The 72,089-nt window shown below is 43.2% G+C and overlaps 1 protein-coding gene, 1 long non-coding RNA gene and 1 pseudogene across 2 annotated transcripts; 1 reads left to right on the forward strand and 2 right to left on the reverse strand.

Annotated features, from left to right (window-relative positions):
• Nucleotides 1-18,639: 18,639 nt before the first annotated feature.
• On the reverse strand, nucleotides 18,640-21,099 carry LOC127344064 (probable indole-3-acetic acid-amido synthetase GH3.1). The gene is made up of 3 exons (XM_051370283.1): nucleotides 20,643-21,099; nucleotides 19,647-20,548; nucleotides 18,640-19,521 (listed from the first exon to the last, which is right to left on the reverse strand). The coding sequence occupies exons 1-3, from the start codon at nucleotides 20,969-20,971 to the stop codon at nucleotides 18,914-18,916; spliced, it is 1,839 nt and encodes a 612-aa protein (XP_051226243.1). The 5' UTR covers nucleotides 20,972-21,099; the 3' UTR covers nucleotides 18,640-18,913.
• A 6,888-nt stretch (nucleotides 21,100-27,987) lies between these two features.
• On the forward strand, nucleotides 27,988-30,847 carry LOC127339944 (uncharacterized; annotated as a pseudogene).
• Nucleotides 30,848-51,063: 20,216 nt separating this feature from the next.
• On the reverse strand, nucleotides 51,064-51,853 carry LOC139837654 (uncharacterized). The gene is made up of 2 exons (XR_011754246.1): nucleotides 51,606-51,853; nucleotides 51,064-51,489 (listed from the first exon to the last, which is right to left on the reverse strand). It is a non-coding gene; the product is annotated as an uncharacterized lncRNA (long non-coding RNA).
• Nucleotides 51,854-72,089: the final 20,236 nt, after the last annotated feature.

Genomic DNA, 72,089 nt, shown 5'->3' on the forward strand with positions numbered 1-72,089 from the left:
GAAATCACAACAACGAGCTCTACAACAATATGCATAGAAACATCATAGTCCAGCAAAGTAGAATAGCAACAAAAGACGAAAGGTTTGACCTATCTAAAAAAGACATACCGGTAAAACCTCCAATCTTGAAAATGCAACAACTTGAGTTGGGAAACTCGGATTTGGGTGAAACCAATTTTGTTGTAAATAAGATGACAAGAGCTACCCCACAAAGAGTGAAAAGCTTAAGAACAAGTGGGGTAGGTTTTTCTATGTATTTTAGAGTGAAAACTCTCAATACGAGAAACCGAGAAAAACTCCAATATCGAAAACGCAACAAGTGATTCATGCGGAATCCGTTTTCGATGAACTAGAACTTGCTATGGAAGTAAGCACAAGCTCTAAAACATCACATGGATAAGATCCAAACAACAACCAAGAAATATGATGCAAGAATGCAAAGGTTTGAGCTCTCTCCGAACGATACGATCGAGTTACTCACTCGAGAGCCCTCTTGATAGTACGGCAACTAAACTATAAACCGGTCTCCAACTACAGCATGAGACCGGTGAGAAAGAAACCCTATCAAGAGCAAACCTTAACCTTGCGCATTCCACTTGAGCTTGATGATGATGGTCTTGATCGCAACAAGATGGAACGCCTTTCTTGATTGTGCTTGCTTGACGAAGTCTTGTGGATTGCTCCCCCATAATCCACCATGGGAGAGCTCTTCTTCGGCGCTTCTTCACATATCCATGATCACCATATGGATGGCAAGAGTCAAGCAAAGGATCTCTTCGAGATGGATCATCTTGATCTTGCACTTCATTTATTCATGGCAATCTATCTTGATCTTGCACTTCATCTTGATCACCATATGGTTCAAGCATTGCCTATGGATAACACCTACAAATATAACTTAATGCAAACATAAGTCCATAGGGATTGTCATTAATTACCAAAACCACACATGGGGGCTCCATGCACTTTCAATCTCCCCCATTTTGGTAATTGATGACAATCTCTTAGAGAGGGTTTATATAAGGAATTTTTGTAACAAACAAATTGAATATATAGATCAAACTCCCCCATAATATATGCATGTGTGAATGATCTTGACTTTCATTGCATATATTGGCATTCAAATCCTAGTGGAGTTTCCTCTAAATATTTAACTATGCAAAGCAACAAGATGCAATGCAATAAAGGCACATGCTTAAGCACAAAGCAAAGACATAACCAAATTCCCTTAAACCCTCCAAACTTCTCCCCCATTGGCACCAATTGCCGAAATGGGTGAAAAATTTAGAAACCCATATAGTGAGAGTTCCTCCATAGCGTATGCATTTCTCATAATTTGAGTCGAATCAAATGCACGTATCCAATGACGAATATTCGGAAGGAATCACACTATAGATAGGATCAAATATTGCAAAAAGATAACAAAGTCAAGAAGCTTCAACAAATGAAGCAAGCAACCAAATGAACCAAAAAGAAGATACCAAAAGAAAGATAGATATTATGATAAGATCAAGAAGATTGCTCTAAATAATATGAGGAAGCTCCCCAAGGTTTATGCACAAAACTAGACAATTTGCATTGGAGTATAAAGTGCACAAACATGGAATCATCACTCCCATAATATCATTCAAAAACAAAATATACCAAGTGAATCAAACTCTAATGATCACCAAAAGATAGTGCTCTAAATTAAATGAGGAAGCTCCCCAAGGTACATGCATAAATTAAAATGTTGTATTTGAATACAATATGCATAACATGGAATCCTCACTCCCTCATTACCATTTAAAACACAAACATTTGGAATAGATCATAGATAGAGAAATAAGCTTAACACTTGCAACAAACAAATAGTTGAGCAACAAGTAAGAGGCATCATAATAAAAGGCTCAACCAAGAGGATATGTGAAAGGCATGATAAAGCATATTATAAGACTATTACAAGGATGAGCAAAAAATATCATCATAGTCTTCAATGAATTATATTGCTTAGCATGACCAATCAACACGCAATAAATGAATAAGATATCAAAAGGAGACGTATCATCTCTTATGTGTATAAGTTTCTCTAAGTGGGCAATATCACAAAGATATTTATCCACAAAGAAACATGCACACACAAAATAGATACGCAAGAAAGATAGCATGATATCCAAAATGAAGTCATGCGATATACCAATAAGAATTTTTGCTTAATAGCATGGCCAAAGGCTCAATTTTATCTTATTGTACATTCATGAACTTCAACCGCAAACACATCAAAGATATCACAAATATCAACAAGGGAAAGAAGATAGTTGAGATACTTTTAGAGGAGCAACAAGTATCACAAAGAAAGGATACCACAACAAATAACTCAATTTGCACTTTCATCGATATTGCACATGTGTGAGCCTTGAGGAATTGATATGCAATAAAATTGCTAGATAGTCATAGTTGGGATGGATGAATCATGAGCATGATTTAGTATACTTCCCAACAAATGCACTCATCTCAAATTACTCACATTCACAATAAAGAGGTTTCATAAAGACTTTTGCAAAAAGCACAACATTTGCAAATCAAGAGATTCATGCCAAGATGCAACCATAAGGTTGGATACAAGAAAAGTATGCATGAGAAGATACTTGTTACCAAGATAGCATTGGTGTGGATGTAGTAGATATGTGTTCGTTGACCATCCTAGCTTGCCTCAAGTTACCATTGAGTCACCACTACTTTCCAAGAGTGAGACAAGCATTCAATGCATATCCATTGTACCTAACATAAAGGTAAGTACAAAATGGTCCCCAAACTGATTGGGTCCGAAGTAGTTAGACACACTACAACATATAGGACAAACTCCACAATTCTATGTGCATATAGATATGAAATTGAATTTCATGCACATCTTAACCAAATTAGGATTTGATGGAGTTTACCCTATATATTGGATGAAAGAAAGTGACACATGCCATAAGATATACATATATTAAATATGCATGCACAATACTTTCAAGAACCAAAGGAAGATACAATTTGGACAAAATACCAAATAAACCAAGAGACAATGGTTGTCCAAATTATATCAAAGAATCAAATCAACACAAGATTGACTCCAAAGACTTATCTCATTATAAGAAGCTAATTAAACCTAAACACAAAGGAATGAGATAACCAACTCCCAAGAGAGCAAGGTTCCAACAAATAAACCAAACCGTCGAGACTTTTTATGATGGCACAAAGTACCAAAAAGAAAATTTTATGTCTCCCAAAACCAAATTTTTGATAAAGATCAAGAGATGTTAAGCATTCTAATAATATAGAAGAGCTCCCCCAAGTTTGGTGCATTATCTAGGATTTTTATATGAATACAAAATGCACAAAACTAGGATCATCACGCTACCTATATCTTCTAACAATGCTAAGAAAGTTTGAATAGACAACTTAGATCCATAAGATGCAAGGAAGACACATGGGAGTCAAAGCACAACAAATTTATGGCAATAAATAAGGCAATATAAATACAAGAGCCAATGTAGATATGATCAATAAATATCTACCTCATAACTGATTACCAATTGTCCTAGGACAAGAGGTATTAGGAAATATTTCCCGGTGGTAGTTTGTAAGTATACATAAGATCATATTTACAACGAACAAAGCATATGGTAAAAGATAAGAGTTAACCATCATGCAAAGATAGTTTCTTGATAGCTTCATTTAGTCATACCAACATGCAAGGCAATTAATAGTATTCATACCAACATGCAAAGCAATTAATAGTATTCATACCAACATGCAAAGCAATTAATAGTATGACTTGAAGCACATGGTTTTCCAAAAATGTATTGAGGGACACGTTGTGAAAAACCATGCCAAGAAAAACTTTCACAAATAAGATCCACAAAGATATTAGAAATGAAGCCATTTAAGCAAATTGGAGCTTGTTTGAGCAAACATGCCACATAGGAAAGAGATAATTTACGGTATCAATTCTATGTGACACAATCTCAAATGTTCACATTTTCTAGGCTTGTAATATGCACAAAGTTATTACTCCCCCATAATGTGATAAGGAATTTATTTTCACAAGAGGCAAATAAGATCCAAGTAGAGATATTAATGGACATTAGAATTTGAATTTCTCATGAAGATGACATACCACATAGCGACTAGATAATCTCGCAATATCAATTCTAAGTGATATTCCTCATGTACACACATTGTTTAGGATCATGAAATTCCCAAAGGAATATCACTCCCCCAAAATGGGATTGTCCATTAATCTCTCATAAGAGCCATATAAGATACAACAAGATGCAAAGAGGCTCCAACACAAACACAAATACATGGTGTGCAACCCAACATGCATAGACTTGATTTCTCAAGAAAAACTATTAGGAAGCACAACATATACAAACACATGTTAGGAACAAAACTAACACATGCAAAGGGACGAGTAACTTTCAATATAAATGAGTTGAGAACATGTTACCGCAAGGAGGAACATTGGATATATGATAGTAGCAAGATAATCAAAAGACTTGGCTTGATATAATATAAATGATGAAGATCCCTTAATTCTTCATGATGTAGCCAAGTCTCCAATGCCCTCCAACAAGCACCTATTGATCAAGTTTTGGATTGTTGGTCCCCAACTAAGTTGGGTCCTAAGAGGTTAGTCACAATAGGCTTGGCAACCCAAATGGTTCTTTTCTTGACACCACTTTGAGCACCAACAAATTTGGCAAACACATTGCCACCCTCATCCTTACGAAGAGAATAAACATCATCAATGGTGATAGAGTTGGATGAGGTACCGATAGTGCAAAAGGAGGAGATGTGGCCCTTCTCACGGCATATGTAGCAAGTTCTTTTCTTCTCCTTCTCACTAGATTTCTCCATAATGGGAGCATTGGCTTGCTTCTTCTTGGGAAGTGGCATTTCTTCAACTTGAGGTTGAATATGAGTTTGAGCTTGAGGCCGCTTCCCTTTTTGCTTCTTCTTCAAAGGGCAAGATCTAACATGGTGCCCTTCAATATTGCACTTGAAGCAAACAATCTTGGCCGGGTCTTTGACTTGTACTTGGCCCTTCTTCTTGTTGTTGTTGTTGTTGTTGGACTTGTTCTTGTTGTTGGATTTGAATCCAAGTCCACTCTTATCATTGGGGAATTGTTGCACACTTAACATCGTGTCAAGTTTGCATTTCCCTTCATGACTCTTTACCAAGTCATTCTTCAAAGAAGTGACTTGAGCCTTGAGCTCTTTGATTTCCTCTACATGGTTAGTAACAACACAAGTACTAGAGGAAGTAGAACCTTCATTGTTAGAGCAAGAAGGCAAGGAAGATAATTCATCACAAGATTTAGCAATATTATGAGTGGATGAATTACTAGGACTAGCACATGGCAATATAACATTTTGAGTAGTAGTGCTAGTACCCACATGAGGCTCACAAGGTGTTGCCTTAGATATGATAGCCTCATGAGCTAACTTTAGCCTATCATGAGAGGCTAGAAGATCCTCATGGGAGCTAGCAAGCTTTCCATGATTTTCTTCCAATTTCCCATAATTGCTAGTTAGCAAATCAAGTTGAGCCCTTAGCTCAACATTCTCCTTCAAGATAGATGCTTCACAAGTAGTAGAGTTAGTAGCACAAGCATCATCACAAGACATATCAAGAAGAGAGGGTAACATAGCATGCTCTTTTAAATATGAAGCTTGTAGTTGCTCATATGACTTGGTGAGGATAGAGTGTTCGCTCTCCAAGGCCTTGTGGGCCTTGTCTAGATCATCTAGATCCTTAACAAGTTTATCATGACCAACACCAACTTTGGACTTTTCATTTTTAAGCAATTTTAATTTAGCTTTAGCATGGTCTCTTTCTTTAGTGAGTTTAGCAAATATTTCATTTTGAGACACCTCAAGGGTTTCAAGTTGCTCCTCTAGAGAGGCTACGGTATCTTGTTCTTCTTCAAGATCATTCTTTAAGGATGCTACATCATTGGCATACTCTCGTTCAAGAGCACCCTTTTTATCAATGGTGTTCTCATGCATCCAAATAAGTTTTTGGCTCTCAATAGCGGTAGTCAAGATTTCAAAGAAGTGAGTGCTAGCAATTTTATCTTTGCAAATAACCTTGAATACGCTCTCACCCTTATCGCGTAGAGAGACAACCCAATCCTCTTCTTCATATTCATCCTCATCCTTATCACCACGAGACATATTAGGTTCCATGGTAGGAGGTACCGTGGAACCCTTGGCCATAAGGCATATATGAGGACCGTGAGATAAAGATGAGGAGTTACTTGAGGCTCCTTTCAAGATCTTGTCTTGACCAATAGAATCTTTGGTTTCCTCTACATTGTTAGACACACAACAACTAGAGGAAATAGAATCATTTTTATCATGGCCACAAGATAATGCAAGCATATCATCATTAGATTTTTTCAAGCAACTTACACATGATATGCAAGGACTATCAACACAAGCATGTAAATCATTTCTAGTGCTAGATGTGTTTGAGTTCGTAGATGAAGCATTGCAATGAGATAGAGATGAAGAATCATCAATAGAAAGCTCAATATCAAGATTGCAATTTTCATCACCACTCACCATATCATTACCTTGTGTCTTGACACACTTTGGTGAAGTGGATGAAGATGAGAACTCATCACGGCCGGAAGTGGAAGCAATGCAATCATCCTTAATAATATTGGACACATCATATTTATCTTGAATTTTTGTCCATAACTCATGAGCGCTCCAAAAAGGCAAGTATGGAAAAAGACCTACATCTCGCAAAGCATTCATAAGAACATAAGAAGCTTGAGAATTGAGATATAAATTTTTCTCATCCTCTAAAGATAGATTTTGTGAATCCATAGGAGGAGAAAAACCTATATCTACAATTTTCTCCATATGAGGGTCAATGTCCCGAAAATGACTAAGCATGCAAATTTTCCAAACATCATAATTTGTGCCATCTAATATAAGAGTGTTATCGTGCACTAATCCTCTAGCCGACATCTTTACTCTCAAGGCGGTGAAGCCTAAGAATGAGAGACCTTGCTCTGATACCAATTGAAAGGACACGGATGTCGCCTAGAGGGGGGGGGGGGTGAATAGGCGATTTAAAACTTTTACGAGATGGGCTTAATAAATGCGGAATAAAACTAGCGTTTACTTTGTCAAGCCCAAAGCCTATATACTATGGTTCACCTATGTGCACCAACAACTTATTCTAAGCAAGAGTTCACCTATGTGCACCAACAACTTATGCTAAGCAATACAAGCAAGTATGTGATAGCAAGATATATATAACTTCAAGCACGATGGCTATCACAAGGTAAAGTGCATAAGTAAAGAGCTCGGGTATAGAGATAACCGAGGCACGCGGGAGACGATGATTTATCCCGGAGTTCACACTCTTGCGAGTGCTAATCTCCGGTGGAGAGGTGCGGTTGCTTAGTGCTCCCGAACGCCACAAGAGGCTCACCTTGAGGTGTGGTTGCTCGATGCACACCAACGCCACAAAGGCCTCACCCCAAGATGCGGTACTCACACCACACACCGAACGCCACGAAGGCGCCTCACCTAAATCTCCGGTGACCCTCGCCACAAAGGCCTAGGTCACGGTTCCACTAAGGGATTTCCTTCGAGGCGGAAACCGGGCCTTACACAAAGATTGGGGCACACATCCACAACTTAATTGGAGGCTCCCAACAAATCGCCACAAAGGCGTAGAATCCGTCTAGGGTTCCAAGAACCCAAGAGTAACAACCTTCTTGCTTTCACCACCACGAATCACCGTGGAGAACTCAAACCGATGCACCAAATGCAATGGCAAGAACACCACAAAGATGCTCAAGTCCTTCTCTCTAAAATTCCAACAAAGCTACAAAAGCTATTGGGGGAATAGGAGAGGAAGAACAAAGAGGAGAACACAAAATTCTCCAAGATCTAGATCCCAAAGATTCACTCACAAAGAGATGATTTGGTTTGGTCAAAGTGTGGATCTAGATCCCCTCAATCTTTCTCTCAAAAAGATGCAAGAATCATGGGAAGGGGAGAAAGATCTCAAGCTTCAAAAGGTCAACAACAATGGTGGTGAGCTTGAGAGAGAGAGGAGGAAGAAGAAGGAGCAAGCAGTGAAAAACTAGGAGAGAGGGGGCTTAAAAAGGATGCCCCAATTTCTGCCCGTTGGAGTGCTGCGCGCGGGGAAGAAGGGGACCGGTAGTACCGGCCCTTGGTGGCCGGTACTACCGGCCAGAGATGGCAGGAGGCGGCGGGGGAGAGCTACGGGCTGGGAGGGGGAGGCCGGAGCCTCCGGCCGGGGTACCGGCCAAGGTACCGCCGGGGCTCCAACCTCCCTGGCACAAGACCTGAGCCACAAATGGCTCTCCGGTACCACGGGCGGTACCTCGCCTGGAGGCTCCAGCCGTGGGCTGGGTACCGCGAGCGGTACCTTGCCTGGAGGCTCCAGCCATGGGCTGGGTGGAGGCTCCAGCCAGGGCAGGGTGGAGGCTCCGGCCAGGGTCCCTCCTCACAAAACGTTTTTACCTAAACACCCCATACCAAAACCTTAAGAACTTTTGCATCCGGACTCCGATTTCGATGATCTTGGGCTCGTTGAAATCACAACAACGAGCTCTACAACAATATGCATAGAAACATCATAGTCCAGCAAAGTAGAATAGCAACAAAAGACGAAAGGTTTGACCTATCTAAAAAAGACATACCGGTAAAACCTCCAATCTTGAAAATGCAACAACTTGAGTTGGGAAACTCGGATTTGGGTGAAACCAATTTTGTTGTAAATAAGATGACAAGAGCTACCCCACAAAGAGTGAAAAGCTTAAGAACAAGTGGGGTAGGTTTTTCTATGTATTTTAGAGTGAAAACTCTCAATACGAGAAACCGAGAAAAACTCCAATATCGAAAACGCAACAAGTGATTCATGCGGAATCCGTTTTCGATGAACTAGAACTTGCTATGGAAGTAAGCACAAGCTCTAAAACATCACATGGATAAGATCCAAACAACAACCAAGAAATATGATGCAAGAATGCAAAGGTTTGAGCTCTCTCCGAACGATACGATCGAGTTACTCACTCGAGAGCCCTCTTGATAGTACGGCAACTAAACTATAAACCGGTCTCCAACTACACCATGAGACCGGTGAGAAAGAAACCCTATCAAGAGCAAACCTTAACCTTGCGCATTCCACTTGAGCTTGATGATGATGGTCTTGATCGCAACAAGATGGAACGCCTTTCTTGATTGTGCTTGCTTGACGAAGTCTTGTGGATTGCTCCCCCATAATCCACCATGGGAGAGCTCTTCTTCGGCGCTTCTTCACATATCCATGATCACCATATGGATGGCAAGAGTCAAGCAAAGGATCTCTTCGAGATGGATCATCTTGATCTTGCACTTCATTTATTCATGGCAATCTATCTTGATCTTGCACTTCATCTTGATCACCATATGGTTCAAGCATTGCCTATGGATAACACCTACAAATATAACTTAATGCAAACATAAGTCCATAGGGATTGTCATTAATTACCAAAACCACACATGGGGGCTCCATGCACTTTCAACAGTGTGCATGCTATGTTAGTACTTGGTTTAGTCTGTTGATCTATCTTACACTACAAGGTTACTAAAATATGAACAGTAATTGTGGAGCTTGTTAACTCCGGCATTGAGGGTTCGTGTAATCCTACGCAATGTGTTCATCATCCAACAAAAGTGTAGAGTATGCATTTATCTATTCTGTTATGTGATCAATGTTGAGAGTGTCCACTAGTGAAAGTCTAATCCCTAGGCCTTGTTCCTAAATACTGCTGCGTTACTACTGCTTGTTTACTGTTTCACTGTGTTACTACTGCTGCAATACTACCACCATCAACTACACGCCAGCAAGCTATTTTCTGGCACCGCTGCTACTGCTCATACTTATTCATACCACCTGTATTTCACTATCTCTTCGCCGAACTAGTGCACCTACTAGGTGTGTTGGGGACACAAGAGACTTCTTGCTTTGTGGTTGCAGGGTTGCATGAGAGGGATATCTTTGACCTCTTCCTCCCTGAGTTCGATAAACCTTGGGTGATCCACTTAAGGGAAAACTTGCTGCTGTTCTACAAACCTCTGCTCTTGGAGGCCCAACACTGTCTACAGGAAAAGGAGGGGGAACGTAGACATCAAGCTTATTTTCTGGCGCCGTTGCCGGGGAGGAAAGGTAAAAGGTACTCACACTCCGGATCTCGGCTACTAAGCTATTCTCCGGCGCCGTAAGTACTCGAAGCTATTTCCTTTAGATCCTGCAATTGCAACTTTTTGTTTCTTGTTTACACTAGTAAGGCATAATGGAAAACATCTGTGAGCTTTTTATTCTATTTCCTGAGTCAAGACATGAATGGTTTAATGCGAAAATTAAAAAACCTATGGAATCTTATTTGCATGCTAGTAGCAATGATATTAGTATGAACGCTTTGAACACCATTGTTGCTAATGATATGGAAAATTCTAAGCTTGGGGAAGCTAGCTTTGATGAGCATGATATTTTTAGTCCCCCAAGAATTGAGGAGGAAATTTACTTTGATGATTCTTTACCTCCTATTTATGATGATTATAATGATAGTGGTCTTTTGGTGCCACCTACTATGGAGAGTAAATTTTGTTGTGATTATATTATGCCTCCTACACTTGATGAGAATAATAATGATAGCTACTTTGTTGAATTTGCTCCCACTATTACTAATAAAATTGATTATGCCTATGTGGAGTGTAATAATTTTATGCATGAGACTCATGATAAGAATGTTTCATTTGATAGTTATATTGTTGAGTTTGCTCATGACACTACTGAAAGTTATTATGAGAGAGGAAAATATGGTTGTAGAAATTTTCATGTTACTAAAACACCTCTCTATGTGCTGAAATTTTTGAAGCTATACTTGTTTTATCTTTCTATGCTTGTTGCATTATGCTTCTTGAACTTGTTTATTTACAAGATTCCTTTTCATAGGAAGCATGTTAGGCTTAAATTTGTTTTGTATTTGCCTCTTGATGCTCTCTTTTGCTTCAAATACTATTTCTTGCGAGTGCATCATTAAAACTGCTGAGCCCATCTTAATGGCTATAAAGAAAGAACTTCTTGGGAGATAACCCATGTGTTATTTTGCTACAGTACTTTGTTTTTATTTTGTGTCTTGGAAGTTGTTTACTACTGTAGCAACCTCTCCTTATCTTAGTTTTGTATTTTGTTGTGCCAAGTGAAGCCTCTAATCGAAGGTTGATACTAGATTTGGATTTCTGCGCAGAAACAGATTTCTATCTGTCACGAATCTGGGATTTTATCTCTGTAGAAAAATCAGAAAAATATGCCAATTTACGTGCGTGTTCCTCAGATATGTACGCAACTTTCATTAGTTTTGAGTTTTCTGATCTGAGCAACGGAAGTATTTATTAGAAATTCGTCTTTACGGACTGTTCTGTTTTGACAGATTCTGCCTTTTATTTCGCATTGCCTCTTTTGCTATGTGGGATGGATTTCTTTGTTCCATTAAACTCCAGTAGCTTTGAGCAATGTCCAGAAGTGTTAAGAATGATTGTGTCACCTCTGAACATGTGAGTTTTTGATTATGTACTAACCCCTCTAATGAAGTTTATGAGAAGTTTGGTGTGAAGGAAGTTTTCAAGGGTCAAGAGAGGAGGATGATATACTATGATCAAGAAGAGTGAAAGCTCTAAGCTTGGGGATGCCCCGGTGGTTCACCCCTGCATATATCAAGAAGACTCAAGCGTCTAAGCTTGGGGATGCCCAAGGCATCTCCTTCTTCATCGACAAATTATCAGGTTCCTTCTCTTGAAACTATATTTTTATTCGGTCACATCTTATGTGCTTTACTTGGAGCGTCTGTATGCTTTTGTTTTTTGTTTTGTTTGAATAAATGCTTGTGTGGGAGAGAGACACGCTCCGCTGTAGCATATGGACAAATATGTCCTTGGTTTCTACTCATAGTATTCATGGCGAAGTTTCTTCTTCGTTAAATTGTTATATGGTTGGAATTGGAAAATGATACATGTAGTAATTGCTATTAATGTCTTGGGTAATGTGATACTTGGCAATTGTTGTGCTCATGATTAAGCTCTTGCATCATATGCTTTGCACCAATTAATGAAGAAATACATAGAGCATGCTAAAATTTGGTTTGCATATTTGGTTTTTCTAAGGTCTAGATAATTTCTAGTATTGAGTTTGAACAACAAGGAAGACGGTGTAGAGTCTTATAATGTTTTCAATATGTCTTTTATGTGAGTTTTGCTGCACCGGTTCATCCTTGTGTTTGTTTCAAATAAGCCTTGCTAGCCTAAACCTTGTATCGAGAGGGAATACTTCTCATGCATCCAAAATACTTGAGCCAACCACTATGCCATTTGTGTCCACCACACCTACCTACTACATGGTATTTTCCGCCATTCCAAAGTAAATTGCTTGAGTGCTACCTTTAAAATTCCATCATTCACCTTTGCAATATATAGCTCATGGGACAAATAGCTTAAAAACTATTGTGGTATTGAATATGTAATTATGCACTTTATCTCTTATTAAGTTGCTTGTTGTGCGATAACCATGTTTACTGGGGACGCCATCAACTTTTCATTGTTGAATTTCATGTGAGTTGCTATGCATGTTCGTCTTGTCTGAAGTAAGGGCGATCTACACTGAGTTGAATGGTTTGAGCATGCATATTGTTAGAGAAGAACATTGGGCCGCTAACTAAAGCCATGATCCATGGTGGAAGTTTCAGTTTTGGACAAACATCCTCAAATCTCTAATGAGAAAAGAATTAATTGTTGTTGAATGCTTAAAGCATTAAAAGAGGAGTCCATTATCTGTTGTCTATGTTGTCCCGGTATGGATGTCTAAGTTGAGAATAATCAAAAGCGAGAAATCCAAATGCGAGCTTTCTCCTTAGACCTTTGTACAGGCGGCATAGAGGTACCCCTTTGTGATACTTGGTTAAAGCATATGTATTGCGGTGATAATCCAGGTAGTCCAAGCTAATTAGGACAAGGTGCGGGCACTATTAGTACACTATGCATGAGGCTTGCAACTTATAAGATATAATTTACATGATGCATATGCTTTATTACTACCGTTGACAAAATTGTTTCATGTTTTCAAAATCAAAGCTCTAGCACAAATATAGCAATCGATGCTTTTCCTCTATGGAGGACCATTCTTTTACTTTCAATGTTGAGTCAGTTCACCTATTTCTCTCCACCTCAAGAAGCAAACACTTGTGTGAACTGTGCATTGATTCCTACATATTTGCTTATTGCACTTGTTATATTACTCTATGTTGACAATATCCATGAGATATACATGTTATAAGTTGAAAGCAACCGCTGAAACTTAATCTTCTTTTGTGTTGCTTCAATGCTTTTACTTTGAATTATTGCTTTATGAGTTAACTCTTATGCAAGACTTATTTATGCTTGTCTTGAAAGTGCTATTCATGAAAAGTCTTTGCTTTATGATTCATTTGTTTACTCATGTCATTACCATTGTCTTGGATTGCTGCATTCGTTACATGTGTTTACAATAGTATGATCAAGTTTATGATGGCATGTCACTCCAGAAATTATCTGTGTTATCGTTTTACCTGCTCGGGACGAGCAGAACTAAGCTTGGGGATGCTGATACGTCTCCGACGTATGAATAATTTCTTATGTTCCATGCCACATTATTGATGATTTCTACATGTTATATGCACACTTTATGTCATATTCGTGCATTTTCTGGAACTAACCTATTAACAAGATGCCGAAGTGCCAGTTCCTGTTTTCTGCTGTTTTTGGTTTCAGAAATCCTAGTAACGAAATATTCTCGGAATCGGACGAAATCAACGCCCAGGTTCCTATTTTCACCGGAAGCATCCAGAACACACGAGAAGCACCAGGGAGGGGGCACAGGCCCACCAAACCCTAGGCCGGCGCGGCCAGGGGGGGCCCGCGCCACCCTATGGTGTGGGCACCCCTTCGACCCTCCTGCGCCGCCTCTTCGCCTATTTAAAGCCCCTGGATCGAAAACCCTGATACGATTGGCGAAAACTATAGAAACCTTCCAGAGCCACCGCCATCGCGACGCCAAGATCTGGGGGACAGGAGTCTCTGTTCCGGCACGCTGCCGGAGCGGGGAAGTGCCCCCGGAAGGCTTCTCCATCGACACCGCTGCCATCTCCACCGCCATCTTCATCACCGCTGCTGCTCCCATGAGGAGGGAGTAGTTCTCCATCAAGGCTCGGGGCTGTACCGGTAGCTATGTGGTTCATCTCTCCCATGTACCTCAATACAATAATCTCATGAGCTGCCTTACATGATTGAGATTCATATGAGTTTGTATCACAATTTATCTATGTGCTACTCTAGCAATGTTATTAAAGTAGTTTTATTCCTCCTGCACGTGTGTAAAGGTGACAGTGTGTGCACCGTGTTAGTACTTGGTTTATGCTATGATCATGATCTCTTGTAGATTGCGAAGTTAACTATTGCTATGATAATATTGATGTGATCTATTCCTCCTACATATGCATGAAGGTGACAGTGTGCATGCTATGTTAGTACTTGGTTTAGTCTATTGATCTATCTTACACTACAAGGTTACTAAAATATGAACAGTAATTGTGGAGCTTGTTAACTCCGGCATTGAGGGTTCGTGTAATCCTACGCAATGTGTTCATCATCCAACAAAAGTGTAGAGTATGCATTTATCTATTCTGTTATGTGATCAATGTTGAGAGTGTCCACTAGTGAAAGTCTAATCCCTAGGCCTTGTTCCTAAATACTGCTGCGTTACTACTGCTTGTTTACTGTTTCACTGTGTTACTACTGCTGCTGCAATACTACCACCATCAACTACACGCCAGCAAGCTATTTTCTGGCACCGCTGCTACTGCTCATACTTATTCATACCACCTGTATTTCACTATCTCTTCGCCGAACTAGTGCACCTATTAGGTGTGTTGGGGACACAAGAGACTTCTTGCTTTGTGGTTGCAGGGTTGCATGAGAGGGATATCTTTGACCTCTTCCTCCCTGAGTTCGATAAACCTTGGGTGATCCACTTAAGGGAAAACTTGCTGCTGTTCTACAAACCTCTGCTCTTGGAGGCCCAACACTGTCTACAGGAAAAGGAGGGGGAACGTAGACATCAGTGGGTCCAAAGAATCCACGACGCCTTAAACTGTACCTACTGCCATTCAACCACAACATCAACGAACAAACACTCTTTCCTTCTACCCATCGTGCCACAATTATGTGTTGGTCTCGATAATATCACAGCGGAATAGTATACACCATCCTTGCTGGCCACCACGAAGGGTAGATCCACTGGGTAAAATAATTTTGATGGGACTTTTACAATGCGTCGCCCAAGAAACTGACAGGTATATCCATACATTCTTGTATTTCATCCATAATATGGTAAACGTAAAAGAGTACTTGCCGTGCAACGAGGGTAATGTAACATTTTCACCGGGGTTTATGTAAAGCACTGAGAAGAAATACAAGATGTTCACGTACAAGAAGGTTCACATGATAAAATCTTTCTGTTATGTGTGAGAGTCTTAGGGCTATGAAGAGCATGTCATTGGTTATTTTCACGGAAGATAATCTGGACGTGTCCACATATATATAAGAATGACTTTGAGAGGTCCCAGATGATCCCGGAAGTGTCTAGAATGATATTAGAAGCTACCAGAATGATTATGTACATATATGGTAGGTACCAAAAGATACTACAATATGTTGTAAGGTTCCGAAATATTCTAGAGTTTTGGATAAGAGCTTAGAGGTTACTAACATGGAGGGGGCACCTCAGCTTGGGGGTCAACGGAGCCGTACCTTATCCATGCGGCAAGGCATGGAGGATTTTTGCAAAACTCAGGCTCCCTCCCTAAGTAAGTGTGGAGAGGAGGGGTCCTGGGCTGGACTCCCCTCAAAGTCAACCAATCACCTTATGAAGACAAACAACAAATATTTCTGACCTACACGCCAAGATCATACCTATGAAGATGCAAGTAAAAGGATGGAATTTGTAAAGTTCTCACCGAGTGAACATGGAAGAGCTCTACGACAACTCATAACGCGGTCATCCCAGCAGTTAGGCGTATCCCTCCCGGGCGCGATGACTTACTCTTCTCCTTTGCTCCGAGGATCTAATGGGTCGATCCCTCCATCGTTATGCACACATACATTGGATTGATCCCTAGCGGTCCATCATCCAAGGTGTTGCGCACACAACGAGATTAGTCTAGCCTTTTGGCGTATTGTGGAGAACTCAGAAAAAATGGGGGGGGGGGGAGAGAGAGAGGCCACTTTATTTGTTGTGTGTTGGAGGAGGAGGGGCTATATTGGGGCAAGGGAGGGGACCATCTTGGAGGAGGAGAGATCCCTAAGGTGATTCCATTCCCTTGGTCGCCGCTCTACTTTTTGCTACCGCTATCCCCAACCCTTGCTTCCCCTAGCTGCCACCTCCCCATAGGTAGGTGCCTAGCAACCCTAGCCGACCACCTTGGACTACTAGGGGACAATGAGCCTAGTCTCGGGAGAGCCTTATAGGTAGTAGGCGCTGGACCAAGATTGGCCTCTAGGGCCCATGAGGCCCGGAGGTTCTAATGACAACAAAACTACACATGTTTTCCACCTTAGTTGGGACTCAAAGTGCAGTGTGATGCAACAAGGGTGATTTTCCCCACAAGGGTGACTAGAGGGTTTATATCGAACTCCCGAAGAAAAAGTTCAGTCATTTCTTCAATCCCCTTCAAGCAAACTGACAAGTAATAGCAACAGTTTTGGGTTGCCAACTCGACCGAAATGTTTGTCAGGCAAACAAGCTGCAAGTAATACAAAACTTAAATAAATAAAGCAAGTAAAGTAGGAAAAGTATTTTTGTATTTTCAAAGTAATGAAGTGTTGAGAATAAAAATGCAAGTGAAGTAAATATCAAGTTTTTTCTTGTACTTTAAAATGAACCAGGGTTGATGGGTTTACTTGATCTCTATCTTTAAACAAAGTAGAATGGATACAACAAGTGACATCATGTAGTATTGTGTAGTTGATAAGCATTCATATGTGCATCACGTCCCAACATATAGATGCTCTAACAGATCTCAATAATACTCCCTTGAAAAGATATATTCTTGAACCAAGTTTAAGACTAAACAAAGTATTGCCTTAAGTATCTTGATATGAAGTGGATTTAGTAATACTATCTTGAGCAAACAAGACCACCTAGATTGTCACAAGATGAATACTTAGGTAACCAAAGGAAAGGTAAAAACCTTACTAGCATACTACACTGATCATGTCTAGCATATATAAGCACAGGGTAAAAATATGAGTATACAAATACATGAAAGATAAATATGAATAAGATTGTAGCTGAATAAATTACCTTACGGGACAATGATTCACCATCAAGGATATATAATGACCATTATCATGTAGGCAGCTCATATGCTTCAAAAGATATGATAGCGCTTAGAGAATTTAGATCAATCTACTGATGCAAACCCATAGATCCGGTGGTGAACTATTCCCTACTACCTCCTTTAAGATGAATAAGCCTTATAAATAGTCAAAATTAGCCACAATGTACAAAGTTTGGTGAAATATAAGAAGAAAATATAAACATCTACAACACCGATAAAAATATTATGATATTTTTATAGTAAATTTATTAATATTGATTTGATATCGTAAATGTTCATATTTTTCTCCATAACACTGGTCAAACTTAGATGAAGTTGACCTTTGGCTAAATTTATACGCCTTATTCATTGGAATGGAGTATTAATCATGGAGGTAGTATAGCCCGTTGTCCTTTTGGCTGCATTGTAAGCACCACCAGCAGCACTAGTAATGTATATCAATCACAATCTTTTTGGCTGCTGTACGTGTAAGCACCACCTTATCCATTAGAGAAATGCACCACTAATATTTCCACCCGAGTCTTGCAAGAAAGTGCCAGGTATTTTTGTGTTGCCTACCTCAGAATGGAAGCGCGCTAGCCTTGCCTAGTTGCTAAGTTTGTTGTGGTACCATTTGTACTTGGAGCAAAGTATGACATGTCGCCTTCTAATTAGGTGGAATCCATGCAATCTAGCAAGAGATAACAAAAAAAAAGTCTTCTCAACGAAGACACAATACTTGCCATCCGTAAAAAAAAAAAAACACAAACTCGATATATCATAGATATCCAATCCATATTCAGTTTGTGCGTCCATAAACACGTGAAAACTCCGAGGTAAGTAATTTTTGCAACCCATATCCAACACCCACATTGTGCCCGTCTTCAACACTTTGTGCGTATTTCTGATTTTATATGAAAATGATCAGGTATATAGGACTCCAGCCATAGTCCCTGTCAAAAAGGAAAATGACGCAGGTAGATCTCAATCAAGTAGAACCAATTTAATTCTTGGTACCTATTTTTTATGTTGAATTCATGTGAATTGGGGAAAAAGAGAAGTCCATTCCATATCGGCCCCAAATCATCTTTTTTGCAATAATCTTTTAATTTTCAGTGGATTCTTGGCATAGCATGTGAGATTCTTTCTAAAGGAGAAATCCATTCCATAGCAAGGATATATAGGTACTTAGTGATGATTTAATAGAAGTAATTGACATGCACTTCTGCTTCCACATAACAGATGACTCAAAAAGAGAAAAAATACAAATATAAAAGAAGACATACGTAGGTACCCTAGCTAATTAAGTCATAATTTCTTAACTATTTCCTCAGTCTCAGAAGTTGAAATCCGAAATATCTTAAGCCCCTACTGGAACACATCGATCATGAATTCATGATGCGCGCCATGCATATCCCTCCAGCCCATAAGCTGGGGCTTTGCTAGACACCTCCATTACTCACCAGCTCTTTGCTGTTGTTCCATTGCTTGTTTCCGGGGCTCCACTTTGGGCACTTGGGGCTGAAGTACTTGGCCTGCACCCTCGCGTCAAGCAGCTGGATGACCGGCCCGGGACGCACGCACCGCGGCGCCTTGTACTGGTTGATGGAGGCGCCACGGCTGAGCGCATAGTCCATGAGCTTGTCGAAGGTGCCTTCGGAGACGACGCGTATCTCGAGGGGGCCGATGGACCTGTCGCAGGCGCGACACTGACGGTACACGCTGTTCAGAGCCTCCTCCACGGACAGGCAGCACTCCTCGAATACGGAGGCCGGCACCGCCGTGCTGCCGGCGCGCAGCTCCCAGAACAGCACGTAGTGGCCCGGGATGGCGGCCGTGTCGGCGTAGCTGGTGTACTCCACAAGCGACGCGCCGAACGGCGCCAGGTGCTGCACCGCGCTGCTCACCGCCGTGTGCAGCTCGGTCTCGTCCGTCTTGTCGGAGTCGATGCTAAGCGCCACGTTCCGCCGCCGCATGAAGCTGAACATTGGCGCCTCGTTCTTGAACCCTGCCACCCTCAGCACGTCGCCCACGCGATACCGACACAAACCTGTCAAAATCGCGCATATATAGCCAATGGCGTTAGTCTTGAGGGGAAAAAAATCCGCAAGAGGAATAGAGAGAAATTATGTTACTCCGTATGTAACTTGTAGGGAGTAGATGCTAGTCTCTCACCAGAGAAGGTGGTTACGACGAGCTCGTAGTCGTGACCGAGCTTCACGTCGACAAGATCGACGAGGTCGCGGTGGCTTGGCTCGGCATTGGCGTTGCTGCAATGGTCGACGGGGAGGAACTCGAAGTAGCACATGGTGGGGATGAGGGTGTAAGCGACCTCGCCGGGCTTGCACATGGGGTTGAGGTTGAGGCCGAAGTAACACTCCGAAGAGGCGTACATGGTGCACGTGAGCGGCAGGCCGGCGCCGTAGAACTCCAGCGTCGGGATGTACTGCGACATGGCGCCCGTCACGATCACGTCGATGTACTTGGTGCGGGGCCACAGGCGTGGGATGATGCCCTCCCACGACGGCTTCAGGCACTCGGCCTCGATCTCGTCGGCGAGGGCCGGGTTGGCCCGGAGCAGCTTCCCGACGGCGTCGCGCACGGAGCGGTCGGTGATCTCCTTGTCGAGCTCGCCGGTGCGGATGTCGTGGCACAGGCGAGGCCAGTGCTTCTGGAGGAAGTGGATGGCGCGGAGGAAGCCCGAGGCGAACACGGCGCCGACGCGCAGCACGTCGGCGCGGTCCACGAGGCCGCAGAGCAGCTGGGCGTACATGCTCTGGTAGGAGTCCACGCAAAGAATGGCCTCGTTGGGGCTCGTGTAGGACGTGTAGGGGTCATGCGGCCGGTCGAGGAACTGCCGGCTCCGGTAGTAGCTAGTTAGCACCGGCCGCGCGGCGAGCCCGCCCGGCGTGCGCGCCTCCGCCTTCACGAAGAGGAGGTACATCGCCTTGCCTTTGTCGAGTCCGGGCAACGACTGGCCCATCACCGGCATCAGTAGGCTGTACAGCAGCGATCGCCTGTCCAGCTCGTCGGCGATGGTCGGCATGAGCTTCCTCTCCCCTCCGGACGTGCCCGAGCTGGCACACAAAGAAAACCCCAATTGCGTTAGTGAACAAGTTAATATCTGCACACATAAGCGTATGAACACCTGCATGGACTTGTCATGCATACCTTGTGAGGAACTCGGAGATGGGCTTGCCGGACAGGATAGGGGAGGTGTCGCCGTTGGCGATTCGGAGTATGTCCGGCTGGAGGTCCTCGTAGGTCACAAGCGGGACGCAGCGGCGGAAGGCGTCGACGGCATCCAGGGAGCTGCAAGGGATGCCGTATCGGCGCAGGTACTCGGCCGGCGCGTTCTGCGCCAGAATCTCGGCGAGCACGCGCCGCTGCACCTTCCCGGCGTTGGCTGTAACGTGCTCGATGAATTCCAGCGCCTGATGGTGCGCCCCGGGGGCGTAGCCGGAGGCAGGAACCGGCTGGGCGCTCGGTGCTTCCGGCATGGCACTGCACTGTGAGCCCAGTGTGTATGTTGGCGCCGCTGTGCGATCCCTGGCTCGTCAGAATGCAGTAGTACTAGCTCCGTTCTGTCTAACCCAAGATAGGCAGGCCGTGTTTGTGTGAGCGAGAAGTACGAGTGGGAGGAGTTATATAGAGGAGGATGTGAGATGGGGATCGAGTGCATTACTGGCCTGTCTATTGTGTCACTATGTCATCTGGGCCTACTACTATAAGTACTAACATTGCACCCATGCTGTAATTTTTTTTATGAATTTGATAATGTTCACTTGCGTGACATTTTAATTCTAGTCTGCTGATCAGCATAAGCGTCTGTACTGTCTTTTCGCCACGTTCTAATATTATTTTTTACTGTCTCATCGACACTAAATTTCAGGACTGAGCTGTATCTGGACCCTGAAAGATAAATGCCCATCGTATTGCATGTGTTCGTAGTGCACGTATGACACTAGTGGTGCATAAAATATTGCAAACATGTATTATCCTAACAGGTCCTTCGAGCCAATCGACCATTTCCTTCAGCAAGGCTCGTTGTAGCACAATTAGGTGTAGTGCATTGGGCCCCTAAGTCAACATTTGAGTCCGAAAATATATTAACATCATGCAAAATTTGCATCGCAGGTCATTGATTTCTTAGATTCAGATGCGCCAAGCGACTCAAGAACAAAAATGATACTCCATTTTAGTTGACGCTAATATATATATATATATATATATATATATATATATATATATATATATATATATATATATATATATATATATATATATATATATATATATATATATATATATATATATATATATATATATATATATATATATATATATATCTATATATATATAGACACATTTTAATTTTAGATACATTCATTTTAGCATAAAATAATATGGATTAGACGAAGTAGGGATTTTGGTAAATTTCAGTCGACGGAGATTTGTGGAAATTTAGAACAATTTAGAAAATTGAAATTTATTGAAACATGCAACATGTATCTCTTCCCCATCTTCCTATCTCTCCCTCCAACTTTCCCCATCTCTCTCACCCATGTCTCCCCTACCCCCTCCCCGGGTCCCCACTTCCCTCTCTCCCTCTACCTCTCCCCTCTCTCCTTCTCCCCCCTCTCTCTTGGTCCCTTTCTCTCCCCTCCATGTCCCTCTCGCTTCCTCTTCCCCCTCTCTCACTCACTCCCACGCCCTCCCTCCCTCCCTCCATCTCCTTCTCGCTCCATGTATCTTCCTCTATCTCTCTCTCTCCCCCCTCTCTCTTTCTATCTGTCTCCCTCTCCTTCCATCTTCCTCCCTTCCTCCCTCCCTCCCTCCCCCTCCCACACACACACGCACGCGCGCGCGCACACACACACACACAAACCCGCACACCACACACCCACGCACACACACACACACACACACACAAACACACATGCACACACACACACACACACATGCGCGCGCGCACGTACCCACACATACACACACAAACAACAAACAAACACACACACACACACCACATACACACACGCACGTGTGCACACACACGATACATTGAGATATAGAGGGACTAATAAGATTTATTTTATTTAATAACAGAGCTAGAAAGATACTCCTCAATTCTTGTATATACAATCCCACAAATTCGTATTCCAGTTACTCCAATAAATGCAAGATAACAAAGCCAACTAATAAATAGCAAACGATTAATTATGTGGAAATACTCTCGTGTTACGTGCTAATTAAACATATTGCACGTGGTGTCCCTTTCTCTATGGATGCATGCGACATTCACATGAATGAGCACCATGTTATAAGGTAAAAGATCTAATCGAACTTTCTCACTTAGTGTTATTGGTCTTGTATAAATGCAAAATATATTTTGATAGTGGAGTGGTATTCAAGAGGTGGGAGTATTACTTGTTCGCTTATAATTTTGTACTATTAAGAACCTAATTTTCCACAGGCAGAATCTGGATTCAAAAATTTATGACATCATAGACGTGCATCGATCATCTTATCTCTATGCCACAAATTAACATAGATTTTTTGGGAGGTTGAATTTTTTGGAGTTTTTATGGCCTAGTGGACTAGTATATTAGGACATGTAAAATGCTAGAGAAGGTATGCATTCTCTTAGCAGTCCACATCATTTAGAGAAGACTAGATATATAAGTGGTATGTTGCATTATCTCTTACAATAAATAAAAATTAATTAAATTCGGGTAGGAAATTGCGTTGCTAAGGGAAGATAAATGACAATGGAGAAAATAAACTTCTCTTATTTCGTAAGAATTCATCCCTTAGTTAAGAAAGATAACCTTCTCTTTCTTAATTACCTCTTTTCCAACTAAACAAAATTATGACATAACAATAAGGGAAGGCTAATGTGCATTACGTATGCTCTTCGGCTGTTAGCTGAGATCTGCACTCCTTTGTGTAGCAAGTTTACTCTCCTTGCCATCCAGTACATAAATATCCCTAGGCAACAATAAAAGAACCCATATGAGCTCGAGGTTAATGAGCTCAAGACAATCCACATTCAGTAATATTTCCAACATGGCTAGTTCTTAATCGACCGATAACTAACATAAATTACAGATAAGATGATGTCATCAATTTCATGTAAAATTCATGTGTCACTAGTAAAAGATGTGCGATTGCACCATGTACGATTGCACACCATGTGCAATTACACATTCTCATGTACGCGAGTAACGATGCAAATCGAATGGTTCTAGAGTCGGCCTGAACTCACTTAATTTAGATCAACCTAGAACTAGCAAAAACATATATTCTCATTATGAAATAGGTATCTGGTATGTGATTGTCTACACGCAACTTTATCAATTTAGGCCACAAAATCATATTTCAATTAGCAAGATAACACAATGAGTTAATAAATAACACGATTAATTATGTGAAAATACTCTCGTGTTCTCGACAATATCGCGCTATACATATATTACGCTATATGCAAGGTACTCCCTGCTTTAGGGATTATAAGGCTTGAGAGCTTTTTAAAATTACTGGATATTATAAGCCCTCTCATTTATTGTACTCTCTCCTCTAATGCATGGTCTATTTTACAGTATCGCTGAAACTATTGATGCTTAGAGTAATTAATGAGAAGAGTTATTTTCTGGTGGAGGGAGTATGTATTAAGGAGCACAATTCTACGAGCTAGAAATGTAATCATTTTTTTCTAGTTTTGTCTTAATAATATAACCTTATAAAGATGCAAAAAGTATTTTATTAGTGGCTTTATATTTAAGATGGAGGGGGTTTATTATATTTAAGATGGAGGGAGTTTATGAAAAAAGGATCATTGAGCAATTCATCGAAACAAAATCCGCAAAGCTGAATCTTGCGTTCTTGCTTCCCCCGGCGGTAACAAAAAGTTCCCACCGTTTTTCTATTGGATTCTCGGCACCACTTGGCCTCGCGGGATCTGTTCCTCTCTTTGCCCAAGAAAAAAATATATATTACGAGTACTTGAGAACCCAGGGCAAGAACGAGCTACGGACGCTCGCGCGGCCGACACGGCGCGTGGGCGAGTTGCTTCTCATGGCGGACGTGCCGCTGGAAAGGCCGGCAGCTGCACCGCTTCCCGGCGACGATCGATCGCCCCGTCTCAAACGACCTGGCCGTGTGCGCACGGCCCCAAGGCGTTTCTTCACCCTGTCGATCGGACGCCGCCATGCATGTGATCGATCTCTTCTAGTTCACGCTTCGCCACCTGTTCTTGATCGGCGAGACTAGCGGGATGAGCGTGATCGTTCTCAGGATCAGCAAGATTGGCAGGCACATCCCTGTCCAAAGATATGGCCGGAGACAGCGGGATCAGACGGCCAACCGACCCACAACACAAAGCGGGTAAGAACCAAGAACAAAGATATTGTTGCCTTTGACTCCAAGATGCATGTCGCCAATAATCACCTCACCACTGATAGCTGATTTAGTTAACGGATCTTTTTGGAAGATTATTTCAGCACGGGGAATTATCACTCTTTCATAAACTATAGCACTATGATTTGATGAATATGTTTGCAAAATTTCAGCAAGAGAAAAATACAGTTCATTCGGCAATAGAGACTGGTTTGTTTCCTGAATGCTTTCAAATTTTCACAAAAGTCAGAACTAACCGCGTAACTATGGCACATTTAGTAATTAGACTGGCTCAAACAACTTTCATGGGAAGAAGAAGAAGGAAATGGGAAGAAAATGGATGTGGTTTTGATTAAAATACATTTAGAAAAAAGAACCTACAATAAAGTTCAGTGGCCTTTTTCTACAGCAAGTAACATGTATGAAGGGCTTCCTTCCTAAATGATGGCAATGGATAGATCATTTTATAAGCCGGGGAGTATTGGTATTAGGGTAAACGATATATGTCATTACCTTTAGACTCAAAAGGATTGAGAGACAAGGTGATCCACTATCACCTATTTTATTTTATCTAGTCACATGCATGTTAGCAATTTTACTTGCAAGAGCGAAGGAAAATGGTTAGGTAGATGGTCTCATACCTCATTTACTTGAAGGGGGATTTAATCTTGTTGTATGCAGATGATACAATCATCTTTATGGTAAACAATATAGAAAAGGAATCAATATGAAATTGAGTTTGCGTATTTTTTTAACAACTACCAAGACTAAAAATTAACTTCCAAAAGAGCAAAGTATTTTGTTTTGGATAGGCAAAGGATGTAGAGGATCAATATATATATTCAAGATCACTCCCTTTTAGATATCTCTGGGAATCCCTATTCACTACCGTAAGCTAAATAACGGTGAATAGAAACGGCTAGAAGGCCGTTTAAAGAAAAAGCTTACAAGTTGGCAGGTAAATTACTCTCTTATGGAGATCGTCTAGTTCTAATAAATTCAGTTTTAACTAGTCTTCTGTGGTTTATGCTACCATTCTTTTAAATATCAAAAGGGGTAAGAAAAAGATTGAATTTCTTTCGATAAAGGTTTTTCTAGCAAAGTGATGGTCATAAGATGAAGTATATACTATCTCAGTGGAACATCGTTTGTAGATCTAAAGACAAAGGTGGGCTTGGTCTAGAGGTATTAGAGATTAAAAATAAGTAAGTTTTTACTGAGAAAATGGCTCTTTAAACTCTTAACCGAACAAGGAGTATGTCAAGAGTTAATAAAAAATAAATATCTTCATAGCAAATCTTTGTCTCAAGTAAAGGCAAAATCCCCAGACTCTCCTTCATGAAAAGGTCTTACGAAAGTAAATGGTTATTTATTCCAATGCGGGTCTTTCACTAGTAGGGACAGGGCCTCCAGTCCCGCACCGTAAGGGCCTTTGGTCCCCGTTGGCCAACCACGACTAATTAGGCGGGACTAAAAGGGAGGTCTTTAGTCGCAGCCCAATTACCAACCGGGACTAATGGCAATCGACGTGGCCGCGTCACAGGGTTTGGGCTGGAGAACCTTCAGTCCCGGCCCGTAACTCCAACCGCGGCTAGATATTATTTTCAGTAATTATGTTTTTCATTTTTAATTTCATTTTTTAATTTTTTTTCTTTGACTTGTTACTCTCTCACTTGGACCATTTTTAATACTAATTACACTTGTAGACTTGGTCAACACTTATGGGTCAGTCACCCATCCGGACACTACTCCACCCTCAGCATGCTTAACTTCTTGGTTCTTTCGTACTACGCTCCCGCGAATGTGATTGTACCTTGTTGTAAATACTACCATATCGATTCTATTAACTCTTATACCATTGTGTCACAATTCTATTAACTCTTACGCCATAGTGTCACATTTCGGACAAATAATATATGATTTATTATTAGAAAAATGTGAGGGATTCAAATATAAAATAATTATGTATTTCTTAATTTATTATTATTATTATCAAATAATATATGCATTATTCATATAATATTGCCAAATAATTAATATCTTGAAATCTGTAAACCTGAATTGGACAAATAATATATGATTTATTATTAGAAAAATGTGAGTGATTTGAATATGAAATAATTATGTATTTATTTATTTATTATTATTATTATCAAATAATATATGCATTATTCATATAATATTGCCAAATAATTAATATCTTGAAATCTGTGAACCGGAATTGGACAAATAATATATGATTTACTATTATAAAATGTGAGTGATTTGAATATGAAATAATTATGTATTTATTAATTTATTGTTATTATCAAATAATATATGCATTATTCATATAATATTGCCAAATAATTAATATCTTGAAATCTGTAAACCGGAATTGGATAAATAATATATGATTTATTATTAGAAAAATGTGAGTGATTTGAACATGAAATAATTATTAATTTTTTAATTTATTATTATTATCAAATAATATATGCATTATTCATATAATATTACCAAATAATTAATATCTTGAAATTTGCAAACCAGAATTAGACATATAATATATCATTTATTATTAGAAAAATGTGAATGATTCGAATATGAAATAATTATGTATTTATTAATTTATTATTATTATCAAATAATATTTTCATTATTCATATAATATTTCCATATAATTTAAATCTTCAAATCTGTAAACCGGAATTGGACAAATAATATAAGATTTATTATTAGAAAAATGTGAGTGATTTGAATATGAAATAATTATGTATTTATTAATTTATTATTATTATTATCAAATAATATATGCATTATTCATATAATATTGCCAAATAATTAATATATTGAAATCTCTAAACCGGAATTGGACAAATAATATATGATTTATTAGAAAAATGTGAGTGATTTGAATTTGAAATAATTATGTATTTATTAGTTTATTATTATCAAATAATATATGCATTATTCATATAATATTGCCAAATAATTAATATCTTGAAATCTGTATACCGGAATTGGACAAATAATATATGATTTATTATTAGAAAAATATGAGTGATTTGAATATGAAATAATTATGTATTTATTAATTTATTATTATTATTATTATCAAAAACATTATAATAAGAAGCCCATGGAGGAGGAGCCGGTGCCGGAGCCAGCCGCGAAGGCGCCCAAGGACGAGAAAAAGCCGGCGGCGAAGAAGCTCGTGGAGGAGGAGCCGGCGCCGGAGCCAGCCACGAAGGCTCCTAGGCTGAGAAGAAGCCAGCGGCGAAGAAGCCCGTGGAGAAGAAGCCGTCGGGAAAGAAGCCCGTGGAGAAGAAGCAGGCGGCGAAGAAGCCCGTGAAGAAGAAGCCGGCGGCGAACAATCCCGTGGAGAAGAACAAGAAGAGCATGGAGACGTACAAGATATACATCTTCAAGTTGCTCAAGCAGGTCCACCCCGACATCAGCATCTCCTCCAAGGCCATGTCCATCATGAACTCCTTCATCAACGATATTTTCGAGAAGCTGGCAGGGGAGTCGGCCGAGCTCGCGCACTACAACAGAAGCCCACCATCACCTCAGGGAGATCCAGACCTCCGTTCGCCTCGTCCTCCCCGGGGAGCTCCCCTGTATGTTTGGCTAGTGGCGCAGTACAAGTGCGCTCGGTGCCCCTACTATATCGGCGATTCAAGTGGGATCAACTACATTTTGAAGGAAACAATTTGATAAAGATCTCCATCTTCAGTGCATAATTATCATGACGGTTAAATTTCTAAATTGGACTTGGTTTAGTGAATACATTTGGCTAATTCCCACATGGTAAAAGGACTGCGCTCAGCAGCAACCAAGCAGGCACGCTGTGCTGCAAGCAAGCACTGACACAAGACACATAGTTCATATATATGAAAGACACATAGTTCATATATATTGAAAGACACATAGTTCATATATATAAGAAAAGGCACATAGTTCATATATATGAAAGAAACATAGTTCATATATATTGAAATCATCGATTCATAGTTCATACAAATTAATATAGAAGACCACCACTACTCATCATCTCTAAATATTGAGATGATGAACATGGCTAGTAGCCAACTAGCATCCAATACTTCCTAGCAATCTCGAAACTCAAGTGAGCGTCTAGTGCTGCATAGTGCACTTGCTCGTAGCTCAATGGATAGTTGGCCCATCCAAAAATGAGCTCATCTTCTTTTTCTTGCGTGGCGACGTCCATCTTCTTCTTGTGGTCGTACTTCTTCTTCTGCTCAAGGTTTGTCCCAATGGTATGGTTCGCCAAATCATATAGACTTGGAGTGGTCTTGTTGGTGGGGTTCGGGACTACCTTCTGGAGGTCATAAGAAGAAGTGAAGTGATGTGAATGCCCTCGAGTCTTAGCTTCTTCAAATCATTGCCGATAGCGGCACCGCAGAATCTGATGTTCCCGTCCTCCAAAAAATCCTTTAGCACCTGTGGCACTTTTATATCGGCATGAATCATCTGGAAAACCAACGTCTCGGACGCCACCGAGAGTTGAAGGACGGCGGCACGCTGCTCCTCACCGGCCTTCTTCTTGCGGGGATTGGTGAACTCGCAGTCCAACCGACGCACTTGGTCGTTGCGGTGTCGAGGAAGTTCCTCTTCATGCGACGGATCTACTTCTCCACCATTCTTGCGCGGAGCGTGACCGTGACCTTGAACACCGCCTCTATCCCTTCGGGCTTGATGTAGTACACCCGTGTCCGATGAGCCGGATCGCGCACGAGGTGCTCCATCGACGAAGAGAGGGTCGGATGATCGTGGCAAGTTGCAAATGGTGGATGAGGAGAGGAGGCCGGATGGAGAGAGTGTGTGTGGCAATGGTGAAGAAAATGGTGAGTTTATAAAGCAATGGGAAGAGGAAGATGAACACTGGGCCAGTAATGGCGACGTGCGATCGGGCTCCGCGGGAAACTGAACGTTTGACTTTAGGTCGCGGTTGGAAATACGCACCGGGATTAAAGAGAGCACCGCAGACGCCGCGTAACCTGATGTCTTTGTTTTGGAAGCTAAGGTTAGTGAACGAACCAGAGCTGGTTGGCTCACTATCATTGAATCTAGATTACATGAATGATCATACAAGGTTTCTCCCTAAATACATTTAGAAAAAGAAATTACCACTATAAATTAAAATATTTATGTGATTCTTGCATTGCATAGTGCTTTTCATAAAAGATAACCTAGCTAAATGGAATTGGCAAGATGAATCAATACACCATTAATTCATATCATGTGTTTTAGCAAAGGTGGTTTGGCGCATTGTACATATGACCTTCAGTATAATCCCTCTAATAACATTACAAATCTGGTTGGAAATGGTTAGCATGGGTCGTGAAAAATATAAGTACAAATTTGAGTTGGTGTGAGTGCTTAACTTTGGGCCATATGGATATAAAACCATTATATTTTTAGCAATGCAAAAACTATTATTGATCCCCCTTTTGGTTAGCGGAACATGCACCTGTCTAAACAGCCTCTGATCAAGTCCCGGCCGTGCCATAAATTGGCGAGATAGATTGCATTCGAGTTCCAATTCTGGCTAGCAAGCTCTCCATTGCTCGCCTAGCTTTCTCTCCCAATGAAGCAACCAGAGAGCGGGCGGTTACACAGTACAGTACCATGTTGCCCACGCGTACGTTGTTGCTTCTTCCATGCAGGCACCTCATGTGCCCCTGTTCAGCAAAGGAGAAACGACTCTACTCGATCGGAATACAGGTAGGCGTGGTTGGTTGTACCGCAACCCGAGCATTATCTTGGTGTTGGGCCTGAATCCAGAAAGAACAAGGGAAGAACAGCAAGGGCAAAATAAACCATGCAGGCTCAACAACAAAAAAGGTGTCACTAGGTATCTATCCTTTGTGATTCCCATCCTTCCACGCCTCTCTGTAGCTAGCGACATAGAGCTGCAGTCTGCAGATTCTGAGGCGCTCAGCAAGGCTTATGGGTTTCGCAATGCTGATAGATAGCCAAGACAACTTGGGTAGTTTCAAAAGATCTTCAGTTAGTTTGCCTAGAAAGTACATTTAGCTTGGTCCAACATGAAGTTCTTGATTGAACAGGCAGTCTTTTAGGGGCTAATGCAGCTGCTATCACTGGGTTACTTTCGCTGATAGCTAGTTTAGGCTGATCGTCGGTCCATGCTTTCTTTTGCCGCACAAATGGTGAGTTATAATGGCGGGTAAGGTGGTTTAGGACTTTTAAGTACAATGCTCCACGGGGGAGACTGGGAGTAGCATACTCTACAAAAGAACACCGGCTAGCTAGTGCAATCATGGGATCGAGGGCCAGGCGATATTTAAAATCATATCGATGGTATCGTCTAGAAATTACAACGTCGCGAATCATTGCATATTCTTTTTGCGCCCTATAATTGAGAGCAAACACGAGATGCATGGATTCGGACCCATAATTGAAGGCACCAGCTAGCAACACTCCCTGGCAGGAGCCACTACCTTTATTGAGGCCTTTCTGAACCTGCAAAATTGATGGATCAGTTGATCGATGCAAGGTTGCACACCCACACTGACAGAAACTGCTCATTGCGAAAAATGCACATTGTTATTTTTTTTCAAAAATAATACTATAAAATACAGATCGGACTTTTCAATAAGCTGTGTAGCTGTACTTTTTAAATCGATTGAGACTATCTCAGGAGTCTGAGTTAGAAAAACTATTTCTATGTTGTGAACAAAACAACACTTCTTCCGACTAAACCGAAGATGTTTTGCGTCATTGTCCTTATGTTGGAAATGATCCAAAGCATCTTAGGTTCCCATTAATTTTCAGGGAGATACAATACACCTTTTAATAATAAGGAAGAGTTTAATAATAGTTTTCACCAATGAATTACGCATATTCCCTCTACTAAAAAAAAATCGTATTAATTTTATTGTTACAATTGAAGTGTGTTTAGATCATTGTAAAAACTAGATGTGGGATATTTATTAGCTGGTTTCAGGGTCTAATGCCCTTGGGGCATGCCTAGATACGGTTAGAGATGTATAGTCCCTTCTCTTGTATATATCTCAGTGTATGAGGGGTTTCCTGCACTTTGCCACACATACACATGTACTGGCCTTTGGTTCTCTGTGAATACTAGTTACCTATTCACAATATGGTATCCGAGTTTTAGGTTTAGCTCCTCCCGCACGTAGCAACTCCGTGCATTGTCACACCGCCGCCGATTTTTCCGGGTGCCGCTGCCTCTCCTTCTTCCTCACCCGTTTCAGGTTCGGGATCGAGATGTGTTGTTGATTTCTTGACTGCGTCGCCTCTCCACGGCCGCCCCCGCTCCTGGCCGGTCCACCTCCGGTCACCCTGTCTCCTGGCCAGCATGCCTCCAGCCGCCCCCGCTCCTAGCCGGCCCGCATCCACCTCAACCTGGCCAGCCCCTAGCCCGATCTGTCAGCTGAAGCCCCAATCCAGTCACTTCCTTTGCCTGGCTGCTGCGGGCAGGCGTGTTGTGCGAGTGACTGGTCCTGGCTCGTTCTCTCTCAGCTGGTTGACCAAATCTAGATCCAAAAAATCTGTGAGCAGTATCAATATGGCATCCTCTTCTGCCGGCTATGTTAGCATTTCTCGGTGCCCGGTGATTTTTTATGGCACCAACTACTGAGAGTTTGCTGCCTTCATGCGCATCCATACGCGCGGGCTTCGACTTTGGGGCGTTCTTACCGGCGAGGTATCCTGTCCGCCGCGCCTCATTGCCCTCATGCCCCCTACCCCGCCGCATGTGACACATGCCATTGCTGTTGATGCTATCCAGGCTGATCGGGATGCAGCCAAGACTATCGAGGCCGCTGCTGATGAGGCATATAAGCAGCAGGTACTTGCTTATTCAGAGGCTCATGGTCCATATCGTGATAGTCTGGTTTCTTTTACTCAGTGGTGTGATGATGATGCTAGGCTGCTGCCGTTCTCTCTTAGAGTATTCAGCCACAATTTGCTTCTAAGTTTATGGGTCTTGCTACTATCGCTGATATGTGGTCTCACCTTCGTCAGCACTATCAGCCTTCTGGGGATTCTCTATATTTATCTGTGCTGCGTTAGGAGCATGATCTTCAGCAGGGCGACTCTAATGTTGATGAATTCTACACCTAGAGTGCTGCGATTTGGCGCCAACTTGACTCCCTCCACAGTGTTGTCTGTGGTACTTGCCAGTGTTATCGGACTGTACATTCAGGTGTGGAGTTTCAGAGGATCCATGAGTTCCTATCTCGGCTTCGCCGGGAGTTTGAGCCCCGTCGTGCCCAGTTATTTGCTTGGGGTCGTGTCCCTATCTCAGAGGTGGTTACTGAGCTCCGGGCTGTGGAGACTCGTCTGCGTGGATCTGGTCTTCTTGGGGTTCCCTCTGCTCTTGCTGCTCGAGCTCCTACTACACCAGCACCCGCTCCCTACAGTGCTCCTTTGTTCCTGCCCACGCCACCTGGTCGTGGAGGTCGGCCTTTCCGTGGCCGGGGACGCCCTCATTCTGGTCCGCCGTGTGGATATTGCCACAGGCACGGGCACCCCGAGACTGATTGCTACAAGAAGCAGCTGGACTTGTGCAATGGCGCACTCCCCGCCTCTACTGGTCCTCATGCTCCCTCTCAAGCGCCCTCCACCACCGACTTCACTGGGCAGGACATTGCGAGGCTTCAGCGCCTCCTGTGGCTCTTCTTCGATGGGCACCGCTGCCTCTGTGGCTGGTACTTCTACACAGTCAGGTACATCTTCGTGGGTTCTGGATTCTGGATCCTCTTTTCACATGTCCTCTGATTCTTCCGCACTTTCTTCTCTTCGACCTCTTTCTCTTCATGTTAATGTTCTTACTGCCGATGGTACTTCTCCTCATGTTGCTAATCATGGCACTCTTTCTACTTCCTCCTTTTTCGTTCCCGATGTTTCTCATGTTCCCCGTCTTACAATGAACTTGTTTTCCACTGCTCAGCTCACTGATTCTGGTTGTCGGGTCATTCTTGATGTTGATTCTTGTTTTCTCCAGGATGCTCACACGCGAGCACTGGTTGGGGCTAGCCCTCGGTGCCATGATTCCTAGGAACTTTGGGTGCTTGACTGGCTTCATGTTCCTTCTGCTACCACTCCACCGGCTGATCCACGTGTGCTTGCTACTTCCACTATGGCCTCCTTTCAATAGTGGTATCATCGTCTTGGTCACCTTTGTGGTTCTCGCTTGTCTTATTTACTTCATCGAGATGTTCTGGGGCATGTCTTAGGATGTCTCGCTTCAGGGTTGTCAGGGTTGTAGGCTTGGCAAATAGACTCAGTAACCTTATCCTACTAGTGAGTCTATATCTCAGTGTCCTTTCCACTTGGTCCATTCTGATGTATGGGGACCGACTCCCTTTGCTTCGAAGGGGGCCATCGCTAATATGTTAATTTTTACCAATGACTTTTCTCGCCACACCTGGATTTATTTTATGACTTCCCATAGCGAGGTCCTCTCGATATATAAGCAGTTTGCTTCCATGGTTCATACCCAGTTTTCCATGCCTATTCATGTGTTTCGAGTTGACTCCACTGATGAGTATATCTCCCAGCTGTTGGGTGTTTTTCTTGCTGAGCAGGGCACTCTTGCCCAATTCTCCTGCCCTGGCGCCCATGCTCAGAATGGCCTGGCTGAGAGATGATGATCACCACCTCTCTTCCTCCTCACTTTTGGGTTGAGGCTGTGTCTATTTCCACCTATCTCATCAACCTTCAGCCCTCCACGGCCCTACAGGGTGGTATTCCTGTTGAGCGTCTTACTGGCCGCTCTCCTGATTATTCAACCCTTTGCCTTTTTGGTTGGATTTGCTATGTACTTCTTGCTCCACGCGAACACACCAAGTTGACAGCCCAGTACGTTGAGTGTGTCTTTCTTGGCTACAGTCCTGAGCACAAGGGCTATAACTGATGGGATCCCATTGGTCGTCAGATGCGCGTATGTCGGGATGTCACTTTTGATGAGTCTCGTCCTTTCTACCCGCGTCCCTCCTCCTCTTCCTTCTCTGTAGATGATATCTTCTTTCTCATGTTACCTGAACCACCTCCTTCTGTGCCTCAGCTCCCCGCTCCTCCGAGTCCATCCACTACCGACCTCACACCTTCTTCACCCACCAGCTCATCCTCTCCTTCCTCGCCACTTTCCCCACCTTCCACACTAACGTCTCCATCCTCACCTACGGTGATTCCTCCCTTCCTGTTTCAGTACTCCCGTCGTCCACGTGATGATGATGATGCTCCTCCTGGCATGCCTTCCACTTCTAGTGTGTTGCCTTCTCCGACTGAGCCGACTCATAACCTTCGTGCTCGGCCTTGTCCTCTGCCTAATCTCTATTCTCCCACTTAGTATGGTCTTTCTGCTGCTCTTGAGCCGACCTCTTATCGGGATGCTGTTTCTCATCCCGAATGGCAGCTAGCGATGATTGAGGAGATTGTTGCGCTTGAGCGTACTAGCACTTGGGATGTTGTTACTCCCCCTCCCTCTGTTCGTCCCCTCACTTGCAAGTGGGTCTACAAGATCAAGACTCGCTCTAATGGTTCTCTTGAGCGCTACAAGGCTCGAATTGTGGCTCACGGTTCTCAGTAGGAGCACGGTCACGACTATGATCAGACCTTTGCTCCAGTGGCTCACATGACCACTGTTCGTACTCGCCTTGCTGTTGCTTCTGTTTGTCACTGGTCTGTCTCTCAGCTTGATGTGCAGAATGCTTTTCTTAATGACGAGTTACGTGAGGAGGTGTACATGCAGCCACCTCTTGGGTACTCTATTCCCGATGGCATGGTCTGCCATCTCCGGCGCTCCCTCTATAGCCTTAAGCAAGCCCCTCGCGCCTGGTTCGAGCAGTTCGCCTCTATGGTGACTTCTGTTGGCATTGTCCCTAGCGCACACGACCCTGCGCTCTTTGTCCACACATCTTCTCATGGTCAGACTTTTCTCCTTGATCATCACCGGTAATGACTCTGAGTATATTTCCTTTGTCAAGGCCCGTCTTCGTGAGTTCCTCATGACTGATCTTGGCCCTCTTCGCTATTTTCTTGGGATTGAGGTTTCTTCTACCTCCGATGGCTTCTATATCTTCCAGAAGAAGTATATTCTGGACCTCCTCACTCGTGTCGCTCTTGGCGATGAGCGCACTATCGAGAATCCTATGGAGCTCAATGTGCATCTCCGTGCCACTGATGGTGATCCTCTACCGAACCTGACACACTACCGTCACTTTGTTGGGAGTCTTGTCTACCTTGCTGTCACCCGTCCTGACATCTCCTACCCTGTCCACATTCTGAGTCAGTTTCACCTCAGTCCGCTACAGTCACCTCCTCTATGTACTTTAGTGTTTCTGCTGCCGCGCCGAATCCTCTCTATCAACATTGCGCGTGACCCGGTGAAGCATGAGCTCACCAAGCACATAGGTGTTGGTGCCTCCTTTGTGTGTACTGTTGTGCAGGATCAGGTTTTGGCTCTACAGTATGTGCCTTCCGAGTTACAGTTGGCTGACTTCTTCATGAAGGCCCATACTAGAGCTCAGCATGGGTTCTATCTCTCCAAACTCAGTGTTGTTGATCAACCATGAGTTTGAAGGGGTGTTAGGGATGTATAGCCTCTTTTATTGTATATACCTAGTGTATGAGGCCACACATGTACATGTACTGGTCTTTGGTCCTCTGTGAATATTAATTGCTCATTCACAACAGATACCACGATTTCAAGCTCAGTGTAAAATGATCTCATTGGTCCATTGTCAAGAGAACATGCTAGGTCTTTGCAACATGGAGTGAATTTATTCCTTAGGGTATGATCCTTGTGAAGGTATGATCTTTCTAGTGCTAAGTCTAAGATCTCGTCGATTTGATATCATGAGACCAAATAGGCTCGGTATTGGTTGTATTATTAAGCTTCTCGGGCATGTATATATGGTTGTACACAGGATTAACTTGGAGTACATTTCAATACACAAATTCTATCTCTACCCTATCTTTTCATAACCGAATACATACTCAAATACCGTAAATGTCAAAAAGATTGAACTTGAAGCAATTGAAGCAGTCACGGCAAACTACGTTCCCAGGATCACTCAACAACCATCACGTCCATGCAACTTTTTCCTCACCCTCGTCGATCCTGGTCGATCAACACCGATCACAATGCATCCAAAAAGGTAGAGTTTTGTTTCTCGATAAATCTGATTTCTATTATTTAGCAGTTGCCTATACCATATGTAATAGTAATAGTAGATCTTAGAGATTCAGCTCCCTCAGAAGAAACATGTAACCCGACGACATGGAAAAGCTACGTATGGTATTTTCCAGTTGTTGCTTGGTTCCTTCAGTTTATACTCCTTTATCTGCGTGGTCCCTTGATTGTGCATCAGTGCGTGTGCCTTGTGCTTCCATGTGCACGACCACCTCAGGAGGTTGTGATTGGAGGATCCATGAGATCACGTACAGGCGTTTGATTTAGGCCGTCGAAAGCCGCACAAGCAGGAGTTGACTACGACCATGACCACTTTGGAAGGTTGTAGCACTACTAGCATCAGTTAAATATCCCCACTGGCGTCTAGTTTTGCGTTTCTCCTACATAATATTGCCACTTTTGCGATATGTTGGTACGATTAATGATACCTCAAGATTGTCAAAGCAGCTTACATATCGAAAAGTCCCTCGATCTTGAGAACTTTTGCCTGCAATCGCAGTGTCTTGTGGAGTAAAGATTGTACTTAGAGTTAAGCAACTTGGGTTTTGTCTCCCTTGCCGCAGGCATCTAAAAGTATGTAAGGAAGCTTCAAGTGTTAACAACTTTCAAAATCTCGCAGAGTTTTATATTAGGCCCTGATCCATCAATGTCGAAAGGAAGCACCTGACTGAACTTCTCTTTTCTACTAGAAGTACAGAGTTTATTTTGCCAAAGAACTGAACACTTCACGACTAGGCGCTTCTTGATCCCCCAGTCCAACCACCAGCTACCGCATCACTGAAACTATCTGTGCAAATTGAGCTGGCTGCTTTTATATACACATGGAATACAGAATAAAAAGTTGCAGTCAAACACGATCTGATCGGCCCCAAGGTGGATACAGTCACGGCCATGCGGCGATGTCGTCTATCTTGAAAGGAAAAGGTGGCCTTCAGCAAACCAGCCAATTCGCTCGGCAACAATGCCGTCAACTCCGTCGTGAGCTAGCACATCTGATTGCCATGGTGGCACTGCATGCCTGGCTACAGTATAGCACGTCCTATTTGATTGGAAGCATTTGAAAAGTGCAGGACCAGATATGCCTGATAATATAGTTTGGAGGTGTGGCTACTTGTTCGCTGACAGAAGTTCTGCGCTTTGACGAAATGTTTCTATTTCTCATGTTGCGGCCAAATTGATTGCACATGGAGATGGAACCACCTCAGCTACCATCATGGGGTTCTTGGCGCGGGGTTGCCTAGCTCACTGTTCATCCTCACAAAAAGTATGGTCGTATTCTGTACACGAATTCATTTGGGCTGAGCCACGAATTCATTTGGGCTGAGCCACCGAGACATCTGATCAATCTGGATAGGCATATGGTACTGTTAGTTTGATCTCCACCCGTTCGAGCCCAACGGCTCGACGTAACCCTTGACCTCGCGTACGTCCTGATCGGGGGCGCCCAACCTTATCTCTGGTTGGTGGGCCCGTGTCATCGCGCTAAATAGATAGGTGGGGGCGGACGCACGCGGTACGATAGTGACCGACGCGCTGCTCGCCCCACCGACATCCCTTCCGATCTAGGGTTCTACCGCGTGCCGATGGAAAGCGCCACCACCGCCGCCACTACTTCACCCACGCCACCGCCGTCGCCATCATGTCGGCGTCCGCAGGTTCCTCCTCGAAGGGAGAAGGTACACCGTCCCTCTCTCTCGTTCTATCTCTCTCACGCACAGTACAAGCTCACTACTTTACAGAGACAGTAAGTACTCGACATTAGATCCTACCCTAGCCTATCCATAGATTTAACATTGGTATCAAAGCTCAGTTAGTGTGTAGAACTTTTGTTTTTCGGTAGAAAAGAAGATTGCAAACCCTAGCCAAACCCTAGATTGATCCGGCTCCCGCACAAAGAACCCTAACTCGAATTAGAGAAAAGAAAGGGAGAGGGAAAGAAAGCTCACCGCCTCACCGCCCGCAGCTAATGCTGCTCGTGGTGCCGGCAAAAGAAATTGGCACCTCCTTTGGTCATGTTAAGAGAGGAGAAGAGAGGGGCTCGGGGGGGGGGGGGGGGGGGGGGGGGGGGGGTAATGGGGCTAGGGTTATGGTTTTCGGCTGGTTCGGGCTGTTTTATACAGTGCGATAATGATTTCATCTGACGACAAGGATTGATGCGCGTGAGGGGAACTGGCCATGTAGGGCGCGGGCCGCTAACAGGCTTTTTGCAGGCCGTTGGGCCTTGGTCGCGCCGTTGGCTCACGGGCTGAAAGTTAACGCACCCGAGCGGCGCGCATAGAAGTTTCGCTCACGTGGGATATGGGCCGCGGGATCAAAATCGGGCCCAACACAGTATTTAACAGTTTTTCCTGTTTTATTGATTTCCAGATGCAGTTTTTAGGCATTTAGGGCAGTTTTTTAGCCCAATTTTGTCTGGATATTTTCTGAATAAATAGGACCAACGAAATATTTATTTAGGAATTAAAAAGTGAAAGTTATGCCTCGGAAAAGTTCAAACGTTAATAGTTTAATTTCCTAGTTTCTGCTGCAAATGGTTATAAAAGTGCATTTTAAATTTGATAAATGCAAAAGTGATTATTAAATACTAAAAGTATGAGTAAAAGTGATTGTTGAAACAATTATGATTCTGTCATTTTATGAACAACGTTATTAATGGCATGATCATGTTTTGTTGCAATGATATGTGCATTTATCTCTATTTCTGCCCAACGGTGATATAGTTTTTATTTGCATTAACTGTTACATGTCTTAATTCAGACCAACGTTGGATTATAATATGAAATTGTACTATTCTCACTCATCTATGGTTTTCAGGAGGGTACTACTTGATGAGCTGCATCAAGGATGTCCCCACCCTAAGAGGGGATAACTACACTGAGTGGAGGAAGAAGGTGGATTTCGCCTTCCTATGTGCTGAGGTGTACTGGGTGCTTGAAACACCGCAGCCCACAAAGCCTGGTGATACTGTCAGAGATGATAAGAATGATGATGATGCATGGGACAGAAAGAAAAAGGACCATGCTCTTATGGTGATGGCCTACACCCTAGAGAACATAAAGTGGCAGACATCCAATAAGTAATGCATGGCATTTATAAAGAAAACAATTGATAACGCCATCGTGGGCTTAATTGCAGAGTGTGCTTCCGTTGGGAAGTACTTGGAAAAGATAAAGAGCCACTTCACTGGTTCTTTAAAGACATATGCAACCCAGTTGCTGAAGTAGCTGGTGACAGAGAAGTACACTGGAGGTTCACATGGCATCATGGAGCACATCCTCAGGATGAGCAACCTGGCTGCAAAGCTGAAACCCATGGATGATGACCTGGAGCTGAAGCCTGCACTTCTGGTTCACTTGGTCATGGCTTCATTGTCAGCACAGTTTGAAAACTTTGTTTTCAATTACAACATGAACCATAAAAAGTGGGACATAGAAAACACTATAGCCATGTGTGTGCAAGAGGAGGATAGACTGAAAGCACAGAATGGAGGTTCACTAAATTATGTGAAGGACAAAAAGAAAAGGACCTTCACACAAAGCAACAATGGCTCTCCTTCCAAGCCATATGTAAAAGGCCAAATGCACCATCATCAGCAGTACCAGAACAAGCCAATCCCAGTGAACTAAGATCAGTGTCTTCACTACCAGAAGACTGGACACTACAAGAAAGACTGTCCTGATTCGCTAAAAGAACTAATGGCAAAGAGAGGTAAAAATTTATTTTCCTTTGTAAATGAATCCATGTATACACATTTTTCGAAATCTATTTGGTGGATTGACTTACGTGTAACCGTTCATGTTGCAAATTCTTTACAGGGATTCCATTCGATGCGAACTACGAAAAGAAGCGAAAGATGCATTGAAGTCGTGAATGGAGTTCAAGCAGAAGTTGAAGTTGTTGGCGACGTCCTTTTGGAGCTAGCTGATGGCTTAACTATTCTACTCAAAGATATTTTATTTTTTACTTCCTTACACAGAAATTTTATTAGTGTATCACGTTTGGATAAAGACAGTTATCAGTGTTATTTTGGACATGGCAAGTGTGTCATATGGTGTAATAATATTTATGTGGGGGTTGCTTTACTCCATGATGAGCTCTATTTATTATCCTTGTGCGAAAAAGTGTTGCTATGTGTAAAGTGAATGAGCAAGTATCCGCGTCGGAGAAAGAACAAAAGAAAATAAAAAGAACTGATGAATCATCAAAATTATGGCATTGTCACTTAGGCCACATTTCGAGGGGGAGAATAGAAAGACTTGTTAAAAAATGATATTCTTCCTCCATTAGAATTCTCAGACATAGAATAATGCATCAATTGCATTAAAGGAAATTTGTAAAATAAATTAAAAGGGTGCAAATCGAAGCATCGCAACACTAGAAATAATTCACACCGTTATATGTGGACCATTTCCTTTTTTTAGTGTGGATGGCTATGATTCGTTCATAACATTCAGAGATGATTACTCTCGATATGGTTATATTTATCCAACCAAAGAAAGAAAAGAAGCGTTGGATAAATTTAAAATATTCAAAGCTGAAGTTGAAAATCAACATGATAAAAGAATAAAGATAGGGAGATCTGATCGTGGCGGGGAGTACTACGGTCGACATACTCCATATGGCCAAGTCCCTGGACCTTTTGCAAGGTTCTTACATGAGTCTGTAATAGTTGCCCAGTGTTCTATGCCGGTCGAACCTCAGCAGAATGGGGTAGCTGAAAGGCGTAAGTGTACCCTTATGGATATGGTGCGCAATATGATGAGCTATTCCACGCTACCATTGGGATTGTGGATTGAGGCGTTAAAAAACGCTATTGACATTCTAAATAGAGTACCAAGCAAATCGGTGCCCAAAACACCGCATGAGCTATGGACATGGAGAGTGCCTTCTCTAAACAACCTGAAAGTGTGGGGGAGCCCTGCTGAGGCCAAAGTGTTCAATCCAAACATCGCAAAGTTAGATACCAAAACAGTCAGCTTCCATTTTATTGGCTACCCTGAAAAGTCAAAAGGTTATTGTTTGTACTATCCAAACAAATACACAAAGTTTGTGGAAACGAGACATGATGTCTTCTTAGACGACGATATGATGAGGGGGAGCATGGTAGCTTGGAAAATTGATCTTGATGAGAAGAGGGTGCATGCACCTAATACAATGACTCATGAGCCATTTTTTGCGTTACCATGTGCACCTGCACTGATAATCCCTGCGGTTATGGTGCAAGCGCATGTTGTGACTCCACCCATGACAACAATGAGTGAAAATTTGGAACTTGTCCGTGAGGAACCGAATGAACCATTTGTTGAGCATGAAAGGGAGAAACAACAGTCACCTCCAGAAGCTGAGCCACATGTTGAAGAACATAATACTCAAGAGAATGAGCCCCCTAGAAGGTCCACAAGAGCTTGAAAATCAGCCATTTCGACTGATTACATAGTTTACAACATAGAAACTGTTCATATGGAAGGTGATCACACTTCATATGAAGAAGCCATGAGAAGCCCACATTCATAAAAGTGGGTGAAGGCCATGGAATACGAAATGGATCGATGAGTGCCAACAATGTTTAGGACTTAGAAAATATTTCTAAAGGATCCAAAACAGTGGGATGCAATGGGGTCTAAAAAATAAAATACGACTCCAATGGAAATGTAGAAAAGTACAAATCACGACTTGTGGCAAAAGGATTTACACAAATAAAAGGGATATATTACAATGAAACATTTTCTCCAGTCTCATGTAAGGATTCCTCCATAATCATAATGACACTAGTTGCACATTTTGATTTAGAGTTGCATCAAATGGCTTTAAAGACGACATTTCTAAATGGGGATTTAGAAGAAAATGTCTACATGAAACAACCCAAGGGTTTTATCATGGAAGGTGATGACCCACAAGTATAGGGGATCACAACAGTCATTGAGGGAAGTAAAACTTATAAGCCTTAAGCCTTAACAACGGAGTTGTCAATTCAGTTGCACCTAAAAAAGCACTAGTAACAGGGGTGATGTGAAAGCAGCAGTAATATGAGAGCAAGAGTAACACAGTAGCAGTAGGAGTAACGCAGAGGCGATGGCACCGGAAAGTATTCCAGTGCGGAGTTGACTGTAGAGCAATGTTGATAACAGAAGGACCGGGGTCCCAACTATCTACACTAGTGGTAACTCTCCAAATAGCATGTGTTTGGTGAACAAATTACAGTTGGGCAATTGACAATTGTGAGGGCATGATAATACATGATGTGATAGATAAGTTACTGTAGTATTTAATTGGGCATTACAACATAATACATAGACCGTAATCCAACTGCCTCTATGACTAATAATCCACCTTCAGGTTAGCATCTGCACCCCTTCCAGTATTAAGTTGCAAGCAACAGATAATCGCATTAAGCAATGTGTGTAAAGTAAACAATAGAATCATCCTTAGACAGCACATCTACAACCTTAGAAGTTATAAAGTCACTCTCCTAGGAAACTAGAGGCATGAACCTACTATCGAGCATAAATACCCCCTCTTGGAGATACATGCAACTATTTGATCAAGGCAATCACAAGTACCGGACAACATGCAAGATCTTAAATAACAGTAGTCTGATAATATGAAGAACAATTTGATCACAATTCCACAATTTATCGGATCCCAACAAACACAACACCGATTACAACATAAGGATCTCAATCATGTAAGGCAGCTCATGAGATCATTGTATTGAAGTACATGGGAGAGAGTACCAACTAGCTACAGCCGAGAACCCGTAGTCCAGGGGGAACTACTCACGACCCATCATGGAGTCGAAGTGGAGGCGGTGGAGTCGATGGAGATGGCTCCCGGGGTCAATCCCCGTCCCGGCAGGGGCAGAAACACGAACTTCTGACCCCCGATACTCATCTGGATGATGGCGGCGGTGATAACACGTGCAACACACGTCCGTTGGGAACCCCAAGAGGAAGGTGTGATGCGTACAGCAGCAAGTTTTCCCTCAGTAAGAAACCAAGGTTATCGAACCAGTAGGATATGAAGGCCACGTGAAGGTTGTTGGTGAAGGAGTGTAGTGCGGCGCAACACCAGGGATTCCGGCGCCAACGTGGAACCTGCACAACACAATCACAATACTTTGCCCCAATTTAACAGTGAGGTTATCAATCTCACCGGCTTGCTGTAAACAAAGGATTAAACGTATGGTGTGGAGAATGATGTTTGCTTGTAGAAAACAACAGAGAACATAGATTGCAGTTGATTGTATTTCAGATGTAAAAGAATGGACCGGGGTCCACAGTTCACTAGTGGTGTCTCTCCAATAAGAAATAGCATGTTGGGTGAACAAATTACAGTTGGGCAATTGACAAATAGAGAGGGCATAACAATGCACATACATATCATGATGACTACTATGAGATTTAATCAGGGCATTACGACAAAGTACATAGACCGCTATCCAGCATGCATCTATGCCTAAAAAGTCCACCTTCGGGTTAGCATCCGCACCCCTTCCAGTATTAAGTTGCAAACAACAGACAATTGCATTAAGTATGGTGCGTAATGTAATCAACACAAATATCCTTAGACAAAGCATTGATGTTTTATCCCTAGTGGCAATAGCACATCCACAACCTTAGAACTTTCTGTCACTGTCCCAGATTCAATGGAGGCATGAACCCACTATCGAGCATAAATACTCCCTCTTGGAGTCACAAGTATCAACTTGGCCAGAGCCTCTACTAGCAACGGAGAACATGCAAGAACATAAACAACACATATATGATAGATTGATAATCAACTTGACATAGTATTCAATATTCATCGGATCCCAACAAACACAACATGTAGCATTACAAATAGATGATCTTGATCATGATAGGCAGCTCACAAGATCTAAACATGATAGCACAAGAGGAGAAGACAACCATCTAGCTACTGCTATGGACCCATAGTCCAAGGATGAACTACTCACGCATCAATCCGGAGGCGGGCATGGTGATGTAGAGCCCTCCGGTGATGATTCCCCTCTCCGGCGGGGTGCCGGAGGCGATCTCCTGAATCCCCCGAGATGGGATTGGCGGCGGCGGCGTCTCTGGAAATTTTTCCGTATCGTGGCTCTCGGTAATAGGGTTTTCGCGACGGAGAGTTTAAGTAGGCGGAAGGGCAGAGTCGGGAGGCGCTCGAGGGGCCCACACCATAGGGCGGCGCGGGCCCCTCCTTGGCCGCGCCACCTTGTGGTGTCTCCACCTCGTGGCCCCACTTCGTATCCCCTTCGGTCTTCTGGAAGCTCCGTGGAAAAATAAGACCCTGGGCGTTCGTTTCGTCCAATTCCAAGAATATTTCCTGTGTAGGATTTCTGAAACCAAAAACAGCACAAAACAGGAACTGGCGCTTCGGCATCTCGTTAATAGGTTAGTGCCGGAAAATGCATATAAATGATGTAAAGTGTATATAAAATATGTGAGTATTGTCATAAAACTAGCATGGAACATAAGAAATTATAGATACGTTTGAGACGTATCAGGCGGCGACAGAACTTTTCGTGGACGGAGGCTTGTATATTAAGGGTTTTCTCGTCGAAGGCTTTATATAGGCGGAAGATTTAGGTCGGTGGGGTGCCAGGTGGCCCGACACCATGCCTAGGCGTGGACCAGGGCTAGGCCGCTCCTAGCGCAGGTGTGGCCACCCTGTGGCCCTCCTCCGTCTTTTCTCTGGACTTCGTCTTCGCTTCGGGAAAAATAGGAACTTTGGTTTTTGTTTCGTCCAATTCCGAGAATATTTCTTGTACAACTTTCCTGAGATACAAAAACAACAGAAACAGGGAACTGGCACTCTGGCATCTTGTCAATAGGTTAGTTCCGGAAAATGCATAAAAGTGCCACGAAGTGTAAACAAACCATGTAGAAATTGGTGTAGAACAAGCATGGAGCATCAAAAATTATAGATACGTTTGCAACGTATAGAAGGCAAGGTCGAAATGGGATGCCGCCTAAAGAAATCCATTTATGGATTAAAGCAAGCCTCCAGACAGTGGTATCTAAAGTTTAATGAGACAATTACGAGATTTGGATTTAAAGAAAATATTGAGGACAACTGCGTCTATGAAAAGTTTAAAAGTGGGAAATATATTTTCCTAATCTTGTATGTGGATGATATTCTGCTTGCCAGTAGTGATGTTAGTCTACTTCAAGAGACAAAGAAGTTCTTATCCTCAAATTTTGATATGAAAGATCTTGGTGAAGCATCATATGTTTTGGGCGTAGGAAAAATGGAGTATTAGGACTATCTCAAAAGGCTTATTTAGAAAATATACTAACTAAGTATAATATGCATAAGAGCAATGCCACATCTGCCCCTATAGTCAAGGGTGACAGTTTTGGGAAATTTCAAAGTCCCCAGAATCAATACGAGCTCTATCAAATGAAAGCGGTTCCATATGCTTCGGCCATTGGAAGCCTACAGTATGCACAAGTGTGCACTCGCCCTGACTTAGCTTTTATGACCAGGGTACTCGGTAGATATCAAGAAAATCCAGGTATAGAACACTGGAAAATGGTAAAAAAGGTATTGCGTTATGTGAAAGGCATAATGTACTACTCCCTCCATCCCAAAATATAAGGCGTCTAAGGATTGGTCAAAAGTCAAACATTACAAACTTTGATCAAATATTTAGAAAAATATATTTACATCTACAATATCGAATGGACATATTAAGAAAATATACTTGATGGAGAATCTATTGATGTTGGTTTAGTATTGTAAATGTTTATATTTTTGTGTATAAACTTGGTTAAACTTTAAAAACGTTGACTTTTGACTAATCCTTAGGCGCCTTATATTTTGGGACGGAGGGAGTACATGCTAACATAAAGAAGATCTGATTCCCTAGAAATAAGAGGGTGTTCAGATGCAGATATTGCGGGAGATAAAGATGATAGAAAATACACATCTGGATATGTATTCACTCTCGCAGTGGGAGCTATTTTGTGGAGAAGCTCCAAGTAGACAATAGTTGCATCATCCACGATGTATGCATAATTTATAGCATGTTATGAATCCACGGGGTAGGCATTATGGTTAAATAAATGTATACCCGACTTGAAAGTGGTATATTATATTGAAAAACCACTAGAGATGTACTGCAACAATTAGCCCGCACTATTTAATGTCACAACAAAAAGTCGAGTACTGCTATGAAACCGATTGAGATAAAGTATTAAGTTGTGAAACACAAGGTCCAGGATCAAACTATAAGTCTCGAGCATATAAGGACAAAATATATGCTTGCGGATCCTCTAACGAAAGGCTTACCACCCAGAGTGTTCAAGGGACACGTAGCCGGCATGGATTTAAGGGAAAGTCTTACCTATCCAAGATCATAAGAGGCCCAAAAGCAAAAGAATTCATTTCAAAACAGAGAAGCGTATTGTGGTTGTCTGATTCTATCGGCAATAGAGTTGTGACGATGAAACATGACCTATGTACTGATCCAAAATAAAATGAATAAAGTAAAAATATGAAGTTAAAAGTAAAGTTGAGATCAAGGGGGAGAATGTTAGTTTGATCTCTACTCGTTCGAGCCCAATGGATCGACATAACCCTTGACCTGTCTGCGCCATAATCGGGGGCGCCCAACCGTATCTCTGGTTGGTGGGCCCCTGCCGCTTCACTATATAGAAAGGTGGGGGCCGGATGCACACGGTACGATGTTGACCGACACACTGCTCGCCCCTCCGACATCCCTTCCGATCTAGGGTTCTAGTGTGTGCCGACGGGAAGCACCACCACCGCCGCCACTACCTTACCCATGACACCGCCGTCGCCATGATGTCGACAACTGCAAGTTCCTCCTCGAAGGGAGAAGGTACACCGTCCCTCTCTCTCTTTCTATCTCTCTCACGCACAGTACAAGCTCACTACTTTACAGAGATAGTAATTACCCGACATTAGATCCTACCCTAGCTGATCCATAGATTTAACAGGTACAACCTCTAGGTTCTCAACCAAGCAGATTTGTCCAACTCACATGGTTTTATCACAACGATACAATCCAGAGAGAGAACATTTAGGCCTCCAGTTCCTCGGGTTGTCCCTAACAGGAGACTCGAGGAAAACCGTACCCTTTGTCTCTAGGCCTCCCCAGGCCCCCTTCTCATTACACCACTATGGCTTCACCGCGGTGGCAGTGGGCCCCAACCCTCTAAGGTGATGTGGGAGAGATGAGGTGGACACATCGGCGTCCTTGACACCGAAAAGGGTGGGTTGCGGTGGCATCCTCAAGGGTAGGACTGAGGCTCTAGTGGCTTGCTGAAGCATGATTTGGCCTCCTTGGGCAACAACAACTTGGCTTAAACTAGTGGTCGCGCGGTGGATTCCAGAGGCGGGCTTCACATCCGGCCTACAGCGGTGGGATGGTCATTGTTTCCTGCTGGTGATGATCTTGGCATGCATGTGTTGCGCGCAACTTTCCTATTGGGGTAGTGCACAAATCTAATCCACCTCAGCATCGGTGGGATATCCAAATTTAGGCATGTTGTTCGGTTATACGGCAGTAGGTTGCCTTGGCACCTGTTAGTAACATGGACATTGAGATGGTGATGGCAACAAAACTACACGTGTTTACCAACTCATTGGGACTCCAAACGCGGAGTGATGCAACCAACTTCAGTTTTCCCCACAAGGGTTTCTCGAGAGTTTATTCCTACAAATGCAAAAGAAATATTTTTGTGACCGTAACTCCATGTTATTTCTTTTGGCACAACGGTGTGCAAGTAATATAAAAACAAAAGTAAAATAAATCAAGTATGAAGTCCAAATTAGTTTTGTAATTTTGTACTTAATCAAAAATGAAATAATAAAGTAAAAAGTGTTTCTTATGGATTAAAAGGGCCAGACGAAGTCATGGTTTCATTGTACCTGAGCTCTCTCATAAATATGGTGGCTTGAATATAGCTTGAGTAACAAGTTAAGAGTGATAGAAAAATAAATTGATTCATTTGTACACATTCATATTGGCAGCAAGCCCTAGCATAGAGATAAGGCAACACATCGCACTAATACTCATGTGCAAGGGAAAAATCTTAGAACCAAGTTTAAGATAAACATGGTACTGCCTTATGTTGATGAACAATTATACTATCTTGAACAAACAATACCACCTAGACTATGATGGGAAATAACATAAGCAACCATTTATCCCTAATGAGGTGACCTATGGAAGGGTAAAAATATTGGTATCATACAAACTTGTTGTCACTATCCATATGTTTACTACCATATTATTCCAACTAACACACACATGCCCCACATGGGTTTTTGCATACAAGTTTTATTAGAACAAAGCATACATGCATATGGTAACATATGCACCTATCAATACATTAATAACATAAATATCAATTGCATCTAAAAATGCATCTCATAACAAAAGATCCACCATCAAAGTAATACATATATGCTCACAAACATGTAGGCAACTCATGTGGCTCTGATTAGTGAAGTATATAGGGAGAGATTGATGTAACCTAGTTCCACAAACCCGTACTACAAGGTTGGACTACTCCGTCTTCATCATGGCGGTGATGATGATGATATTTATGGAGGTGTAGGAGGAGCGACCGTGTGCGACTTCGGCATCATTTGATCCTCCAATCTTTTGAGGATCTTCTATATTTTGGTATTTCTCTATTCTTCTATGGCCGCTCTTTGTGACTTCGCGATATAAGGGCTATATATAGTTAATTTAGGTCAAAACGATTCAATGGGTGTCAAAACAGAGGTAATAGGGGCCACAAGGTGGCTGGTGGGCCCCATGGCATGACCAGGAGATGGGGTCGTACCACGGGCCTCTTTGGCTAGACCAGGCAGCTCCACTTCTTCTACTCATCCTCTTGTATTTACAGATAAGATGACGAGGTGGAATTTTCTGGCATCCGGAAGGTCCCTGAAACTTATAAATACACAAAGCAGGGTATTTTTTGTTCTACAATATTAGAAATAATAAAAGAGGACTTTGTGAAAAATCCCCAAAAAATCAATGTAAAACATGTAGGAAACCTTATATATCGTGCAAATATCTTGTAATATCACAAAATAAACACCAAAATTCATTGATACGTTTTATATGTATCAACATCCCCAAGCTTAACATATGCACATCCTCGAGAATGAAGGTTATAAAACAACATGAACTTTGGGGTTTATTTACATTAGTTACATAATTTAAAAGATCATTACTTCTCATGGTGTAAACAAGCGTTAAGAATAGATGCCAATTAAACAAGTAAATTATAAAGTTGTATATCACATAAAGCATTAAAAATAAACAAAATATATTTGGCACCATATCTCTCTTTCATAATCCCAATGAACAATGAAGTGATGCTTTGTGCAATGTGCATAGTGTAAATATTTTTTCTCATATCATTTGACATTAGGATAGAATGTAAATCTTGGGTAACATAGTAGAAAAAAACTCCCTACAAACAAAGCGCAAGATAATTATCAAAGTGGAAGTAGGTTTGATCAAATCTTTACCAACGATCGCAGCAGAGAGAAGATGTTGGTGAAGACCGTTGATGTTGATTCCCGCATCTCTGATTATAACTCTCAAATACGAGAATTATCCCACCCGTATGAGGACTGAAACACGACCCCTCCACTACTAGGAAATGTACTACCGCCGGCGCCCCAGAAACCCTTACCGCCGGCGTTTTCATGTTCGCCGGCGACCACCTCGCCGGTGGTAACCCCTTACCGCCGGCGTTTTCCAAATCGCCGGTGGTAAGTGTCATTATCCCCGGCGCTTTTCTCAAATCGCCGGCGGTACTAGCTTAGCACCGGCGTCTTACCAATTCGCCGGGGGTAATTGGCTGCACCGCTGGCGATTCCAATTTCGCCAGAGGTAGAGTTTAGGAGCGCCGGTGGTATTGATCACAGGATTAAAAAAATAAAACTCGAAAAGTAATGTATATACACCAGAATACAGACCAGAATACACAGTACATACACAAGAATACACACATCAAAGTATAACACAGATATTACTAGAAATACAGCCAGATACACAGTTATATAGAAAGTCCCAAATGTTCACAACATGCATGCATTAATAAGACAAGTTTAGATAGTAGATAGTTGACCATAACATCACGACTCGAAGTAGCACATGTTACAGAAATACATATAAGTCCAGTGTCGATGACCTAGCTAAACAACAATGACATAATAAACTAGAGAGACGGTGGCGGCAAGCATCATCACGATGAAAGGGGTCCTCCACATCTCCCTCCTCTGTCCCGCTCGAAAGTTGGCGTATCGAGTTTCCGCCTCCTCCAAAGTGGTGTACCCCTTGTAGCTGTTGCCGCTGAAACGGTGGACCTGCCTCCTACAGTCTTCCCAGTCCTCGTAGACTCCAGGAACCCTGCCGTGGTAGACGACATAGTACGTCATCTATGCAAACACACAACAAAGAAATGTAAGTTGTTAGTACATCCATAGAGAGAGATATAACATATAGGTGTGCAAAAGAACAAACATAAAAAATACTTATGTAATTTATGACTAACATTTGCAGGACACAAAAGTTTTTGACTCAAGTCTACTTCGGCGGGAAGGGACGGATGCCCTCGAGCGTGTTGAATGTTCTCTCGTCACATCCATCTTCTAATCGGCCTTCTATCTCGGAATTAGAAAGTGCGGAGGCATAGTTGAACAAGCCACCATTCATGATGACATCCCTCCAGAGTATTGTGCAAATGGTCCGCTGGATGGCACGGAAGTCGCCTCTCACGTTTTCATCGGTGGTGTCCGCCATGTTCACGAACTTCCCTGCAGAGCAGATGGCAACAAGAGATCGTTACGAGACCTTACAACCGCCCTCATCTGTAGGATGGCAAACCATGCCTCCATCCCATTGTCATCCGCCGATTGCTTTAGGCAGGGGAACTTGGTTATGTGGTTGCACACATGGCAACCCTTAACTTTCTTCTCATGCCTGAGTTTGTTGACGCCAACCTCAGCTATGAAGCCGCTGAGGGCTTTATCAAGTGTAGACTTAAGGTCGGTGAAGTCTTTCTCCTTATCAAGCCCGGAGTCGAGATAAGTGACATCGGAATGATACGGGTAAAAGAGGAGGAGGGTGCAATACTTGAAACTGCGCAAAATGGAAATAAACCATCATACTCAGCTATTAAGGAAATTCATGAAAGAATGTAATATAGGGTACTTTAGTAACCAAATACTTACTCGCGGAAATATGGTATGACAAAGCAACTCTTTTCCTTGTTTAACACCAAGAAATTCTTGATATAGTTGGCGAGAAATGCTTGTTCGGTCTGGGCGACAGTTGGAGTCATGTAGTAGGGGTCCATGATAGCGATGTGCGTTGTGTTCTCCATGGCGATATCGTGCGCCATGCTGAGCGATATGAGGCGGACCAAGCTTCGGTCTAGCTGTTGCATGTGGAAGAGCCTGAAGATGTCTTCGTACCGAATGAATATCAAGTCCGCAGGGTATGTGTTGACAAAGCCAAAGCCAGTGGGCACCTTGGCGATCAAAATCGGGTACGATGGATTTCTATCTTTAAGAAGTAGCTTCTCCTTTGTTAGAATAGCATCATGCACGCTCCTCATATCCGGCGTCAACTTGTTGACATAGTGTGCCGGCAGCATCGGCTCGCCTAAGTGATGCAACTTCCTCCACGGGGTCGGCAACTTGTCATTAACCACTATCTTGCTTGCCGCAACATCTCCCGACTTCTTCGCTTCCTGCCCTTCTTCTTACTGCAACTGGGAGCGGCGTTTTGTTTCATACCTTCCGTGGTCGCACCAAGGAGTGTCCTCGGGGTAAGCCCAACTCGGGGCGGAGCGGTGAAGGCGGTAGTGTCCTCCTGCTCGGGCGTTTCTTGTGAAAGGAACAACTTCTTCTTTAGGATATGACCGGCGGGTGGCTTGTAAGGAGAAACCGCGTCGGCGTCGAGCTCGGCGATGAACGTATCAATGGGAGCTTGATCGATGTCCAATGCCTTGTCGTGCTGACTCTCGTGCGGACTATCGGGCTGACTATCGGGCTCAAATTGATCATAAGCCGGTGGAGCACTGGCCCTGCCTTTGCCTGCCGTCAAAGCAGTCGTTGGAGCTAGGACCTTGGCTTGGCTCGGGGCATCCGTTGCATCCTGAGGAGTGACCATGCCATAGCTTGCCTCCGAACCTGAGGCGGTGTTCAGCCGAATTAGGGCTTTCGGCCATAGAAGGATGTGATTCTTGAGGTCCCCGAGAGTGAGCGGGGTTTCCGTTTCCGGGGGTTGATAAGGAGGATGGAGGTCTTGGCATCCCGGTAACGACCGGTTCACGCGAACCCGGCTCAAGCTATCATCCATCCTGACGCAGTGGAAAATCCGCTGTGTTGGCAGGATGACACTGCCGCTCGCTACAGCCTTCAACTTGTTGTCCACATTCAGTAGCAAGGTGCAAGGAGTCGCGTTCGCCTGTGAAAACATGTGTATGTCAGAGAGGGGCGACGACAAAGTAACTAATTTGTAGAGCTTGAGATACTAAATTAATTACCGTGAGGGCGTCGAGCTCGGCTCGCGTTGAAGGACCGAGGCCAGGCGTGCAGGTGTGACCGAGGGGCTAGTCTTGGGCCCCCAGGTCCGGCGAATCCTCTCTAGCGCCCGACATTGCCGGCGGGTGGAGTCACCAAGTTGGGTGTGCATTGAGCGTGTCTAGTTGGAGGCCGGTTGTCCGAGTTCTTTGGCGCCTAGGCTGATAACCGGCATCGGTCCCTTACCGCCGGCGTCGAAGTAATTCTTCATCGACAGCACAAGATCAGGGATGATTTCATTGACCCTGTTGGCCAGCGCGTCATCGACCCTGGTAGCAACCTCGGCACTGACGCGTTGCTGAACCTCGGCACTGACTCGTTGCTGAACCTCGGCACTGACGCGTTGCTCCATGGTTGTTTCCAGGTCGGCCACCTTTTTCAGAAGAGCCTCGTGCTCCCTGTCCTTCTGCGCCTGCCGCGACTCCCTAGTGCTTGAGGGCACGTCCAAGCCATAGTCGGCAAGCTTGCGACCTCCTCCGGCGCCGGGGACACGGTGGGGCTTGTCCAAAAGCGGCCGCGCCTTCACGGTGTTCAGACCCCTGATAAAAGGCGTGTCCCACGGGACTTTGCAGATCGACGTGCGGGACGAGGAGCCAGCTGATTCGGCGGCTGCTTGTTCCGCCAAGCTGCGAAGTAACATGAACAATTTTAGAATGTAATGGACTTGGTGAGCAGTATCAAATTAATAAGCTGGTAAATTGCTTACCACTGCTTTCTCTAGTGCCATCACCTTCGCGTCGGCGACCAACTCAACTCCCACCACCACATCAGGTTTCGTGACACGTTTCCCAGCCAATTCTCGATGGTATCGGGACCTGAGATATGCCCTGAAGAGTGGGTCTTTGTACTTGGCAAAAGGGGGCTCGAGGCCAGCATTTATGTAGGCCTGGTCCTCCTTGTCCCATACCGGCTGCTTGCCTTCGAAGCCACGGCAACCGAGATTGTGGTGACCGATGTTCTTATCCGCCAGCTCCTTCCCCCAGGTCGATTGTCTTTTGGTGTACTCGAGCTCCTCGTTTTCCTAGAATTTATTATACTGCTCCAGCGTCATCCGCGGGAAGTGGCGCTGGATCTCTTCCCAAGTCTCATTGTCACCAAGCATCCCCCTCAGCATGGTTTTATAACCGCTGAGGTTCTTGGAGAACTTAGAGAGGGCTCATCTGTTCACGATGTTATCCTTGGTATCCTCGTTCCTGTATTCCACAGGGAACTCATACCGTGCGTGCAGCCGCGCAAGGAGTTGGGCTGCAGATCTGCTTCTTCTTGGTTCGGAGTTTCGTCTCGTTGACGTCGACGACGTCCCGAAGGATTGCTCCCGATTGGAGGCCGTACCCCTTCGCCACGTGCTTGGGCTCAGTAGGAATCCCGGTCTTGGCGTCCACCGCGGTGATTATGTCGCGAGTGGTGCCGACCCTGTTTGGGCGCCGCTGCTTCCGTTTCCTCTTGGCCTCGGTAGTAGTATCCGAGCTACCCCCGGCAACGCCACTGTCGGTGGTCTCGTCGGCAGCCCCCCTCTCATCCTCACCATCGTTGTCCATCTCAGCATCCTCCTCCTCTGAGGACTCGTCATCGCTGCCTGGAAGTTCCTCCGGCTGATCCGAGACCATGAGCTGTAGTGCTCATCCAACTTCCGCTGAGAAGACCCGTCAACGTCTTCGTTGGGGTCTGCGAGAAGACGACATCGCTAGCTACGTGCTTCGCCATGTATTTAGAACTACTATTAGTCAAAGAAAGAAAACAGGTAGTGTTTTAGGAACATGCTAACAAAGGTAGATGTGACAGCATTAGGCAGCATACACATGCAGATGAAGCGGTATCTTATTAAACTATACCAACAAAAAATTCGGCATGACCTTTGCTAAAAAATGGTCATGCCGGAGTGCCAGAAATTCGCCGGAACGGAAGTTAATCGACATTCCGGCGAAACATTGGCACTCAATGTACCTGCAGACACATTTCACACAACTTTTCCTTCCAGGACATATCAATATAGCAATGACACGAGCCTCCAGCATATGCTCATGTGTATCTTTACAGTAAAATAATCTATAGAAGAGCAGCAACTCAGTTCACTGACATAACAAGATTATAGTGCTGCCAAACATGCTACCAATACATGCTCACATCAAAGAAATCAAATACTTGAGGTGTTTGTGGCCTTAAAAACACACAGAATAATTAATCATCTCAGTTGGAAAAGTAAGGTTACTTGTTCACAGCCACAACTAGTATGTCCAAAAAACCCTTAACTAACAACATACATATGTAAAAAGGAGCTTCTGCTAGAAACTAAGCATAAACAAAAAAGGTGCTGACAGAGAAGCATCAAGTAATTTAGTATGAAGCAACTATGTCCATATCAAGCTTATATATTGATGTAAAGCGTTAATAAACAGTAGATAGTTAATTGAACAAATATAGATACATATGGTGCTGAATCAAGTTTTGGCATCTAAAAAAAATCAGCAAGAACTGACTCATTTTGATGCTACTGTATCTCTGAATTTCTGGTGGAACAATTTAGGCACAAGCTACAAGCACTGCCATGAGAATTGATATGACCTGTGAATGGTTTTCTATCCTTTTCACCAAACATCTGCTTAGCTCCTTTACAAATCAGATTAGCTTCTGCATATACCTACTTTATAGTTTGGATTTTAGAATCAGATAAGATAGTACTCCTTTATGATGCATTGGAATACATTGGATCATTGTGTTCTTGCAGTTGAAGGATGCTAGAATAAATTGCCAGGCAATCACCAAATAATGTCTTACTGATTTTGTTCTTAAAGTTGTGATCCATTTACAATACTTATTATGGCTGAAAACAATCTACCATGAAACACATATTTTGATTTGAGCATCACATCAAAGAAATGTTGAAGATAGTAAATAAGTACCAGGAAATTGCAATCACACTTTGTTCAGCCAGTTTTACCTAACATAGGGTGTTTCCGTAGTTGTCTTCTCTTAATCAAAACACAAACAACATCACCTTCTTTACCAAACTGTGTTTTTACACATTGTTTTCAGTTCAGCTTCACAAGATAAGAACATATAAGCTTGGGTGCCCATATAACTGAGGTAATGACATCTAAATTAAACTAGCAAGTGCAGCAATGCAGTAAAGAGGTTTATTATTCATCAAGAAAACAAGGAACGGTACAGGAGAGGGGGCAGAGGAGAGGACGCGCACCTGTGGAGAGGCAGCGACGGTGGCAGACGAGCTTGAGCGGCTGGAGGTGCAGGGGAGAGGCGACGGATCGAGGAAGACGGCGACGGATCGACGGTGGATCAACGGCGGATCGATAGCGGCAGGGGTCCTCGGGGTCAACGTCGGGCGACGGGACGAGGTTCTGCTTTCCAGGCGACGGGGGACCTAGCTACTGCGACGGATCGACGGAGGCCAACGGTGAGGAACAAGGAGAGGGGAACGGCGGCAAGGGAGAGGAGAGGGGGCGCACCTGCGGTGGGGACAGCAGCGACGGAGGCCAGCGGTGAGGAACGAGGAGAGGGGAACGGCGGCAGGCGGCGACGGCGGATCGACGGCGGTCGATTTGGGGGGAACGACAGACGCGCGGCCACCAAAACGACTAAGTCGTGGACGCTTTACCCCCGGCGTTTTGCTGTAAACGCCGGCGGTAATGTTTGAGCCACTAACAGGTGGGCCCAAGTGCATTTACCGCCGGCGAAATCGACCAATTCGCCGGGGATAACAGGTGACACTATTAATTCCGTAAACCCTCGTAGTTACACAGAATCGATTCGATAGCGCAGTGGTTCGGCCAGTCGCTTCGCTGCACAGCCAAGCCCCCCGGGTTCGAATCCCTGTGGGTGCCAAAAAGGCACCATTTTTTGCACTTTTCTTAAGACTTTTTTTTATTGTTTCTAGTTATTTAGATAAATTGTAAAGTCCTTTGGCAACTTTTTTTTCTTTTCTTAAGACCTTTTTTTTATTGTTTCTAGTTATTTAGATAAATTGTAAAGTCCTTTGGCAACATCCGATAAAAAACCAAGACATAAAAAACCAAGACATAAATTTAGGATAAATTGCGAGACATAAATTGATGATTTGAATTCTTGAATGACTTCAAAGTCCTTTCGAGGATATCCGATAAAAAACCAAGACATAAATTTAGGATACACTTGAGAAGGACAAATGGTTGTTCGAGAGATAATTATTATAAATACACAAATGACTTCAAAGTCCCTTCCGCTTGGTCCTTGTGACCCCACCGGTATCGTCGCGACTCCTTGTGTACGGAGGAACACTTGACCTAGGTAGCGTCGTCCTTCTTCTTCTTAGTGTGTAGGTTCTATCGTCTTCATCGGGTTCTTCCATCATTGGGTCTCCGACGAGGCCGTCGAAGTCTTGCTCGTCGGCAACTCCATCCATTCCGACGAGGGCCCTTTTTCCTCTCCTTACGACAACACGGCTGGGCCTTGACGGGTCAGTTATGAAGAAGCATTGCTCGACGTGCTTAGCCAATACCCAAGGCTCATTTTGCGCGGTGGGGTTCTTGGTCTTGGATTTGGGGGGCAGTCGCATGGTGGTGACATACGCATCTTCTTTTGTGACGTCCGTAGCCCATCTGACACGAAACATCGGTAGCTTCTCCCCGACGTAGTCGAGCTCCCAGATTTCCTCGATCCTTCCGTAGTACCTTTTCTTCTCTTCACCCATGTACGATTCCATCGTCACGCCCGAGTTCTGATAGTCGCTTTTTTTGTCTCTCTCCTCTGTGGAGAATGTGTAACCGTTGATGTCGTATTTCTGATAAGTCATGAGGTTGGCGGCGGGCCCATAAGACAAGGCCAATATCATTTTGTCTACGTCGCTTGCCATTGGTGGGGGATTGGCATCAATCTAGTCTTTGAACCAGCTCGCGAAAGAGGAGTTGTGCGCTCTAAATACCTCTTGTTCCGTCATCGGCTTGTCAGCCCTGCTCTTGATCATGTTTATGTGCTGATCCACCCAAGGCTCTACCTCGTTCATGTCTTTGTAGTGCTACTAAGTGGGCCTGTTAAAGTCTGTTCTCCTATCATCTTGATCGGCGTCGAGTTCCCTCCTGCCAGCGTTGTGGCCTACTCCCTCGAATCTGCCGAGGTGCTTGTTGGCGGGCAATCCAACCGGACGTGGGTCGTCCTCGTTTAAATAATTCTTGCAGAAAGAGATGCACTCCTCGGTGAGAAAGCCCTGGACGATGCTTCCATCCGGATGTGCCCTGTTACGAACGTATCCTTTGATGAAGCCGTTCATTCTTTCTAACGCCATCATGTTGTGAAGGAACGCGGGCCCGAGATCCTCGATATCGTCCACTATATGCACCAGCAGATGGACCATGATGTCAAAGAATGCGGGCGGGAAGTACATCTCCATCTCGCATAGGATGGTGACGATCTCTTCCTGCAGCCTCCCGAGTTTCTTGACGGTTATCGACTTTCGAGTGATGACGTCGAAGACGTTACACAGGTCAGTCAGCGTCGCACGAACGTGCGGTTCCATTATCCCTCGGATAGCAACCGGAAGTATCTGCGTCATCATGACATGACAGTCATGAGACTTCATCCCGCTGAAGATTTTTTTCGTCGGGTCCAGCCATCTGCGTATCAGCCCCGCGTAGCCTAGGGGAAATTTGACTTCTAGTAGGCACTTGAAGAATTGTTCGAGCTCATCGGGATTTAGAGTGAAGCAGGAGGGGCGAGGAGTTTCGCGCAGCTTGGCCACCCTTTTGCGTTTGCGACCATCCGTCTCCTCCTCCTCGGTTTCCTGGTCAACCTGGGCGAAATGAAGCTCTTTTCTGATATCAAGGGCCATCAGGTCGTGTCTTGCTTTCGACCCGTCTTTGGTCCTCTCCGGCATGTTGAGCACAGTGCCAAGCAAGCTCTCGCACACGTTCTTCGTGATATGCATGACATCAAGGCTATGAGGCGTACCGAGGATCTTCCAGTACGGCAAGTCCCAAAACACGGACCTCCTTTTCCATACCCCCAAGAGCGGCCCAGGTTCCTTTTTCTTTTTCTTTCTCTTGTCTCCTTTCTTCTGCTTCTGGATCTTTATCTTACCCGCCGGAGGGCAGTCTTTCCAGTTTTTCAACAGAGTATCTATCTCTTCGCCGCTTCGCCTAGGTGGAGGTCCCTCGACCTCATCCTTCCCATTGAACAGGTCTCCACGCTTCCTCCACGGGTCATTCTTGGGAAGCCACATTCGATGCCTCATGTAGACGGTTTTTGAAGACCCGGGATCCTTACCCAGCTGTAAAAATGGCGTCTTTTCCATGCACCTCACACATGCCTTGTGTCCGTGGCACACCTGGCACGCAATATATCCGTATCCAAGATAGTCCTGCACCGTCGTCAACAGTGCGGCTTTCATACGGAAAGTTTCTTGTCCGTAGGCGTCCCAAGTTTCTGTCCCTTCCTCCCACAGAGTGACTAGCTCCTCCTTCAATAGCTCCAGATACGAGTTGATATCGCTCCCTGGCTGCGTCGGCCCTTGGATTAGCATACTCATGTGTATGTACTTCTTCTTCAGACATAGCCATGGAGGGAGGTTGTACATCCATACAAACACGGGCCAGGTGCTGTGCTTGCTGCTTTGGTTCCCAAACGGATTGAGTCCGTCGGTGCTCGCACCCAACCTGATGTTCCTTGGTTCTTTCCCGAATTCTTCGTAATACTCATCGTCTAATGTTTTCCACTGGCTTGCATCCGAAGGGTGTGTTAGCACTGGGTTTTCAACCCGTTCCACATCACGCATCACCGCCTCCTTTCTTTCCGCGTGCCAACGCATGAGCTTTGCTTCCTTGGGGTCCACGAAGTACCGCTGCAGACGGGGCGTGAGCGGGAAGTACCACACAACTTTTCGAGGAGATTTTCTTGTCCCTCTCTTGTATCGAGATTCGCCACACTGTGGGCATGTATCGAGATTGGCATGCTCGTTCCGATATATTACGCAGTCACTGATGCATGCGTGGTATTTCTGGTGCGGTAAATCGAGAGGGCACACGATTTTCTTGGCCTCCTGTAGGCTACCGGCACACGTGTTATCTTTAGGAAAGTGGATCTTCAAGTATCCGAAGAGTTCGTCCACGCTTGTGTCCGTCCATTTGTGCTTTGCCTTCATCTCCATAATATCGAGAGCGTATCTCAGACGGCTCTCCTCCGTCCCACGAGCTGCATCGTACAACGGAGTTCTCGAGTCTACCTCGAGTTGATCCAGCTTAGCCTTCCGTCTACCAGCGATTTTGGGGTCGGTCGATGTGTTGCTGAGAAGAAGTTCTTGAAAATGACGGTCCTGCACGGCCGCGGTTAGCGGGGTATTTCTACTCATGTCCTCGTCGGCCGCATGTTCTTCCCGGCCTTCTTGATCACCATCAACGTGTGCGCCATCCTCTTCAACCTCCTCTCCATTGTCGTGTGGGGCATCCTCTCCATCACCTTCGTTATCATCATCTCCACCATCATCACCTCCATCTTCATCACCATCGATATCATCATCTCCATCATCACTCATCCACTGAGTATGCCCCTCCATGAAACTATACCTGAGCAGGTGTTGATTCACTATGCCTGAGAAGGGGTCAAACAACGATCCTAGCTTGCATCTTCGACAAGGACACATGATATCCTTTTGCTTTTTTCGATACATGTCGGCTGTCGCGCGTTCCACGTATCTATCCACAACGCTTTCCCTCATCGCGATGACCATCGCCGCCTACAAGACAAGATAATTGATTACACCGCCGTCTCGGTTTTCACGGAAAAAATTCGGCATGACCTTTGCTAAATATTGTCATGCTGGAGTTCCAAAAATTCGCCGGAACGGAAGTTAATCAACATTCCGGCAAAACATTGGCAACTCAATGTTCCTGCACACGTCAACAAATGCAAAACAATGCATTTACATATATGGAACCGCATCTTTTGCCATCACTAGTGACATAACCGTGAATTTTCACCAACTCATGAACATTCCACTCATTAGCTATATACCTATTAGTTGACGCGACGTCCAAAAGCACCGGAGAGACGCCACACGTCGACTTTTATGCTCGAGAGATCTAGAGATCTAGAAATAGCTAGATCTAGTGGAAAAGGTGGTGGGAGGAGATAGATCTAGATCTAGATCATGCAAATCATGCTAGAGGGGCTAGGTAGTGCATGATTTGCTCAAATACATCATATTTTGTTGGTTGAAATAGCTAAAATGGGTGGCGGAATGAGATAACAAGTGCTTGGGTTGATTTTCCATCACATATGAGTGTGTGAGGGTGGTGGTAGGTGGCTGGTCGGGCTAGCTAAATTAAATGGCCAAGCCCAGGTTACCGCCGGCGCCAACATGCGCGTTTGCCAGCGGTAGGGCCCATTACCGCCGGCACCTACGGCCCACAAACGCCGGAGGTAAGTGCAGGATGGGTGGCCCACCCAGCCACTTGTTACCCCCGGCATTTGCATTCTCGGGTTCGCCGGCGGTACAACCCGCTACCCCCGGCGATTTGGGCATAAAACGCCGGCGGTAAGGGCAGGCTGGGTGGCCCGCCGAGCCACTCATTACCCCCGGCATTTCCATTTTCGTGTTCGCCGGCGGTAAAGCCCTCACCCCCGGCGCCTTGCGTTCAGCTCGCCGGCGGTAGGGTTAGGCCACCCTGGAAGGTCTTACCGCCGGCATTTTCAAACCGTACTCGCCGGCGGTAAGGAGTGCTGCTATAAGGCTTTCCCTAGTAGTGCTCGCTGCCGTTATCCACACGTACAGAGTCACCAATTCAGCAGCGCTTCGCTGTCCAGAATGAAGAACTGACAGAGACTAATTGTAGAACAATGAGAATAGGAGAGGGAGAGTGGGGCAGCCTTGCACCCCACACGTTTGTCCAATGGCTGCCTTTTCCCTCCACATACATAGGCACATCAAAGAGTTGGTTACCAGGTCCATCAAGGAGGAGGGGTTACCATCTGAATGAAGGAGAGGGGGTTACTAACCTTTAAAAAAATCCACCTATGCATCCCATATGGCTTCCACTACCCCGAACTATCCAAGTACGCATCACTTGGAGCATATCTGGAACTTTTGCAGTTTTTATTCGCTGAAATGTTTCCAATCCTTCCAAAACTGTTCTCGTGTAATTCTCTCATGTTACCAACTATTCAAGTACTCAATGAAATGATGATACTTATGCATGTGACCTCACAGGTTCAGTAAAGTGTAGACATGAGCTAGAACTCCTTTCAGTCAATAATTAATAGCGGGATCTGGACATCCATATCAATTCTCACACAAACACGAATATTTCAAGGGAACATTTTTGTTCCTGTAAACAATTCCTTTTGCTTCACGATACTTGAAAAAACCCGTGAAGAGATATTTTGATGTCCTTGTGAAGCAACAACTTGATCACAATACCAAGTCATCCTCGTTACCGGTTTGTTCTCTTTTCTCGTTTCCATACTTCGATATCCTTGCGATCGAATCACAATATGTCTGGCCTGACAATAGTGGATATCGTAACACCGAGTGGGCCCGAAGCGTATCTCTCCATTGTCAGGAGGAGCAAATCCCAATCTTAAATTAACAATCCCTAGACATACGCTTCCAAAATACATGCAATTTGTTGTTATAGCCACCGGTTATGTGTAAGTTTGATAACCATCAAAGTAAATCTTCTGGTATGAAGGGACTCAATATTCTCGGGGTCTAAGGACATTATTATATGATAATAATATTAAGATGATACCAACAACAAGTGACGAAATGGTCTCGTAGTATATCATGAAATTGGGTCGGTTCAACACCCTTGTTCTTCTAACAATGTGCCCTCATTGACATAGACATCCCTGTTACTATAACTATGCCAATATCATTTAAATGTGATCATCAAACTCTAGTCCTAGAGATGGGACTCGGAACAACTTGGTGTTTATGTCCCCATGTGTGCTTACCAGTTTTCCTTCAAATTTCAGATTCAAGAATCATAATATTTATAGAAAAAATAAACATTAATAATGAGCATGCAAATAAATAATACTTTTGTTATTGCCTCTAGGGCATATTTTGTTCAGGAAAGACACACTATCTTGACTAATTTAAAGGTAGGTTGAAGCCCTCTCAGAAGGGAAGCATGGTTGATGTATAATGCACATGTCTTGAGATTAGAAGTCCATGTGGATGTGGGAACATTCACGTGCAAGGTATGTGAATGCTAAAATTTAGATCTTCCATGCTAACACTAGTAATTGATAGTGGTTCCCATACTTAGGCGTCATCCCCACTATCGCGTTTCAACAATGAGGAGGATTTTACGTTTTTCATTTATTTGTTATTTGGTAACTTGGCATTCCATTAGCATCTCACTTGCAAATTCCAAACAAGAATTTTTTCATGCTCATCTTGGGGTGTAAGCATGTTTAGAATGGATTATCACAATACCAACAATACTTCCCAAAGCCGTATTTAGGAGCATGTTGGAATTATGGCCACCTTAGTCTCAATACGGAATCATTGCCACTTTGGTCGAGGTGGAATCATGTTCACTTTGGCCCAAGCCAGATCCATGTTCACCTAGGGTCCAAGGCGGATTTGGCTAGCATAGGCCTAAGCCAGTTTGGCGATACTTTAAGAAATCTAGGAGTTACGCCAAGAAGAAAGACCAAATGTAGTCGCCTTAGGTCCATGCCGGAATGTTGGCCATGTGGTCCCAAGGTGGATCCATGTTCAAGCCGGAACCATTGAAGCTGAAGGAGCTAGATGGATTAGTTGGATCAGTGCCCACCTCAGTCCTTAGATTGATCCACGGTAACTTTGGTCCCAAGATGGATCCCTATTAAGGACCTTTGTCGTTAGGCGGATCCATGTTGGATTGGTCACTTCACGTGTATGGTGGATGAAAATCCATCTTAGTGAAGAAGGAAGAGCACTAGAACTTGAAGACATCAAGAAGTCACGCCAAGAAGAGCACTAGAAATTTGGCCACCTCGGGTTCAAGGTAAAAATCACCGGAAAACATTTTATGGAGATGTTAGTCAGATTGTCCTCAAGATGATCTCACATGGGAAAATGTACAAAATGAAAGTTATTCGTATCGAAGCGTAAAACTTTGATTTTGGAGTCATCTGGATCCGGCTTACAATGCGACCCACAGAGGCTTGACAAAATCCGGGTAACTCTTCGCCTGAGAAATCCGAACCGAAGCTAAAGATATGCCTGCATATGCATCGAGACGGCTTTTAATGAAAGAACGCTCAACATGGAAGTTATTCGTGTCGTCAATACGTACACCTTTGCTACTGGACTCATCTTTATCCGACCTACCGTGCGGCCGACGGAGCAACGAAAAGTTCCGGGTAACCAAGTCTCCTGCCTGGTGGATCGGACTTGAAGTTAAAGATGAGCCTAAAGACGCATCAAGACATCCTTAGATGGAAAACTGATCAACATGAGAGTTGTTCATGTATTTAGGATAATCAAGTTTTCTTTTTGAAGCATCTCCATCCGAGTAACGATGCAATCTCTAGAGTTAGAGTAAATTCCATAAGAATACCACAATTTGGGCTAGGGTAATAAGTAAGTACCTATTTTACTAATTCTTTACAAAAAAGCTACCACCATTCGGACAAGAAGCCACATATCGCACTAATGTATATCATTAGAAAATTTGACATCATTTCTGACTACTAGGGCCGAATTGTCAGTGATGGTTGTCATGTTGCTGAGGTGGATGTGGGTCCCACACACTAGTAGGAAAAAGCCTACCACTCGCGTGCGGATTTGGCCTACCATATTCCCTTATCCTCTTGCATTCCTCTCCGTCCAACGGAATTCTCCCTCCGCCCTCTACTCTATTCCGGCGAACAAATCCCCAACCCGCACCTTGGTCTCCCACTCCCCTCCAGCCCGCCTCCCTCCTCCCTTCCCCTGCAACCGCCTCCTACCCTCTCCTATAGCCCTTCGATCCATTCCAACCCCTTCCTCTCCTACTTCGTCCTCTGCTACCGCTGCCATGGCACAGTGCTTCCCTTGCACGTGGCTATGGCCAACCGGTTCTAGGAGGCCGGTCCCAACGCCTACGACACTGGTGGCACGGGGGGAGGGAGGAGGAGCTACTCCTGTTGCTCACAAGGTTTGTGGCGAGGAGCTCATCGGCCCGACCTTCTGCATCTAGATGAACTTCCGCCTAACACGCGGGACGAGGGGAGGGGGTAAGGAGAGAATGTCAGGCAGGCTTGACCGTGCGTCGCCACTGCGCGAGCGCGAGTGGGGGTTCGCAGTTTTCAGAGCTGCCTCCATCTTATCCTCCCGTTCGTGCACTCCCCTTGGCAGCGCCACCGCCACTCCAGCTCACCAACCTCCAACAGCAGGGCCTCGTGGGCGGTGGGTGCCATCACCGTCGCTGCAGCTCACCAACCTCTAGCGGCAGCGGGCCATGTTGATGTCCATATTTAGGCGCTGCTCCCACTGGCCCGTGGAGGACGATATCGACCTCTGCACGAGTGGCCTCGCGGCGTCCTGCAAGGAGAAATGCCGATCGGCTAGAGGTCGGCCACGGGGACACGAGCAGACGCGCGCTCGATGGGACATGGAGAGGAATAATGGGATTTGACTAGAGAGAGAAATGAAGGAGGAAGAAGAAGAGATAGGAAAAGAAGATGTGGGGTTGGCATGTGGGTCCTATGTCCACCTCTGCTCCAGCATGTGTCATGTCAACTAAGCTATGACAAATGGGTCCCACTGATTAGTATTCCTTTCAAAATGCTATTAGACTAGAATTAGTGCGATGTGTGACTCCACGCCTCAGAACTAGTAGTTTTGTTTTGAAAAAATAAAAAAATACGCGCTCACCTATTACCCTAGCCTGAATTATGGTAGTTTTATGTAATTTACTCCTAAAGTAGGGACAAGAAGCAGGGCAGAAACATTGTCGGATCCGGATTCTATCCGGATTAGGCTAATCTATGATTTTTGGACGGAATTTATAGTCCTTTTCTTGTATGCAAAGCATAGAGGAGTACCTTCCTTGTACAAAAAGATCAACCCCCTCATAAATATGGGGAGGGGATGGCCAATTGAATAACACCAATTGAATGTACCAATCTATTACACTTTTCGTGTTCACCTATTCTTTAGTCTTGTACCTATGGTTCTTGTTCTTTGTTAGTTTACCCTCGGTGGAAAGCTGCGAATCCAGGAGGCTCTAGGGGTGGCCAGAATGACATGGAGCAGCTTGTAGTTGTTGGAACTTTCGACGGGGTCCCTCCCGAGGAATCGGGGCTTCGTGTCTTAAAAAGCGCTACCCGGATTGTCTTGTGTGTGTCGCTCTTCCTGCCAGCCTCCTTCGATGCAAGCTTCAGCGTATCGCCCCGGGGGTCGAGGGTGTACGAGAAGGTGCCAGTGTAAGCCATATTATTTCCTCCCTTGCATCGAGACAAAAGGTTTGCGGACTTAGCAGGAAATTTGGCGATGTAGCTCTAGGCGGAAACTTTCAGGTCTAACAAACTTTTTGTCGTATCTGCTGGGGAAGAAGCATTGGACATTCTTGATGGCCCCCAAGTGCGAGAGAATTTTTTTACTACTCTTCAATAAGAAAGTTTGTCAAACCCACAAGGAGCTGAAGGTATTTGTTAGCGGAATTGACAAGCAAACAATAATAAAGATGTATTAGTTTTTGGTGTTTTGGGTGTATAGTTTGCGATAAAATAGACTGAAGAAAGTAAATAGCAATATATAAATGCTCTCAATGAGAGAAAGCCCAATCCTCCATGCAACAAGAGGAAAAGCTCAAGTGTGTGTGCTTATATGAGACAAGTGTTCCCGAGGCCGGCATTGATTTAATAGCATTAGAGTTCTACACAACATGGTAAATATTTTGTCAAGTTTCATTCTATCAGGGGTAGCCATAGATATGAGAAAATATACCCCTTATGATGGGTCCTAGAGCCATTTTCATGTGTAAGTATAGGAATCATTAAGACATAAATGTCCCACCATAGCAATAAGATCATTGGTCCCTAACATAAACCCCTCTAATGTAACTGATAGTATTGGAAAATGGTTTCTGTCATTCCATCCCTTCCAACACTCATTCATTACAGTAAAGTGTAGCCCTATAAGCCCATATAGGTGAAGTAATATGGAGTCGACATTCACATAAAACCATCATAGAACAACATAAAAGATAAAATTTGACCAAATACTCATTGCAAATCATATAGAATCATAGATAGATCATCCTATGCCCTTAGGAACATGGAGAACTACTCACAAGTGTCAAACATGATATGGACCGGAGGCATAAAGGTTATAACACAATCTGAATATATAATCTCTCCACCAAATAAAGATAAAGTACCAATCGCAAATATGCAATTATCCTAAAACAATATCTGGGGTTCAATTCAACACAAAAACTATAAGAGGGAGACTAGTAGGAAACTTCATATCTGTGGCACACCTTTTTGACTTTCTGTGACACATATTTCGTGCGCCACAGAAGTCACACCACTAAATTTTAATTCTGTGACGCATATCTACATGCGCCACAAAATTATCAAATATCTGTGGCGCATATCTACATGCGCCACATAATTCAAAAAAAATCATGGAAAATCGAAAAATGAAATAATTTGCAATAACACTGCAAAAATCATATTGAAATGACAACTTCCTGCTAGGTCACCCATCTTCAAATTTCTCCAACCTAAGCACTCATAACTTCTAAGTTCCATTCAATTAAGCTACCCTTATGTTACTATAGTTCTTATTGATATTAGTATCATATCAACCCTCTTAAGAGAATAATTTCAAAACGAAATTTGAACTTCAAAAAATCAAAAAATGGAAAATTTTCAAAAAAAATGTATTAAAAAAACCGAAACAATTAAAAAAAATTAAAAAATTCTAACAAATATTTTTTTCAAAAATATCAAAAAATTCAAAAAATAAATTCATAATATCAAAAGAAACAAAAAATTTAAAATTCAAAAAACAAAATAAAAAAGTCAAAAATATCAACAGAACATATAATATAGAAACTTAAATTTCACAATTGAAAAAAAAAAATTTAATTTCAAAATTTCAAAAAAAGAAAAACTTTAAATTTTAAAAATAAAAAAAACAAAAGAATATAAAAAATTTAAAATATTCAAAATATTCCAAAAAACAAATTTTTAGAAAATGTAAAAACTAATATAGAAAAATCCTATAAGTTCAAAAATTAGAAAAGATTTTGAAAATTATAAAATTTTAGAAAAATCAAAAAAATTATTAAAATGTAGAATTTAGAAATCCAAACGAAAATTCTTTGGCCCACGGTGTTTCTTCTGGTGAAAAACTGATTAGGTATTTTTTCCTTGATGTTTAGGTGTCCAAAAGGTCCCAGAAACAATAAAAAACGAAAAAGGAGGTTTTCTGCCTCCTAGGAATTAAATACCAAAGAAGGGGACTTTGTAGGGAAGTCCTACAAATCAACTAAAAATGCATAAATAATGGTGTCTGATGGTATATATCAATAAAAACTAAACATATATGTGACAATGTTGATGATGTAAAATGCACGTATCAACTCCTCCAAGCTTAAACATGTGCTACTCCTCGAGCAAATAAGCGAATAGATCATATCATGCATCAATGAGCTTATGTTTGATAAATAGAAATACGAGCATTGTATCATCAACTTATGCATATTCAATTTTCTTGACAGATCTCTAAACTAAAAACCATAGAAATGTGGACTTCATATCATAGAAACTCTAGCAACTACCTCTTACCATTTGAACAATGTTTCATATGTATCTATATAGATCATCTCTATATGCCTGGCTTTTTAACAGCTTTATTTTTCTTTTACCTTGCCTTTGTACTGAAGATAAACTTCCTAGTGCAACTAGTTACAAGAAGATAATTTGCTAAACAACAAGATAAGCATTAAGGTTTGACTTTGTCAAACACTTTGCCATATTTTCAATGGGATTAGTTAATAGTCTTGCCTCCTAGCAACCATTATAAACCATATTAATGGATCTTTCAATCATGTCATCTGCTTTATATCCACGTTTGTCTTTCACTTTTCATGGCTAACCGAATCCTCAGGTGCCGACATTTTCATTCACAAACTTATTTTGGGTATATGTATTGAATTATCCATAACAATCAGCTTACCCGTTGATTACTAAGTAGCACAAAAGTATCTCATGCCCCCTTGTCATCATCTCTTCCTAAATATTTGTTCTACAAGATCACATCTCCACCAAACCTTCAAGATAGTTTAATTTTTTCTTTTGTTTCTTAGTATTGCTTTGCATGAATCTTTCCTTTGTTGCAAGACCTACTTCAAAAAGTTCTATGCTTGTCCAACATTCTCAAGTTAATTAATTTCAAGACAAGGTGTAATTGAAGATTCTACATACGAGGTGCACATATGCATGAGTGTTACCCATAAATCTCTAGACAAAAGAATCATGGATGACACCATACTTCAAATTGCATTAAAAACCACTTGACCAAAGATAGATGATAATGCTCTAAGAGCTTTCCAAACTATGAGAGACTTGATAGCTACTAGATGAAAGCAAAACCAAACTAAAGATAACGACTAAAACGATAAGATAAAAAAACATAAAAGACTTGATATAACTCCCCCAAGCTTGAGTGTTGATGTAGATCTTATTTATTTTTCTTCTTCTCTAACTCTTTGGGATCTTGAATTTCTTGAAGATTCTGAAGCAAGCCCATCATGAGGTCATAGGCTCGCTTGAATTTCCTGGAACTTTTGGCAAGATCCTCCCAAAGCTTCTCTTATATTTTCTCCTTGCTAGGATTCCACTCCGGAGTTGATCCATTCTCCTTTGCTTTTTCCCTGCGATAAAAATTAGCAGCAAGATTTCTAGAGGCAACGCAGCTTCTAGGAGCTTTCCTGCCAGTACTCATGCCAACCCTTGGCCTAAGGTTCTTCGGAGGCAGCACCACCCTCACTACAGCAAGAGGTGTAGAAGGGGTGAAGCTTCCCCGTGTTGGTGACGTGTTTGTGGTCTTCTTCATCTTCATCATCTTCTTCCTCTTTCTTCTGTTCTTCCTCCTCTTCATCTTCATATTTAAAGGGGTCCTTCCTCCTTGTCCTCCTCCACATAGATGTAGGGTTGAGCCCATCGATCTCATCATCATCTTGCATGGAAGAGAATTGGTAGGAATCTCCCGAAGACACGGTAGAGATTTTTGGTGGAGAGAAATCTTAAAGACATGGGTAGAAAACAATGTTCGCTCGAAACAACTCTATGCGATATTAGATCAGTAGAGAGGGGTATATATTGATAGTTTTTAGGCAAAACGAAGAGTTGAAGTCAAAACAGATGTGAAAAAGGAGTCCGAAGGTCAAAAGACCTCGAGTGGCGCGCCCAACAAGGTAGGGCGCGCCACCTGGCCCCTTTTGCCCCTCGCGACTCTGTTTCAGCCAAATCATTCGCGAAATCTCCTTTTTTTGCAAAAAAGTAACTATCCTAAAATATGAAAAGGTTCCGAGATTGCTACGTACCTGATCTCAATTTTTATTGGTTTCTGGCATCTGGCGGATGATAATTCTTTGCAACTTTGGCTTCCGGACTCTGGATATTTAACTCCTCCACCTTTCCTATGAATTTTTCACCTGCAATATAATGCTTAAGACGTTGTCCATTAACAACATGAGGTTTACCTTTGGAGTCCCCGTGAAGACGGATGGCTCCAGAGCGATACACCTCCTGCACAATCAATGGACCTTGCCATCTTGATGCTAATTTACCTGCAGAGAACTTGAAACAATAGTTGAACAATAACACTTGATATCCTACTTTGAATTTCTTCCTCTTTATCTTTTTTCGTGCCAAATTTTAACTTTTTCTTTGAATAGCATAGCACTCTCTTGTGCTTCATTTCTCCATTCATCTACTAAGCTTAAGTCTAGGATTCTTTTGTCTCCCACGGTTTTAAAATCAAAATTGAGTTGTTTAACAACCCATCTAGATTTGTGTTCAGATTCTACAGGTAGATGACATGCTTTTCCATAGACCATTCTATAAGGAGACAATCTCATAGGATTTTTAAAAGCAGTTCTATAAGCCCACAAAGCATCATTAAGTTTAGTTGGCCAATCAGATCGAGCTTTATTAACTGTCTCTTCCAATATGAGTATTAATTCCCTGTTGCTCAATTCAACTTGAACACTAGTTTGTGGGTGATATGGAGATGCTACTCTATGATTAACATCATATTTAGCAATAAAGGGAGAACCACCTTCAATAATTAAAAATCTAGGTACTCCAAACCTAGGAAATATGATGTCCTTAAACATCTTCATTGCAGTAGCATGGTCATCACTTTTTGTAGAAATTGCTTCCACCCACTTAGTAACATAGTCCACTGCAACTCCAAATGTGAGTATGGCCCCATAAATTCAAATCCCCACACATCAAATGGTTCAAGAGGTAGT

This window comes from Lolium perenne, chromosome 3, assembly GCF_019359855.2.
Source record: "Lolium perenne isolate Kyuss_39 chromosome 3, Kyuss_2.0, whole genome shotgun sequence".
Lineage (NCBI taxonomy): Eukaryota > Viridiplantae > Streptophyta > Magnoliopsida > Poales > Poaceae > Lolium > Lolium perenne.

Excerpts from the sequence above, each read along its gene's own strand:
- LOC127344064 (XM_051370283.1), bottom strand. The coding sequence starts at position 20,971 with ATGCCGGAAGCACCGAGCGCCCAGCCGGTTCCTGCCTCCGGCTACGCC. Across the intron at positions 20,549-20,642 it reads ATCTCCGAGTTCCTCACAAG|CTCGGGCACGTCCGGAGGGG; the intron begins GTATGCATGACA and ends TTTGTGTGCCAG. Across the intron at positions 19,522-19,646 it reads CGTCGTAACCACCTTCTCTG|GTTTGTGTCGGTATCGCGTG; the intron begins GTGAGAGACTAG and ends CGATTTTGACAG.